This window comes from Sciurus carolinensis, chromosome 13 (assembly GCF_902686445.1).
Source record: "Sciurus carolinensis chromosome 13, mSciCar1.2, whole genome shotgun sequence".
NCBI lineage: Eukaryota > Metazoa > Chordata > Mammalia > Rodentia > Sciuridae > Sciurus > Sciurus carolinensis.
In genome coordinates this window covers 17,325,785-17,380,573 of record NC_062225.1, presented here as the reverse complement: position 1 = coordinate 17,380,573, position 54,789 = coordinate 17,325,785, and the positions used below count along the sequence as shown (strand labels likewise).

The 54,789-nt window shown below is 44.0% G+C and overlaps 2 long non-coding RNA genes across 7 annotated transcripts; one reads left to right on the top strand and one right to left on the bottom strand.

Annotated features, from left to right (window-relative positions):
• Positions 1-2,316: 2,316 nt before the first annotated feature.
• Positions 2,317-17,378, bottom strand: LOC124963079 (uncharacterized). Of its 5 annotated transcripts, none has more exons than XR_007104645.1 (8): positions 17,267-17,378; positions 10,289-16,097; positions 9,889-10,047; positions 8,922-9,005; positions 7,727-8,171; positions 6,056-6,248; positions 5,568-5,770; positions 2,317-3,557 (listed from the first exon to the last, which is right to left on the bottom strand). It is a non-coding gene; the product is annotated as an uncharacterized LOC124963079 (long non-coding RNA). The 5 variants fall into 5 exon arrangements; XR_007104648.1 differs by having other exon boundaries at positions 6,056-6,165; XR_007104646.1 differs by lacking the exon at positions 6,056-6,248 and having other exon boundaries at positions 5,568-6,009.
• A 1,485-nt stretch (positions 17,379-18,863) lies between these two features.
• LOC124963078 (uncharacterized) lies at positions 18,864-28,437 on the top strand. 2 transcript variants are annotated; one of them, XR_007104644.1, is made up of 5 exons: positions 18,864-18,974; positions 19,218-19,376; positions 20,226-20,346; positions 25,599-25,801; positions 27,818-28,437. It is a non-coding gene; the product is annotated as an uncharacterized LOC124963078 (long non-coding RNA). The 2 variants fall into 2 exon arrangements; XR_007104643.1 differs by having other exon boundaries at positions 18,876-19,376.
• Positions 28,438-54,789: the final 26,352 nt, after the last annotated feature.

The following is a 54,789-nucleotide window of genomic DNA, read 5'->3' as shown; positions in this document are numbered from 1 at the left end:
CTGTGGACATCAAGGAAGCCTCCAGGCTTTTTGGTATGCACTAGCCTATCCCTCTCTGCCCAGGCCCTCCAAGCCACATCAGCCATTAATCCAACCTCCTCCTGTGGACAAACTCATTCCTGTGTGGCCACGCCTTTCTCAACACAGTGCTTCCACAATGAGCAGTGTTGGCCCCCCTCTTGACACTCTCGTTCCAGAGGCAGTGCCACCTCACTGAAATGATTCTGAGTTCCCCACAAGTGACTCCAGCTTTCCTGGTCACCCCAGGCCCTATTTTGGCCTCGGCTCTTGCTCCTTTCTTTCATGTGCATTTGCTTTGAGATTTTGCATATCTGCAGCTACTGCAGTGCAGAGCTCATGGTGGTGACTATCTGAGCCACGTCCAAGGTGACAGGACCCTTGGATGGGTGACTGCCGGGTCACAGGGATGAGTGAACAGATGAGAGGACATTGGAAACTCCTGCCTGAGTGGCTTCTTTTATCCAGGAATGCTAGTGAGGAGAGGACCTGTGACATGGGATGCTGTGGACAAAGCAAGAACACAGGCCTCTTCCCTGGCTCCAATTGCTCCACTACAATGGAGAGCATTGGTGTTCCTGGTGGCTAAAACCAGCCCTGTACCCCAGAAAGGACACTGCTCTGAAAACCTTGACCTGAGTGTGGGTGTCCTCCAGGCAATGAGCTCTCATCTTCCCAGGTGCAAAGTAGTAAGTCTTCTCAAATCCAGGGGCAATATCAGTCTCCCTTGTCCCTCTTTCCCTCTGCTGGTCCCAGGGTGTCCTCACCCTAACCAAGGTTAGTGCCCTAACACATTCCCAAATGAAGACCAGTGGGCTACAAAAAGACCATGGGTAAGATGCCCAGTGTACCAACCCCCTCTGCAGAACCCAAGACCCCAAGATCTTCCCCCAAGACCCCAAGATGATTTCTCTTCAGGAAACCCAGGTTTGGGAGAGCATTTTCTAAAGACCCAAGGACACTAGAGGGTGAGTGATTGATGAATGGATGAACTACGCCCACCAGAAAATTCTGGGAACATGGATGGCCCTTGAGTCACAGGCCCATTCACTTTGTTTTTTCAATCAATCGTTTAACAGACGTGAGGCTTTCACTTAGAAGGCTCCTACATACTAAGGGGGCCTCATACTTCTTCCACAGGAAAATGGTGGACAATGGACCTCCCACTGTGTTTATTCGAGAACACTCTGTGGGCATCTTAAGCCTGGGAAGCATGGGGACATCACACCCACCATCAGCATACCATTTCTCCACATCACAATTGCCCCCTTGCCAGAACTCCCCATTCCACTCTCTAGTCTGCTTGATCAGACCTACTTCTCTCCTTCCTCAGTCTCGACTGTCCTGATGCATCCCAGGGTGCTTTTTGAACACCCACCCTACTACGGTGACCCGTCAGGTCCCAGAAATCCATGGAATATGTCTGGAAACCTCTGATGATGGGAATGCCACCCTCCAGGGTTTCATCTTCAAAGGAATGAGTGGAGAGGGAGCCAAGAGGGATCTGCAAGTTAGAGACGTGTGGGAACCCAGTGAGCCACAATACGATGCCCAGGACTCTGGGATCAGAGGTGGTTTTATATGGAGTTGCTGGGGGCCCTGAAGAGGACTCCCTCTTCACTCTCTGCAGAGACAGAGGACTCCCTCAGTGCTCACCCTGCTGCTGTGCTTCTCAGAGCCCTGGGATGCCCCAGGTGTGAGGAGGTGGGGAATCCACATGCCATCCCAGGCTGCTCCTCGGCAACTCTACCTGACCTTCAAGCATGCATATCTGCATCACGTGTCAGCACAATGTTTCCCTGCCTCCCAGCACCAAAGTGCTCTTACACACACTGAGGTTCCACTGGCTCTGGACTAGCCCTTTCCTCTGGGATTCCTGGGTCCTATGATTCAGGAGGCCACAATTCGCAGCACATAGGCTGGGTCCTCTCAGTCCGGGAGAATATAGGCATTGCTCATACTTCTAGTCTATCGTGACCCACGACACAATGCCTGGCTAGACAAGAGTACCCTCCACCACCGGGACGGCCCCTCCCCCTGGCTCAGGACTCATCCTCCAAGTACCTTCAGAATGGCCCACAAACACACGGAGGAAGAGGGAACCCGTGGGCTGGGAACCAACACCCTAGATCCTGGGATCACAGCTGTCCACTGACATGGATACAAAGCTCATGTGCAGTCACCACTGCCTGTCACTGAGGGTCCGATTGAGACACCTGTGGAGTTGGCAGTGGACCTGGATCCCCAGGAGTGGGGGTGAACTGCATCCACTTAAAATTGATGGTGTCCACAGAAAGACAAATTTTGTAGGATTTCACTAATCTCAGATTCCCAGTAAACCAGTTCTTAAAAACATAAAGAAGGATTCCCAATAATCCACTTCAGAAAAACATAAAGAAAAATGTTCTTTTCTTAGGACTAGGGAAGGCACTAGAAGTAGTCTGGTGGCAAGAGCATGTCCACATGAGTTCTGGAGACGGATGGTGGTGATGTCTAGACAGCAACAGGACTACGCTTAATGCCTCTGAATTACAAAGGGGTGTTTGGTGTACTTGACCACAATTTAAAAGCAAGGGGATTGCTGATTGACTCTCCAAGGATTGTTTGTGTTGTGATGCCAGAACGCAAGAGACTGGGTTACTTATAGCACAGGTTTTATTTCTCAAACTCTGGAGGCTGCAAGTCAGGTGCCTAATCCGATAACCTTCTTGTGTCCTCCTGTGGCAGAAGGTAAAACAGGAACAAGGGCTTCTTTGAGTAGCCCCTTCCCAAGGAAGGAGACTCCAAGTTCTCACCTGGTAACACATCATGTGGAAGACAAACCAGAATGACATCCCATGCTCCCCAGAACCAAACTTCTTGGAATGACTCAGAATGTCTGCAAGATTTCACAAGTCATGATCTTGTTATAAAACAAGACTTAAGCTTGAAACGTGGGGAGAGGGCTCCCTTCTCTGCTCCTGGTTGTGGTCTTGGATGTGGTCTTACAAGTCCTTCCTGAGCTTCTGCACACCACCTCCGACAGCCCACCTACCACATTCCCACGGGGCTGACTCACAGTGAAGTCCTGAAGGTTCTCAAGTCCGAAAATCAGAAACATCTCAGGAAATAAATGGGAGAATTGTTCTAAGACCAATAAGAACCACAGTCCTCACACATTCAAGTCTCTTTTAAAATTGCCAGAGTATTTGTACATAAACAATGTCCATCTTCTTCCTGTATTTATGGCTTCTGATACGTAATATAATGAAATGGCAACGTAATTCTCCATAATCCTGGATGATCTAGTAAACAATGACAAGTATCTGTCCACTGAGATACAACTTCTTTCCTGAGACTTTTGATTCGCAGCTGCTGGGACCATGGAGCGAGAAGGATGGACACAGAGCCAACTGCATTTTTCTTGCTTTGCATCAAGGGCAGGAAAAATTGCAGCCAAGAAGAGGGTTTATAGGAGCTGAAATCCTTCAAGTCAAAGTCTGTACACATCTGGTTTCAGGCTGGAAAACTTGCTTGGAGAGGATCCAAGCACCTGCCCACTGAGGAAGCAATCCAAAATAATGACTTACTTCAAAGGATGTCAAGCATCGGGCTTTCAGGAGGGAGGGGGTCATTCTACTCATCTAGGACATGTTACACAGCTCACAGAGCAGGTTCAAAGGGAAACTCTGCAGAGTCCCATGGGGAACACTGCAGAGTGTTGGTGGTTTCAGAGAGAGTGAACCCCCAGGTCACTAGGTCCTCTCGGCCAGAAGGAGGGAACCTGCCATGACGGCAACTAGGACAAGGGACGCCAGGAAGCCTCAGTGGGGAGGGATCTGAAAGAAGGCCAGTGTACGAGATAGAAGAGTGTTCCCTGAAAATTCTTGCTCACCCAAAAGTGGGTGCAAGCTCATGGGGAAAGTCTTTGCACAGAATCAAACTAAGAAGAGGTTACATGGTGAAAGCAGTCTAAATGGGCCCCAAATCCAAAGTTTGGTATTCTTATAGGAAGAGAAGAGTTTGAACAGAGACCCAGGGAGGCCCGGGGAAAGAGGCTGTGTGAAGTTTGAGGCAGAGCCTGGATGCTCCAGACAAGAACGGATCGTGGGCAGCAGCAGGAGGATGGGCAAGAGCAGGGAGAGTTGGGGAGGACACTCCCTGGGAACCCTGGAAGGGAGCGTGGCCCTGGGAGAGCCCACACCTCTTGCCTTGAGTCTCTGGGTTTGGAGGGAAGGTCTCTCCTCTGCCGGAGGCCACCCAGTTTGCAGGGTTTGGTTGAAGCAGCCTACGACCTGCCTGCAGTTGGCCATGCAGGTCAGATCTGGGCCACAGACACACACTAATGACTGCACGGTCTCAGCCATGAGGCACAAGGGCCCACTCAGCCTATGTGGGGAAAGGGCTAGGCACACACTGTGGGGGCTGGTGCCTGTGTTACTGAAACCACACCATAAACCCAACGGAATAAATGATTGACGGGTGGCGGAGCAGTAGGAACTGACCCAAAAGTATTCACACCCTGAACACATTCTTTACTTCAAAACACTTGAGAGTGATTGATATCTATTTCTTGTGACCTTGCTCTCCAGCAAATTATTCTTCAAAATTCAAAGGAGCCTCTCACAGAACCACACAGAAAGGGATGTTAATTACAGATGTTTAGTGTAAAAAGTAGGACTGTTATTTGTTGTTTCTGCTCTTTTGTTAAAATGAAATTTCTCCTGCATTACCTCCACAATCCAAACGGGAATGTGTAAGAAATTCCAAATTGGAAGAGAATATATACTTGCTAAAGAGGCAGTGCCAAGAATTTTAACACTCCAAATGTGTGTGTGTGTGTGTGTTTCAGAGGCAGTCATACTTTAAATGAGAGAGTCCCACAAAATTGAGGAAGATCAGTGCTCTAGCCCTACCACGCAAGCAGTGTGACCTTGAACACGTGACTTAGTCTTAGCAACCATTGTCACTAAGAACTAAGTACATGAATAAAGGTCCTCAGGTGTGAAGTTACAAAATGCGTGGTAAGTATGGAGGAGGATGGGTGGAAGAATTCTCCTACTCAGACAGAATTAGGGAAGGCTGCACCTGCTGTGAGGTGGCTGGGGCGCCTGGGATCCTGCCACAGAGTGGGATTCCAAACCTCAGATTCACTGAACCCAGGCCACAAGAGCAGGCTATAGTCCAGGGACACTGGAGAGGCCCAATGGCAATGGAGGTCGAGAGTAACAAGGTACCTGCCTGGACCCTTAACCCCCTACTCTAAGCAGGGCTGGACGAGGATGCCAGAGACCAGCCACATCAATAGGCCTTCACAAGATCACTGAGTGGCTGCAGCCTGCATCGGGCTCACTGAATCAGGGTGATGCTCTCACAAAGCAAGAGCACTCACTGCGATTTGAGCAGAAGCTCATGTGCTCGGGCGGAAGGCTGGATTGAGCAATGCATTGAGGAATGAAATACACGATTAATATCCAAACCATTTGTGGCTCTTCCACATCATCAGGGGTTCTGATTCAACTCAGTAAAAATGGTTTCTGAAATGGCTTCTAAATATGTTGGGGACTCACTTGTGTGTGGGACTTTCAGGAAAAATGTCATAATATCTCATGAAGCAACTCTTCTCTCTTCTAACCTATTTGCAAGGCTGGGTTGCACAGCAACTCAGCTCTTTCTTCTCATGCCCTCTTCAAATTAATCATGAATGCTTCTTTTGAAGTGAAACAGATGCCTGGGTTCCAGGTGCATGGAAGTGTTGGAAGGCACTGTCCTCCTTAAAACCAAAACAGAAAAAAATAGTTCATTGGTGAGGCACATAGATTGGCATCTGTTATCAATGATCTGTCCTCCCTGGAACCTTCCACATGACCATCTGTCACATTCATGGAACAATGCTTTGCCATGCTCCAAGGGCAGAAGACCATGATGCTGATAACCAGGAAGTCAACTTGAAGAACTTGAAGAGCACAGCCAGAATTGCAGAAGGCACACCAAGGATCTTGAGCACAGCTGCTAGAAAACAAGAGCTCAACTTCAGTACTGACTTCCTGCCACTTACCAAGAACAATGTTAGTGTCAACCACAATACTCAAAGATCCAAGTACCAGGTGACACCCAGCATCCAGTCATACAAGTGGGAAACATCTGCACTGGAACATGTATCTTGTCCTTATTCATATAAATAATCAGGAAAGAAGAAAAAAATGGATGGAAGGCTTCTCGTTTCACTATCACATATCTGATGTAATCCCCTAAAAATAAGACACCCAAAAAGTAAAAACTGTATTTTCAAATGCTTTTCATTTGGGGGACTTTTCTCTTGTGAAAATGAGCTTCCTCCAGATCCCCCTGCCCACTCCTCTACTTCACATTATTCTTTTCCTGCCTCACATGTAGTTTTCATGTATGTTGGATAGTTTGTTCGTTCCTTGTAACATGTCCTCTATTTGTTGAGACCCATTCAGTCCTGATAAGTCAGAATCTGGAGTTTTATAAATTTAAGGGAACTTGAATAAACATCACACTAAAGATTGCAAATAAAAAAATAGTGTGATGGTGACTTGCAGTTTACTAACACACTTTCTTCTTCTAGGAAGAGATGTCACAGAACAAGCATGTCAGTAAGGGAATTCTGCATGTTAAAATTAAAATAAAACAACTATTTGCAGTTCATGTCTACCTTCCCTTGTGCATGGGAGCAGTGTCAGACAGGATATGTGTATTTGAATGTCTACACTCATTATGAGAGCTAACAGGAAACTTTAGCACAATAGGCGACCTAATCTCTGACTCCCTAAAAACCTTCAAACTATTTCTGTGATCACATTCTAAAACGTCCCTACCATAGTTCACACATGGCTCAGAGTTGATACTACTCTTTGTGATTCTCATTCTGTGAGCCCAGTGAAATTAAGCACATTTGATATTCATAGTTTAGAGCAGAAGCCCACTACAGACACAGGGGTCAGGCTGAGCCCTTCTACTTTCTGTTTCCTCAGGGGATTCCCACAGACAAGGTGTGTCACAGGGTTGTGTGTCCCTCTGATGAGCAATTACTGGGTATGCTGGAACGGACCCCCTCACACCTCAACAGCAGATCAAGCTGGGCTCCAGAGTCTCTAGCCAAAGGTGTCTTGTGAGACACACAAAAATCTACTCCTACCTGGTACCACCACATGACTTGACTACTGCCATGGACATTTCTATCAAAGTCAGAAGCACATAACATCCTCCTTTGAGTCCGTCTATAGGATCTCCCCCTGAAATGTCTAGCTGACCTAGATGCCCTGGCCAGAGTAGGACTTTTGGACAGAGCACTGGACACAATTCCATAGTGAAAAATTCACCAGGTACTATACGGCATTGTCTGGTGAACATTTCAATGACCCTACCTGGTTGAGGCTTACATACTAAGAAGAAAAAATTCTTAATTACTCCCGATTAATAAAAACAAATAGCAGCCATTGCCATTTTAAAAATGAAGCAGAAGTTCCAGGTCAACCTCAACAACTTACAAGTCCCTAAACAACTTATTGGGACTCTGTCTCAAAATAAAAAATAAAAAGGGCTGGAGATATGCTCAGTGGTAAAGCACCCCTGTTTTCAATCCCCAGTACCAAAAGAAAAAGAAGAATTTGACCATTTGTGAGATAAGTGCTCTTTTTTCCTAACTTATGATACATTGCCAGTGATTATCATTAATCCACTTCAATATACTTTTCATACTCACTAATTTATATCAAATCTTCACTTTTCTCTTGACTCTGATCATAGAGCACAGAGCATGAAATTCAGAATCTAGCAGAAATATGGCAGAACTTATTGGAAAGAAATTAGATGACAAAGTTCTACATAAAGGTATCCATTACACCACACTGGATGTTGGGAACCAGAATTCATGGCAAACTATCCCTCATGTCCTATCGATATCATGATCCACTTCATTCCTCTATCATGGGAAAGTGTTTTCTTATTTTCTTTCGTCAAGTGCTTATCCACAACCAGGCATGTGTCAGCCAGGCATGTGATCGCAGCAGCTCAGAAGGCTGAGGCTGGAGGATCGCAAGTTTAAAGTCAGCCTCAGCAAATTCGAGGTGCTGAGCAACTCAGTGAGACCCTGTCTCTAAATAAAATACACAATAGGGTTGGGGATGTGGCTCAATCCGCAGTACTCCCTGCAAAAAAAAAAAAAAAAAAGTTTACCCACTTACACCAATGAAGAACACTACTATCTATTTCCTTTAGGTTAAAAGAAAAGAAAAGAAAGGAAAAAGAAAACAAAGAAATTCAGATGCAACAGAGAATCAACCAACTCAGGACAGTACACACATTTCTGATTTGAGGAGTGGCAATCATTTATTATTCTACTTGGGGATTCCAATGTCTCTGGGCATAAAACTTTGTGTCTGTAACATTTCAACTTGACTCCAAGAGAAAAAACACTTAGAACAATCTACAATCTACATGAAGGGGCAAAAAAAAAGTTTATTTTTACAAAAAGTTTTAAAATAGTCCTACCTGACTTTGTTTTCTCAACATATAAGTAACTGCAATTTAGACATATAAAATTTAAAACACACAGAGACACATACACACAAAAGAAAACAGAGATAAACAGAATGTAAAGTAGTAGGGTTGGGGATATAAATCAGTTGGAAGAGTGCTTGCCTTGCAAGCACAAGGTCCTGTGTTCAATCCCCAGTACTGCAAAAATAAATAAATAAATACACAAATATATAAATAAATAAATAGTCAAAGCAAAAAGTTAATATCCAGTACGAAAGATTTATCTGAACAGAATGTAAAATAGTGAGATTCCACCACAGTGACCAAGATGCATCTGGAGTCACTGGAAACAAAAACAGGACCATGTACTATTTATAAGTCCCTCATTTTTAACCAAAATGAATATTTTCAAAGAATACCTGTACATTTCCATGGCGCTTTCTGCAGTAGAATCACTGGCTTCTTGGCACACATAAGAGGTCTTCTTTGGGCAGTGTATCCAGCTGAAAGATGTCACCAACTTGCTCTCACATTTCCACATTGCCACAAAAAAAAAAGTCTGATATTCTACTGAATAAATCTTGAAGTGGACCAAACACCACACTTTGTTCCATATTTCGAAAATAGCAAATGCAATTTCAACTCAAAAAGTATTCGTTATTAGGGAAAAAGCAAGCATAACCTCTTACACACACTGTTGTAATCTAGGACTGACATTTCCTACATCCTCATTTCTTTAACACAGCTACTTCACATTCCTTAGAGCTGTCAAATTCATTCTCATCCAAGCTGAATACACATCCCTGCTCACATGGCATTGTGAGCATATTTCCACCCACACCACGCATCAGCAAACATTTAGGTTTTCAATAAAAACTTAGGCTTCACCATTTTGGAAACTGCTTAACCCCTGTCAGCTCAGATTTCTCATCTGTAAAACAAAAAGTGCAACGGGACTATCTCATGGTTTCCTGAAGTCCAATAAAGGAACCCAGTGCTCAGGCAAGCCTGAAAGGTGGCATGCAAACAGTACATTTTAGCGATAAGCCCCCGTCACTGGGAATCTGTCCATGTTACATATCGCATGGAGCCAAAAGCGATCTGATCCAACTCTCTCCCAGGGTGGAACCTGGAGCCCACAGGACCGAGCGCCTTGCTGCCTCCCTAAGTCACTGCTCTCGCCGCTGCTCCACTAGAGACCCCTTCCTATGTTGCACTGCTTCACTTAATGCTGGAAACACCGGAGGGTCTCCTGGCGCTGTCAGCCAGGAGCAGGAAGAAAGCAGCAGGGGTTTCGAGGCGGGAAGTTGAGGAAGAAAGAGAGAGAGACGCGGGAGAGAAACAAGGTGGCGGGTTGCCGGTGGCCGTCAGTGGACACCGAAGTACCTGGAGGCGGCTCCTCTCCACGCGGCCTCCCTCGCCCTGGCGGAGGGTCCTCCTCCGTCGCCCTCCACTCTGCAGGGCGTCTGCTGGCCGGGCATCCTCTTCACCTGGAGTCCGGGTCCCAGGCGAGGCTGCTGCGGCCACGCCGCCCTGGACAGGACCCTGGAGCCGAGACCACACCCGGCTGTGAGCAGAGTCCCCGCGGAGGACCCGCCCTCGGGAGAACCAGGACAGCGGGACCGGGCGGCCTTAGGTGGGGAGGCCACAAGGCGGGCCTGAGGGACAGACAGCCGGGAGGGAGCCTGCGAAGGCGGCGGCAGCGCCCTCCCGGGTCCCACTCCGTCCCCAGGCCTGGCGCGGGGGTCTTGGCGCCGAGTCGGTGGGCCACTCCCGCCCCGCTCACCTTCCACGCCGGCCGCCGGGACCTGCGAGCCGCCCGGACACCCACCGCCAGGGCGCGACCTCCGGCACGTCCGCCTCGGACCCAGGCGCCGCTGCGGGTCAAAGTTCCGCCTCGGCTAGGCCCCGCCCCTCCCGTCTCCGTGGCGACGTTTCCGCGGAGCTTCTGCCTCTGGCTTCCTTCTGCTGTTCACTTGGCACAAAAATTCTAATGTTAATCAATTCAATGAATCAATCAAATAAGTCTCGTGATGAAACCACCCTAATCATGGTGTATCAACCTCTTTTATTCTGTGCTGCATTCCCGTGGCAAGAGTGTTTGGAATTTTGGCATCATGCTATGAATCAGATGGGCCTGTACCTTTGTTTTCTGCTTCTCTTCTTGGGTGACAACTTTCTGCTGTCCTCAAAATGGGTGGGGGTAGGGCTGTTTTCTCTACTGTTCTTTGCGGGAGAATCTTAAGAATGAAAATATGTCTTTTGAAAATGTTCGGTTACTTTCAGATAAAGGCAATTGAGGGCAGTGTTTTCCTTCGGGGAAAAAATAGACATTGCTTGCATTTCTTTTACAGCTAAGGGGAGCACTCTGATCTTGTGTTTCTGTCTGTGTGGCCCACTTCTGTCTTTCCAGGAAGTTAACCATGACACTAAATTTCTGCAGTGTCAAGAGTTGCTCTTCTATCCTCTGATCTGTTTTTCTTTGTGTGGTTCCATTCCATTTCATTAAACAATGATTTTTGTCCTCTCAAATACACAACTTTTGCTTTTTTGATCTCTCCTGTTGTGTTTGTATTTCATGGATTTCTGTTGTGTTCATTTCCTTTCTTCTACTTTCAGGAAGCATTTGTTTGATTGATTAGGACTTTTGAATCTTCTTCCCCCCGCTGGCCCCAGCAAGGCAAGAACCTAATATTTCAAGGGTTGTTTGATAGGAGTTTGGTATGAAAACACAGACACTGAAATCTTCTCAGCTGAACGATCAAATTGTTGAGGCATGTGTTGGCTGTATTATTAACATCCCCTCATTAGGGAAGGTCCTCCTCCTCAGCACAAAGCCATACTTGACTGGAGGATTCACGGTATTAAAGACTTTGGCATAGTAGAGAATCCTCAGTTCTGGGGAGAAGGGGATAGATGGGTGGTAAGTGGCACTCAAGGGGTATATCACAAAACACCCCTAACACCTGAGCATCTCCTCCAGGACAGGCCTGAGCCACAGACCTGAGAGCTCTCCAGTTCATCTCCAGTGCCACAATAGTCCTCAATAGTCCTCCCTGAGGAAAAACTCTGCAGAGAACCTAAACAGACTTAATGTCTGTTGATTCCAAAGGACGTTGGCCTCCAGAACAACCCAGGTCGGCTTGGATCTGCCAAAGGAACACCCTGCTTCGGTTTGCATCTGGAATCTCCTGCAAAAGTCTCCTGTGTTGAAGGTTTGGTCTACGATGCAACCATGTGCATGGGTGGGTTTGGGGGGAAGTATTTGATGGTGAGTGCTCTGACCTCATCATGAAATGCACATGGAAGAGGAATGCACCTACTGAGAGGTGTAGGAACTGGAGGTAGGTTGGGCATAAGGTTGGTGTGCCCTTAGCAACTCTATCTTTTCCCTGTTGGCTCCTCTTCATCCTCCTTCTCCTCATAGTATTCCTTCTCCTTCTCCTATCTGCCTTTCTCTCCCTCCCTCTATCACCCTCATTCTCTACTCCAGTCTATGCCCAGGTTGGCAAGAGCTGAGTTGCTTTCCTCTACCACACACTTCTGCCATTATGGACAGTCTCAGTTCAGAACCAAATGGAAAGTTATGAAACCTGGAGCCAAAACATTTGATTCCTTCACCACATCATTTTCCTCAGGTATTCCCATAGTGACAAAAGGCTGATCAACGCAGACACCAAAATAAAACCATGCTTCTGATATTGGTAGTGACCGCCTCCATTTGGACCATGCTTCCTAGAATGGAGGCCACATCCCAAATGTCACTCTATGGAGAAAAATGGTTCCAAAGACCAGGAAGGGGACTGCTTCACTCTAACCATTTGCTATAGCCCATGGATGCCATAACACCCTGTGGGGTCCAGACACCCAGCTAGATGTTCCTTTGACCACCTGTTTCTGCAGCCCTTCTCTGGCCTAGCGCCTGCTCTCAGTCAATGCTGGGTTGAATGTGTGTACTTCTGACATGACTTGTTTAGCCTACCTAGGATTCAGCCTTCCTCTTCTGTAAGCCTCTGCAAACCTCAGACTTCGTGGATTAAGATAAGAGAGAATGTACCATACGACTGTTCAGGATGGGGGGTTTCAGTGTGAACAGACTGGGATCATGGTTCCTGTGGGTGTTTGGCTCACCAAACAAAATAGTAATGGCATTATTTCAAGATCAACTTTGTGGCATATGTGCTTAGGAAGCCATCATCTGACTTTAGTTAGACATAATAATCTGGCTATTCTGATATCTTGTGGGGAAGGGGACACAGGCACTGGGGACTTAGGAATTTGGCTAAGTACCGACCTGTGCTTGTTTCTGATCGAGTCCTGTCCTGGACTGCTAGAATACTGCCCATCCTCCACATGGGCAGGGCTTTTCATGTCAGACACATGGTTTTCAATAGTGCTGCTTCGGTCCACATAAGTACTACTTCCATCCATTTCCCATTCATTCCAATCTGCCTCTGAAAGCACTCATACCAGTGAGTCATGGGGCCATACTGCCCCTTAAGGAAAATTTCCTCCTTGCTCCTCATGGATGTTAGCACTAAATACCTGTTCAGGTCCAGGGGGGGACACAAGGTGTGGTGTTGCACCAGTCAGTGGGGCAATGTATAGAACCCAGAGACTTTTACAGCAAGCTCAGTACAGCTGGCTTTGTGCACGAGGTCCACCACACCCAGTTTGAGTGTTCTTTGGGGTCAGACACTATTACTCTGGGCTGCAAGTTGTCTTGAGTCCACTTTCTGACCACTGCTCCCTGCCATCTGATTGTCCCACGTACGCTGATGTCTTGAGGTGATTTGCCCAAGCTCGTGGTCTACTGGATTCTCTTCCTATAGCAAGTGTTGGTCCAGGGCACTGAGTATGACAGCCAGAGCCCTACCATGGCAGGTCACCTGTATCGTTGTGGGAAATAAGTCATCATGGAATGGGCCTTGGACTGGCTACCAGAGCACAGTGGTCAGGGACTTTCATGAGAAATTCAGGTCTGAACACCTGGACACAATTTTGTTATTCAGGTTCCTAAGGGTGGCCTCCATATAATCATGAGGGGGTCTTCTGATGCCCTAGTAGCCCAACCTTCAAACAAGAGTCCACCTATGTCTGCCACTGCCCTGTGTATATTCACATTACACTCGTGGTAAAAGGATCAAATAGCCTGTGCACACACTCCATGCCCACCAAGGTCAAAGAAATGGGCCAGTGGCCTCCCCATATGCCAGGTCTGCTCAGGGATGCAGGCTACATTTGTGGGTGGCCCAGGCAGAAACCCTACAGGCTTGGGTCATAACAGCAAGGGCACAAAACAGACTCACAAACAAGACCATGCATGGGAGGGCTTAACGGCAGCCATGAGACCTCTTGGATCCAGAGGCTCAGTGCTGGATGGGGTGTAATGGGGCACCTGACCCAGTAGGGGAAGTGATTGAAAATGACTTCTCTGCAACTGGACACCAGGATGATTAGGGTGTGCACTCCACATTCATATGAATTCTGCCAAGGGACCCTCTCTGTTCGTTACTGAAGGGACATACAGACACTGACACCGCTGTCCTCCTCCATGGGCACCAGCATTCTCCATCCCATACAGTGGAACCAGCACCCTAGACACTACTCTGTCCTCATCTCCCACCAATACCTGCCCCTGCATTCTGGCCTGCACTTCTTGCCTCCCAACACAGACTCCCTCAGACATGGGGGCAGACATGCTGGTGCTCTCCCTTCTCTCAGGTCAACACTGACCTCTCTTCTTTCTTTCCATCTATCCTTCCTGACCACCCAGAAGCTCCAATTCTAAAGGGCAGGAATAGTCCATGACATCTGATGCGTGCTTGCTCCCTGCCCTGGGGTAAGCACCAGGAGACACCCCTGCTGCCAGGCTTACCAGGCCCCTCTTGTACTTCTGTCAACTCTGCTCCTCTAAGCTGAAATGAACCAAGCAGCTCTCTCCCACCTGCATGTTTTAGAAGAGCCGTGAGGATCTCCTAGGACACTGGGCTTCATGAAGCATTTAATGGCTATGAACCTGGGTCCTGGTTTTGGAGAAGGGGTGCTGCTCAAGGCTGGGGTGTTGCTGGACATCATTGCAGAGGACTCTGAAGTGGATTCCAAGAACTGTGGGGATGGCAACGTCAGCAAGGCCAGAAACTGTAAGACACCCCAGCCTGGCAGTTTGCTCTATGGGCATTCTAGAACATATGTCCAGCAACTGAGGCTTCTTGTTTCCTCGTGAAGATGTGGAGTGTCACCAGAAGAAAGGAGCGAATAAGGTGGGTGTTTACATTCCTTCCCTTGACCTTGGTCCACTTGCTGGTGGGTTGTTTTCTCAGGCTGGAGAAAGGATTGAATTGAGAATTCATAGCATAAAAGATGAATACATTGTCAGGGATCTTCAGCTCTGGAGAGGGAGGGACAGAGTGGTGGTCAGTGACTCTCATGGCATACACCACAGGACACACCCAACAACTGAGAGCCTTTGCCAGGTCAGGCCTGAGCAACAGACCTTAGAGCCCTCCAATCCAGTTACAGTACCATCAAAGATTTTCTCCATGATTCTTCCCTGAGGAAAGACTATGCACAGGAACTAAACCAATCTATCACCTTTCAAAGAAAAAGCACCTTGGACCCCAGAATGGCTCAATTCAGGTTGGACCTGCCAAAGAGTCACTGTTAGGGTTTGCATCAGAATTTGCCCCCAATGGCTCACGTGCCGAAGTTTTTCTCTGAATGCAGCAATGTTCACTCAAGTGTTTCCAGGGAATCATTTGATGTGAGTGCCTTGACCCAATCAGTGGATTAATCCATTCATAGATGAATACAGTCCTGGGACTTGGTATAAATTGAAAGTATGTTGGGCAAGAATGGAGGATGACCTCAGCAGGAATGTGTCCTCAGAACAGAATTTTTTAGGTCTTCCTCTTCCTCCTCATCATTATCCTTCTGATTGGTTATTCTTATTCTGGTTATTATTAAACCTCTTGTGCATTTTGTATTCCTTCTTCTTGTTCTCCTCTTCCCCATCCTCCTCCACTTTAGTATGGATTCCACTTGTAGTCCATTTTTCCCATCTTAGTCTAAAATCATCCCTAAGAGTGACCCATGGTGCATATTCCTGCTGGAAGGAGCCTGTCTTTGTTGCCCCTCATGGATGTTAGCTGTGCAATGGCTGATCAGGTGCAGCCTGATCACATGTTAGGGAGGTCCAGCAGCCCCAGGGCAGCACAGAGAAGCTGCAGCTTTTAGGGCCACCTCAGTGCAGTTTCCTTTGTGCACAAGGCCCACCACACAGTTTTTATCTGTTTTACTAGGCCAAGGACTCTTCTTTGGGCTGCAAGTTGTTCTGAGCTTGCTCATTGATTATCTCTCCCCACCATCTGATTGTCCCACTTAATCTGATGTTGTGAGATGATTTGCAGGAGCTCAAAGTCTTTCAAATCCTCTTCTTCCTAAAGTAGGTGTCAGTCCCAAACCATGCATACAATAGCAGGAGCCCTATCCCAGCATGTCAGTTGGATCAGAATGGGAGACAGGTCATCAGGGTAGGTGCCCCCGGAGGGCATGCCCGGAGGACAGCAGTCAGGGACATTCAGGAGACACCTCAGCTGTGAACACAAAGGCACCATCTCATTATCCTGCTACCTGAGCCTGGACTCCCTGTAATCACATGGGTTCTGCCCATGGGCTACTAGCCCTGTTACTGCCTATAATTGCCATTGTCCTGTGTGGAGCCACTTTTCACTCAGAGTAAAAGGACCAATGAGCCTGTGCACAGACACACTCTACTCTCCCCGAGATCTCGGAGTAATAGGCCAGTGGCCCATTATATGCCAGCTCTACTCTGGGATGCAGGCTGATTCTGTACTTGGCACAGGCAGAAATGCTGCAGGCTTCGGTCCTGACAGCCAGGACAAAAAAACAAACTGAGGAACAAGACCATGATGGTGAGAGACCAACAGTAACCAGGAAAGCTCCTGGCTTCCTGAGTCTCAGTGCTGGCTGGGGTGTAATGGGACACCTGAGTCAGCAGGGGGAGGAGAGATCACGTCTCTTCTAAATCTGGGCACCTGGAACATTAGAGTGCATACTCCACATCCATATAAATTCTACAGAGACTCACTCCCTATTGAATAGCTCCCTATTCAAGGGATACACGGACTGCGACACTCCTGGCCTCCTGTATGGCTCCTAGGTGTCCGTGGCCCCAAAATACCACAACTAATCACGCCAAGGAGGCTCTCAGCCCCTCCCCACCAGCAACACACCCCCTCCCATACATAGGAGAAAGCACTGCCACCTCCTCTGCTCCAAACTCCAAGGGTCCACCTCAGGAATATCAGGTCCATACAGTGCAGCCTGCACCTAGATATTTCTCTGGCCTCATCTGTCCCCTGTACTTGCGCTTCCACTTGTGGCCTGCAAACCCCCAGCATGCAGGTCTACTCACACCTGGAGCTGGGCATGCTGGTGCTCTCCCTCCTCTTAGGTCAAGTCCTTAACACTGACCTCTCTCTTCTTTATCCCCACATACCCTTCCTGACCACCCAGAAGCCCCAATTCAAGATGGCAGAACTAGTCCATGGTGTTGGCTATGTTTTCTGCCTTTTCCAGTGTGGGCACCTGGGAGAAAACCCTGCTGTCAGGTTCACCAGGATTCTCTCGTACTCTGCCATGCTTTGCTCCTCTAGGTTGATATGAACCATGCAGCTGTCTCCCAGCTGTGTAGATGGGCAGCGAGGAGCTGCTAGTGGAGACACCGCAAGACTGGACTCACTGTTGCTTTTGGTGGCCATGGGAAAGGGCCTGGCTGACTGAAGAGGTGCTGCTCAAAGATGCAGTGATGCTGGACGTCATTGCTGAGGACTCTGAATTCAACTCCAAGAACTGTGGGGATGGCAACATCAGCAGAATCTCAGAAACTGAGGGACACTTCAGGTTCACAGCACTCTCTAGGGGCTTCTGGCAACTATCATTTTTCTAGTCCTATAGGGAAGTTGTTCCTTTTACACACTGTACGATGTACAGCTTTATAGGCACTTACTAAACTGTCTCACTTTTGAGAGATTTTTTTGACAAGTTGGAGAACACTTCTTTCCAAGTTATTTTGTACTTTGTTATACAGTAAATCCCAATTTGAACTGGTTCACTTACCAAAATTAATTTGACTCTCTGATCATAAATGGACCTGGGTTCCATCTCCACTCTGTGGTGGCCTTGATCCTGCCTTTTTCCTCTCAGCAATTAGGTCCTGAGGCAAACTTCTACTGCAGTGGCAAATTCTGTTCACTAGCATTCAGAGCTGCTGCATTTCATCAACATGCTAAAGGAAAATAAACATTATCATTAAACTAATTTATTACACACAAGTCCCCAAACTCACTGACTGTACACTTTGCAGCATGTTATCCTTGAACCAACCACAGTCAAACACGAGAGATGCTCCACACCATACAAGAGCAAGAATAGATAACAGAGAGAGTACCTAATGTCTCCAGTAGTCTTTCTCGGTCTTTTAGTTGACACTTCCTTTACCTAATAGAATCAGCTACCATTTATTTGATTCCCACTCTATACTGCAACTCTTTGCATCCTTTGGTCCATTTCAAACTAAAGGGAACTGAGTTGTCTTTCCCGGTTCCCTTATTTGATGGGATTGTATGGGAAACATCAGTGGAAGGTCAGAGTGACAGCCAACCCTTGAGCAGTTGAGCAGGTGGGCTTCTGGGGAACTGGGGGCCCACCAGGGCACAGCATCAACTCTGACCACTCCAAGGCCAATCTCATGGTGTGCCTGGGAAGTGAGGGTCCCTGGCTGTCTCTTGGTGCAGTTGCTCTGGGTGCTTAGTGCCAACGCTCTGGCAGAGTGTCTCTTTACTACCACATTCATGTCAGTACAAGGCCACCGCTGGGCAGCTACCCGGACAGACATGCCTGCTTGAGAGGTCCCACTTCTAGACCTGAGGCTGGGGCTGAGCTCACACATAGGCCCAAGAAAGCCCTCGCCAGCAGCTGGCTGTGCAGCAGGACTTGTAGGCAATCACTTCACTGCAAGGAGACTGGGAGGCTCCAGTCTGGCAGTAGTTGATGCGACTAGGTGTGCAGCACTGTCACCACCCTGATTGACAAGATGTATCGGGTGGGAAATCCGAGCAGGAGGCGGCGGGGACGTCCGCACGGTCCGTGGCCACGAAGTGGCAGCCGCAGGACTCACACCTACGGAGTTTGTGTCCAGGCAGGAAGCCCGGATCCTGTCGCATCCTGGGCGCGCCAGGTGAGCCGACAGCCCGGCAAGCGGGGTACCCCAGCCCTACAGTCCCGGAAAGGCGAAAGCGGAAGCGGGAACCGGAGCGCAAGCGCGGCGAAGCGGTCGCCGGGAGGGGCGGAGCCTAGCCAAGGCGGAACGTTGACCCGCAGAGGCGCCTGGTCGCGCCCAGGCGGTGGCTTTGCGGACGGCTAGCAGGTCCCGGCCAGCGGCGTGGAAGGTGAGCCGCGGGGAGCGGCCACGGACTCGGGGCCGAGACCCTCGCGCCAGGCCTGGGGACGGAGTGGGACCCGGGAGGGCGCTGCCGCCACCTTCGCAGGCTCCCTCCAGGATGCCTGTCCCTCAGGCCCTCCTCGTGGCTTCAGCACCGCGACGGCCGCCCGGCCCTGCGCTGTCCTCGTTCTCCCGAGGGCGGGTCCTCCGCGGGGACTCTGCTCACAGCCGGGTGTGGTCTCGGCTCCAGGGTCCTGTCCAGGGCGGCGTGGCCGCAGCAGCCTCGCCTGGGACCCGGACTCCAGGTGAAGAGGATGCCCGGCCAGCAGACGCCCTGCAGAGTGGAGGGCGACGGAGGAGGACCCTCCGCCAGGGCGAGGGAGGCCGCGTGGAGAGGAGCCGCCTCCAGGTACTTCGGTGTCCCCTGAAGGCCACCGGCAACCCGCCACCTTGTTTCTCTCCCGCGTCTCTCTCTCTTTCTTCCTCAACTTCCCGCCTCGAAACCCCTGCTGCTTTCTTCCTGCTCCTGGCTGACAGCGCCAGGAGACCCTCCGGTGTTTCAAGCATCAAGTGAAGCAGTGCAACATAGGAAGGTGTCTCTAGTGGAGCAGCGGCGAGAGCAGTGACTTAGGGAGGCAGCAAGGCGCTCGGTCCTGTGGGCTCCGGTTCCACCCTGGGAGAGAGTTGAATCAGATCGCTTTTGGCTCCACGCGATATGTAACATGGACAGATTCCCAGTGACGGGGGCTTATCGCTAAAATGTACTGTTTGCATGCCACCTTTCAGGCTTGCCTGAGCACTGGGTTCCTTTATTGGACTTCAGGAAACCATGAGATAGTCCCGTTGCACTTTTTGTTTTACAGATGAGAAATCTGAGCTGACAGGGGTTAAGCAGTTTCCAAAATGGTGAAGCCTAAGTTTTATTGAAAACCTAAATGTTTGCTGATGCGTGGTGTGGGTGGAAATATGCTCACAATGCCATGTGAGCAGGGATGTGTATTCAGCTTGGATGAGAATGAATTTGACAGCTCTAAGGAATGTGAAGTAGCATGCGTTAAAGAAATGAGGATGTAGGAAATGTCAGTCCTAGATTACAAGAGTGTGTGTAAGAGGTTATGCTTGCTTTTTTCCCTAATAACGAATACTTTTTGAGTTGAAATTGCATTTGCTATTTTCGAAATATGGAACAAAGTGTGGTGTTTGGTCCACTTCAAGATTTATTCAGTAGAATATCAGACTTTTTTTTTTTTTGTGGCAGTGTGGAAATGTGAGAGCAAGTTGGTGACATCTTTCAGCTGGATACACTGCCCAAAGAAGACCTCATATGTGTGCCAAGAAGCCAGTGATTCTACTGCAGAAAGCGCCATGGAAATGTACAGGTATTCTTTGAAAATATTCATCTTGGTTAAAAATGAGAGACTTATAAATAGTACATGGTCCTGTTTTTGTTTCCAGTGACTCCAGATGCATCTTGGTCACTGTGGTGGAAACTCACTACTTTACATTCTGTTTACCTGTTTTATTGTGTGTGTGTGTGTGTGTCTCTGTGTGTTTTAAATTTTATATGTCAAAATTACATTTACTATTTGTTGAGAAAACAAAGTTAGGGAGGAGTATTGTAAAAATTTTTGAAAAAGTAATTTTTGTTTTGCCCTTCATATACATTGCAGATTGTTTTAAGTGTGTTTTCTAGAGGAGTCAAGTTGAAATGTTACAGACACAAAGTTGTATGCCCAAAGATACTTGAATCCCCAAGTAGAATAATAAGATTGCCATTCCTCAAATCGAAATGTATTATTGTCCTAAGTTGCTTGATTCTCTATAACATGTGCATTTCTTTCTTTTCTTTTGTTTTAACCTAAAGGAAACAGATGGTAGAGTTCATTATTAGTGTAAGTGACTAAACTTTTTTGGACCCAGATTGAATTCAGGGTCACGCAACCACTGGGCCACATCCCCAACCCTATTGTGTATTTTATTTAGAGACAGGGTCTCACTGAGTTGCTCAGCACCTTGCTTTTGCTGAGACTGACTTTGAACTTGTGATCCTTTAGCCTCAGCCTCCCGAGCCGCTGGGATTACAGGGGTGTGTCAGCATGCCTGGCCGTGGATAAGCACTTGACCAAAAGAAAACACTTTCCCATGATAAAATAAAGTGGATCATAATTTTGGTAGGACATGAGGAATAGTTTGCCATGGATTCTGCTCCCCAATATCCAGTGTGGTGTAATGGATACCTTTATGTAGAACTTTGTCATCTAATTTCTTTCCAATAAGTTCTGCCAGATCCTGAATTTCACTCTCTGCACTCTGTGATCAGAGTCAAGAGAAAAGTGAAGATTTGATATAAATTAGTGAGTATGAAAAGAATATTGAAATGGCTTAATGACAAGTCACTGGTAATGTATCATGAGTTAGGAAAAAAGTGCACTTATCTCACAAATGGTCAACTTTCTCTTTTTCTTTTGGTTCTGGGGATTGAAAACAGGGGTGCTTTGCTACTGAGCATACCTCAAGTCCTTTTTATTTTTTATTTTGAGACAGAGTCTCAATAAGTTGTTTAAGGACTTGTAGGTTGTTGTAGTTGACCTGGAAATGACATGGCAATGGATGGTATTTTGTTTTTATTAACTGGGAGTAATTAAAATTTATTTCTTCTTAGTATGGAAGCATCAACCAGGTAGAGTCACTGAAATGTTCACCAGACAATGCCGTATAGTACCTGGTGAATGTTTCATTATGGAATTATGTCCAGTGTTCTGTCCAGAAGTCCTACTCTGGCCAGGGCATCTAGGTCAGCTAGACATCTCAGGGAAAGATCCCATAGACGGACTTGAAGAGGTTGTTATGTGGTTCTTACTTTGATACTTTGTCATTAGTCATGTCACTTGGTGGCAGGAGGCAGGGGTTGATTTTTATGTGTTTCACAAGACACTCCTGACTAGAGACTCTGGAGCCCAGCTTGATCTAGTGTTGAGGTGTGAGAGGGTCAGTTCCAGCATAGCCAGTAATTGCTCATCAGAGGGACACACAACCCTGTGACACACCTTGTCTGTGGGAATCCCCTGAGGAAACAGAAAGTAGAAGGGCTCAGCCTGACCCCTGTGTCTGTAGTGGGCTTCTGCTCTAAACCATGAATATCAAATGTGCTTAATTTCACTGTGCTCACAGAATGAGAATCACAAAGATAGTGTCAACTGTGAGCCAGTGTGAACTATGGTAGGGACGTTTTAGAATGTGATCACATTCTAGAAATAGTTTGAAGCGTTTTAGGGAGTCAGAGTTTAGGTTGCCTATTGTAATAAAGTTTCTCCTGGCACTCATAGTGAGTTGTAGACATTCAAATACACATATCCTGTCTGACACTGCTCTGATACACAAGGGAATGTGGACATTAACTGCAAAGAGTTTTCTTATGTTAATTTTAATGTGCAGAATTCCCTTGCTGACATGGTTGTTCTGGGACATCTGGTCCTAGAAGAAGAAGGTGTATTAGTAACCTGCTAGTCACCATCAAAGTATTCCTTGATCTGGAATCTTAAATGTGATGTTTATTCAAATCCCCTTAAATTTATAAAACTCCAGATTCTGACTTATCAGGGCTGGATGGGTGTCAACCACCCATGCAGCTATTTTGTGAAGAACCTGTTGACTGTCAAGGCTTTTGATGATGAATTTGTTTATGGAGACTGTAATTCTTCATAGATTTTTGCTTTGGTGAGTCTGAAAGTATCTGAGTAGATAATCATTCACTAACATACCTGCAAAAATCTCATTTAGTATGCATAACATCTTGGATGGGTAAATATCACCATTTCTGTTTTGCATAATGACACAATATTATTTTTTTCCCCCTAAGTATCCAAGTGTCTTGACCAAGCATTCTTGTTGGTAGATAGGAAAGCAAGAAGTAGAATTTGGAATTTCACTGTCATGTTTAAATCTATTGTTTTTAATCGATTGTTGTTGATACATGAAGATTTGCATCCACCACAGTTTTAGGCATTGACTTCCCCAGCAGTGGGCATCCAGATAGCCCTTAACTCGCAGTCAGCACAGATGAGGCAGCAAGGAACATGAGCATAAATATCCCTCTGCAAGTCCCCTTCTGAAACTGTTTAAGCATTATGTAGGTTACATACCCACAGGTAGAATATCTGGATCAAAGAATGTGTGCTCACTCTCTTGGCAGAGCACTGCCAGGTGGCTCTTGTGAACAGCTCAACCTGTCCATATTTCGCCAGCATTCTACCATCTACCTTTCTACCTTTTGCATGTTTAGTGGATACAAAGTGACAGCGCACTGTTTTCATTGGTATTTTTTCTTAACATGTCTTCAAATGCTTTTCACTTTGGGGGGCTTTTCTCATGTGAAAATGAGCTTCCTCCGGATCCCCCTGCCCATTCCGCTACTTGGCTTTATTCTTTTCTTGCCACACATGTATGTTCTCTGCAGTATGTTGGATAGTTTGTCCATTACAAGGACCAACAGGTCATCTACAACTTTAAAACAATTAGTCAAATTCCAACACATTAAGTGAGCACAGAAATTGGGCTACCATCTTGGGAAGAAAAATGTTGGATGATATATTCAAAACAGAAAGTTATATTTTATTACTTACAAAATAATAAAATAGTGAAGCCATAACAAGGACTGAGATAATATATATCCTCAGGATCTTAGACATTCTGATATAAATCTGTATCATTTGAAATATGAAATAGATATCATCTTTGGATAATGAAAGGGAAGTAGAGATATCAAGCAAAATGATTATGTGTTTAAAATTTTCTGGGATTTGGTTGAAGTGGTAAAGTTGTGTGTGTTAATGAATGTAGCAAATAAGTTGATAACTGTTTCAGGCAGCCATTTAGGTGCCATCAAAGTGAGGTTGTTGGCTGTGTGTCCTGTATCTGAGGAAAGCTAGGCCTGTTCAGTGACATGGAGCCATCACTGTTGGGATAGCCACTCTGGTACCCCTGCAGCCTGAGTGCAGTATTGAACAGGCAATGTGTGAGGTTCCTTTTCCTAACCTTCAGGCTACACGTGCACATTTGAGAATGATCCCTAGCCATTTTCTCATCCTTTGGGTCGTTCCCGTCATATGTTCTGTGAGGCATTTTATGTTTAATAATAACAGAATATTTAATAAAGAAAACCTTGTGGTTTGTGTAGTATAATATTTAATAGGTTCGTTCAGAAAGCAGAAATTCTATTTAAAGTTATTTGCATCTGAGTCAAAGGAAACATTTGCAGGCATCCTGGAAAAGACAAAGGTTCTATCTTTATTTCTGTCATCATCTGTTTTTTTGTTTGAGCAAAATTCACAAATTGGCAGCCCATTCCATCAGATGTGTGATTGGACGCCATTTAAATAACCCACTTTTAGAGTTTCGATATTTTTCCATGAATGCTGCATTTTTTTCACCCTTATTAAAGCTGAAGGTCTAGGGCCCACATGCCAGTGGTTAGGTGGAACGTGTTCTTCAGTTTGGCATATCCCTCCCGCGGTATCCCTGAGGTCATCTGTTCAGTTGGCTTTCTTCCTCCTGCTACCTCCCTGGCTTCCATAGTTTCCACATGTTGAATGTGACCTGGGGACCCCAGTGCTGCAGCATTGCATTCTCTGATTATCACAAGTCCCCCTTTTCAGTTAGCCATGCCTGACATAGCCGGTCGTATTTATAAGGCAACGTTAGATTATAAAAACTCAATTCTGTGTAGTCCCATGTCAAAGAGCATTAGGCAGGAATATAGCATACAGAAATATTAAGTAAAGAACACAGTTTTTTAAATGTCATACATTGAAAAATTGACACATCTCTGACACAGTTTTTATTTTTTGGGTGTCTGATTTTTAGGGAATTAGAGCAGATACGTGATAGCGAAATGTGAAGCCTTCCATCCATGTTATTCTTTTTATTTCCTGATTACTTTTATGAAAAAGGACAAGATACTTGTTCCAGTGCAGATGTTTCCCACTTGTATGAATGGATGCTGGCCATAAGGTCCTCATAAAGGTCCTCAGGTGTGAAGTTACAAAATGCGTGGTAAGTATGGAGGAGGATGGGTGGAAGAATTCTCCTACTCAAACAGAATTAGGGAAGGCTGCACCTGCTGTGAGGTGGCTGGGGCGCCTGGGATCCTGCCACAGAGTGGGATTCCAAACCTCAGATTCACTGAACCCAGGCCAAAAAGTTGTAGCTGACCTGTTGGTCCTTGTAATGGACAAACTATCCAACATACTGCAGAGAACATACATGTGTGGCAAGAAAAGAATAAAGCCAAGTAGCGGAATGGTACTTGGATGCTTGCATATTGTGGTTGACACTAACATTGTACTTGGTGAGTGGCAGGAAGTCAGTACTGAAGTTGAGCTCTTGTTTTCTAGCAGCTGTGCTCAAGATCCTTGGTGTGCCTTCTGCAATTCTGGCTGTGCTCTTCAAGTTCTTCAAGTTGACTTCCTGGTTATCAGCATCATGGTCTTCTGCCCTTGGAGCATGGCAAAGCATTGTTCCATGAATGTGATAGATGGTCACGTGGAAGGTTCCAGGGAGGACAGATCATTGATAACAGATGCCAATCTATGTGCCTCACCAATGAACTATTTTTTTCTGTTTTGGTTTTAAGGAGGACAGTGCCTTCCAACACTTCCATGCACCTGGAACCCAGGCATCTGTTTCACTTCAAAAGAAGCATTCATGATTAATTTGAAGAGGGCATGAGAAGAAAGAGCTGAGTTGCTGTGCAACCCAGCCTTGCAAATAGGTTAGAAGAGAGAAGAGTTGCTTCATGAGATATTATGACATTTTTCCTGAAAGTCCCACACACAGGTGAGTCCCCAACATATTTAGAAGCCATTTCAGAAACCATTTTTACTGAGTTGAATCAGAACCCCTGATGATGTGGAAGAGCCACAAATGGTTTGGATATTAATCGTGTATTTCATTCCTCAATGCATTGCTCAATCCAGCCTTCCGCCCGAGCACATGAGCTTCTGCTCAAATCGCAGTGAGTGCTCTTGCTTTGTGAGAGCATCACCCTGATTCAGTGAGCCCGATGCAGGCTGCAGCCACTCAGTGATCTTGTGAAGGCCTATTGATGTGGCTGGTCTCTGGCATCCTCGTCCAGCCCTGCTTAGAGTAGGGGGTTAAGGGTCCAGGCAGGTACCTTGTTACTCTCGACCTCCATTGCCATTGGGCCTCTCCAGTGTCCCTGGACTATAGCCTGCTCTTTTGGCCTGGGTTCAGTGAATCTGAGGTTTGGAATCCCACTCTGTGGCAGGATCCCAGGCGCCCCAGCCACCTCACAGCAGGTGCAGCCTTCCCTAATTCTGTCTGAGTAGGAGAATTCTCCCACCCATCCTCCTCCATACTTACCACGCATTTTGTAACTTCACACCTGAGGACCTTTATTCATGTACTTAGTTCTTAGTGACAATGGTTGCTAAGACTAAGTCACGTGTTCAAGGTCACACTGCTTGCGTGGTAGGGCTAGAGCACTGATCTTCCTCAATTTTGTGGGACTCTCTCATTTAAAGTATGACTGCCTCTGAAACACACACACACACACACATTTGGAGTGTTAAAATTCTTGGCACTGCCTCTTTAGCAAGTATATATTCTCTTCCAATTTGGAATTTCTTACACATTCCCGTTTGGATTGTGGAGGTAATGCAGGAGAAATTTCATTTTAACAAAAGGGCAGAAACAACAAATAACAGTCCTACTTTTTACACTAAACATCTGTAATTAACATCCCTTTCTGTGTGGTTCTGTGAGAGGCTCCTTTGAATTTTGAAGAATAATTTGCTGGAGAGCAAGGTCACAAGAAATAGATATCAATCACTCTCAAGTGTTTTGAAGTAAAGAATGTGTTCAGGGTGTGAATACTTTTGGGTCAGTTCCTACTGCTCCGCCACCCGTCAATCATTTATTCCGTTGGGTTTATGGTGTGGTTTCAGTAACACAGGCACCAGCCCCCATGGTGTGTGCCTAGCCCTTTCCCCACATAGGCTGAGTGGGCCCTTGTCGTGCCTCATGGCTGAGACCGTGCAGTCGTTAGTGTGTGTCTGTGGCCCAGATCTGACCTGCATGGCCAACTGCAGGCAGGTCGTAGGCTGCTTCAACCAAACCCTGCAAACTGGGTGGCCTCCGGCAGAGGAGAGACCTTCCCTCCAGCCCCAGAGACTCAAGGCAAGAGGTGTGGGCTCTCCCAGGGCCACGCTCCCTTCCAGGGTTCCCAGGGAGTGTCCTCCCCAACTCTCCCTGCTCTTGCCCATCCTCCTGCTGCTGCCCACGATCCGTTGTTCTTGTCTGGGGCATTCAGGCTCTGCCTCAGATTTCACACAGCCTCTTTCCCCAGGCCTCCCTGGGTCTCTGTTCAAACTCTCCTCTTCCTATAAGAATACCAAACATTGGATTTGGGGCCCATTTAGACTGCTTCCACCATGTAACCTCTTCTTAGTTTGATTCTGTGCAAAGACTTTCCCCACAAGCTTGCACCGACTTTTGGGTGAGCAAGAATTTTCAGGGGACACTCTTCTATAACATACACTGGCCTTCCTTCAGATCCCTCCCCACTGAGGCTTCCTGGCGTCCCTTGTCCTAGTTGCCATCATGGCAGGTTCCCTCCTTCTGGCTGAGAGGACCTAGTGACCTGGGAGTTCACTCTCTCTGAAACCACCAACACTCTGCAGTGTTCCCCATGGGACCCTGCAGAGTTTCCCTTTGAACCTGCTCTGTGAGCTGTGTAACACGTCCTAGATGAGTGGAATGACCCCCTCCCTCCTGAAAGTCCAATGCTTGACATCCTTTGAAGTAAGTCATTATTTTGGATTGCTTCCTCAGTGGGCAGGTGCTTGGATCCTCTCCAAGCAAGTCTTCCAGCCTGAAACCAGATGTGTACAGACTTTGGCTTGAAGGATTTCAACTCCTATAAGCCTTGGCTGCAGTTTTTCCTGCCCTTGATGCAAAGGAAGAAAAATGCATTTGGCCCTGTGCTCATCCTTCTCCCTCCATGGTCCCAGCAGCTGCGAATCAAAAGTCTTAGGAAAGAAGTTGTATCTCAGTGGACAGATACTTGTCATTGTTTCCTAGATCATCCAGGATTATGGAGAATTACGTTGCCATTTCATTGTATTAGGTGTCTGTCAGGGAACAAGAAGAAGTTCTCATTCTGAGAACATTCTGACCTTTACGATAAGCAGCACTCCAGGGAGCATTTTGCGGTTGCCTCCCCTGCGCAAACGCCCTGCAGCTGACTCAGGCACCCTGCAGCTGACGGCTGACGGCTGACGGCTGACGGATTCCCGGAGCGCACCCCTTCCCACTGATAGTGGGAAGGCTGATAGTTCTGCCTATGGCCCGTCCCTGCTTCTCTTCCGGGATTTCACCTTCCTGCCGGCGCGAACTTGCACCTTATCAGGAGCCCAAAAGAAAAACACAGCCAACCAGCCTGTGTCTCATCATACCCCTCATTCCCTCAGCATAAATACCCATGAGAACAATAAAAATTTGCAGCTTGATCAGAATTCCTGTCTTGCTGTCACTCCCTGTGTCTCTTGTCTCTTCATTCCTTCTCTCTTAGGTTCGCCGTCCTGCATTGATGTCCCGCGGGTCGGGACAGGTGTCAGAAGCCATAAATACAGGAAGAAAATATGCATTGTTTATGTACAAATACTGTAGCATTTTTAAGAGACTTGAGCATGTGAGGACTGTGGCATTCTTGGTGGTCTTAGAACAAATCTCCCATTTGTTTCCTGTGATGTTTCTGATTTCCAGACTTGAGTACCTTCAGGACTTCACTGTGAGTCAGCCCCGTGGGAATGTGGTAGGTGGGCTGTCGGAGGTGGTGTGCAGAAGCTCAGGAAGGACTTGTAAGACCACATCCAAGACCACAACCAGGAGCAGAGAAGGGAGCCCTCTCCCCACGTTTCAAGCTTAAGTCTTGTTTTATAACAAGATCATGACTTGTGAAATCTTGCAGACATTCTGAGTCATTCCAAGAAGTTTGGTTCTGGGGAGCATGGGATGTCATTCTGGTTTGTCTTCCACATGATGTGTTACCAGGTGAGAACTTGGAGTCTCCTTCCTTGGGAAGGGGCTACTCAAAGAAGCCCTTGTTCCTGTTTTACCTTCTGCCAAGGAGGACACAAGAAGATTATCGGATTAGACACCTGACTTGCAGCCTCCAGAGTTTGAGAAATAAAACCTGTGCTATAAGTAACCCAGTCTCTTGCGTTCTGGCATCACAACACAAACAATCCTTGAGAGTCAATCAGCAATCCCCTTGCTTTTAAATTGTGGTCAAGTACACCAAACACCCCTTTGTAATTCAGAGGCATTAAGCGTAGTCCTGTTGCTGTCTAGACATCACCACCATCCGTCTCCAGAACTCATGTGGACATGCTCTTGCCACCAGACTACTTCTAGTGCCTTCCCTAGTCCTAAGAAAAGAACATTCTTCTTTGTTTTTTTGAAGTGGATTATTGGGAATCCTTCTTTATGTTTTTAAGAACTGGTTTACTGGGAATCTGAGATTAGTGAAATCCTACAAAATTTGTCTTTCTGTGGACACCATCAATTTTAAGTGGATGCAATTCACCCCCACTCCTGGGGATCCAGGTCCACTGCCAACTCCACAGGTGTCTCAATCGGACCCTCAGTGACAGGCAGTGGTGACTGCACATGAGCTTTGTATCCATGTCAGTGGACAGCTGTGATCCCAGGATCTAGGGTGTTGGTTCCCAGCCCACGGGTTCCCTCCTCCTCCATGTGTTTGTGGGCCATTCTGAAGGTACTTGGAGGATGAGTCCTGAGCCAGGGGGAGGGGCCGTCCCGGTGGTGGAGGGGACTCTTGTCTAGCCAGGCATTGTGTCGTGGGTCACGATAGACTAGAAGTATGAGCAATGCCTATATTCTCCCGGACTGAGTGGACCCAGCCTATGTGCTGCGAATTGTGACCTCCTGAATCATAGGACCCAGGAATCCCAGAGGAAAGGGCTAGTCCAGAGCCAGTGGAACCTCAGTGTGTGTAAGAGCACTTTGGTGCTGGGAGGCAGGGAAACATTGTGCTGACACGTGATGCAGATATGCATGCTTGAAGGTCAGGTAGAGTTGCTGAGGAGCAGCCTGGGATGGCATGTGGATTCCCCACCTCCTCACACCTGGGGCATCCCAGGGCTCTGAGAAGCACAGCAGCAGGGTGAGCACTGAGGGAGTCCTCTGTCTCTGCAGAGAGTGAAGAGGGAGTCCTCTTCAGGGCCCCCAGCAACTCCATATAAAACCACCTCTGATCCCAGAGTCCTGGGCATCGTATTGTGGCTCACTGGGTTCCCACACGTCTCTAACTTGCAGATCCCTCTTGGCTCCCTCTCCACTCATTCCTTTGAAGATGAAACCCTGGAGGGTGGCATTCCCATCATCAGAGGTTTCCAGACATATTCCATGGATTTCTGGGACCTGACGGGTCACCGTAGTAGGGTGGGTGTTCAAAAAGCACCCTGGGATGCATCAGGACAGTCGAGACTGAGGAAGGAGAGAAGTAGGTCTGATCAAGCAGACTAGAGAGTGGAATGGGGAGTTCTGGCAAGGGGGCAATTGTGATGTGGAGAAATGGTATGCTGATGGTGGGTGTGATGTCCCCATGCTTCCCAGGTTTAAGATGCCCACAGAGTGTTCTCGAATAAACACAGTGGGAGGTCCATTGTCCACCATTTTCCTGTGGAAGAAGTATGAGGCCCCCTTAGTACGTAGGAGCCTTCTAAGTGAAAGCCTCACGTCTGTTAAACGATTGATTGAAAAAACAAAGTGAATGGGCCTGTGACTCAAGGGCCATCCATGTTCCCAGAATTTTCTGGTGGGCGTAGTTCATCCATTCATCAATCACTCACCCTCTAGTGTCCTTGGGTCTTTAGAAAATGCTCTCCCAAACCTGGGTTTCCTGAAGAGAAATCATCTTGGGGTCTTGGGGGAAGATCTTGGGGTCTTGGGTTCTGCAGAGGGGGTTGGTACACTGGGCATCTTACCCATGGTCTTTTTGTAGCCCACTGGTCTTCATTTGGGAATGTGTTAGGGCACTAACCTTGGTTAGGGTGAGGACACCCTGGGACCAGCAGAGGGAAAGAGGGACAAGGGAGACTGATATTGCCCCTGGATTTGAGAAGACTTACTACTTTGCACCTGGGAAGATGAGAGCTCATTGCCTGGAGGACACCCACACTCAGGTCAAGGTTTTCAGAGCAGTGTCCTTTCTGGGGTACAGGGCTGGTTTTAGCCACCAGGAACACCAATGCTCTCCATTGTAGTGGAGCAATTGGAGCCAGGGAAGAGGCCTGTGTTCTTGCTTTGTCCACAGCATCCCATGTCACAGGTCCTCTCCTCACTAGCATTCCTGGATAAAAGAAGCCACTCAGGCAGGAGTTTCCAATGTCCTCTCATCTGTTCACTCATCCCTGTGACCCGGCAGTCACCCATCCAAGGGTCCTGTCACCTTGGACGTGGCTCAGATAGTCACCACCATGAGCTCTGCACTGCAGTAGCTGCAGATATGCAAAATCTCAAAGCAAATGCACATGAAAGAAAGGAGCAAGAGCCGAGGCCAAAATAGGGCCTGGGGTGACCAGGAAAGCTGGAGTCACTTGTGGGGAACTCAGAATCATTTCAGTGAGGTGGCACTGCCTCTGGAACGAGAGTGTCAAGAGGGGGGCCAACACTGCTCATTGTGGAAACACTGTGTTGGGAAAGGCGTGGCCACACAGGAATGAGTTTGTCCACAGGAGGAGGTTGGATTAATGGCTGATGTGGCTTGGAGGGCCTGGGCAGAGAGGGATAGGCTAGTGCATACCAAAAAGCCTGGAGGCTTCCTTGATGTCCACAGTTGTGAAACATCACCCCTCTACGTCATGACTGACAATGTCGGGCATTGATGAGGTTAGTTTCTGTACACCTGCATCCAAGGTGGCTCAGCTGGACACCTCTGTTTTCATGTCTCAGGAGGCTGGGACTGCAGGCTCCTTTAAGGTTCAGCTGGGAGGATCTGCCTCTGGGCTCGTGCCTGTGTTCTTGGGAGGATCCAGGTTGGCTGAACCTCAGTGCATCTCTGGTGGGAGGATGGGTGGTGTCATGCCTTTATCACAGGGTTGTGTCCAGAGGACATCTCATGATGAATCAATTTGATTGCCTGCATAAAGAATGGAAGTGAGGACTGGGGATATATCTCAGTTGGTAGATTACTTGCCTTGCCGGCACAAGGCCCTGGGTTCTAATCCCCAGCACCACAAAAAAAAAAAAAAAAAAAAAAAAATGAAAGTGCGACAGGGAAGAAATACTGGAGATAGGGATCCAGACAGAAGTCATAGACTTCCCAGAACTCCATCCTGGAGATGATATGCCAATAGCCTCAAAAATTGAACAAGACTTTAAAAGATAAAAAGATCCACCATGTTCATGGATAGACAGAATTAATATCATTTAAAATGGTAATTTTTATCAAAAGCAATACAGATTCAATGCAATCCCTATCAAAAGACCAATGGCATTCTTCACATTACAAAAACAATCCTAAAATTCATTTGGAAGAATAAAAGACCAAGAATAGCCAAAGCAATTCTAAGCCAAAAAAACAATGTTGGAAACATCAAAATACCTGACTTCAAATTATAATACAGAGTTAAAGTAACAAAAACTAATTGATACTGGCATAGAAACAAACACATACACAAATAGGACCGAATAGAAGACACAGAGACAAACCCACACATCTACAGTCATTTGAGTCTTGTCAATGGTGCCAAAAACATACACTGGAGAAAAGACAGCCTTTGTAAGGAACAATGCTGGGAAAAGTAGTTATCCATATGAAAGAGAATGAAACTACACCCTTATCTCTCACCCTGGACAAAAACCCGGATCAAAGACCTAGGAGTTTTAGACCAGAAACTATGCACTCACATTTGGGGTCAACATTCCAGCATACAGGTACAGGCAATGACTTTCTCAATAGGACCCCTAAAGTTCAAAAGTTAATCAATGCAAGGGCACAAAATTAAAAAGCTTCAGCACAGCAAAGGAAGCAATTAGGAATATGGAGAACCTACATAATGGGAGAAAATCTTTGCTAGCTAATCTTCTGACAGGATTAATAACCAGAATATATAAAGAACTCAAAAAAACTTCACACCAAAAAAAACCAAATAATGCTATTAATTAATGGGCAAATGAATTAAACAGACAATTCTTCAAATGTTGCCAAAAGCTCTGTCCTTTTTGTAATACAAAGCTGCTCTCCCCACCCTTTCCGTTGCAGCCATTTCCCTGCCTCCCAACTACTGTCAGTCTGTGAACATCCTAGCTAGCTATTGGTTCATCAGTCAGCTTGCAAGTATCCTCCATAATTGGTCCCTGTAAGCTCGGTGGAATTCAACTGCTTAAGGGTAGCTACCCCGCCATCTTTTCTCATGCTTTTCTCTCTCCCTGACTCACTTTCTTTCTCCTTCTCACTTTTCCACTCTCTCTAGCGTGCACCCTTTCTCTTTCCCTTTCTTTTCCTCTCATATTCTCTTTTACCCTGCAGGGAGACATTTTGTTTGCTTAATGAACTCCCTTATGTGATTTCCCATGTCTGGTGTGGTTTTTGTGGGATCCCTTACACTTATCCCCAGTGTCATTCCAATAATGGGGACATGATTTGGGAAAAGGGAAAGAAGATTTATTGCTTTGCTAGCAAAGTAGAAACACAGGGGACTCCTGTCCCAAAGGCTGTAATTCTCCCATCAGCAGGAACAGGGGACTTTTAAAGAGGTGACTCAAAGGCTACATTCCCCATGTTCTCTGTCTGGAGTTGTAATTCACATGTTAGTTTGGGAGATAGTAATTTCTGAGATTTTCTGGTACCATCCCCAAAGTCTAGATTACTTCGTTCCTGTGGTGGGTGTGTGCTCAGAGACAGATTACCCTCCTCCCCCGACTGCTTCCCCTGAGATTAGGGAGGGGTGGGATTAGGGAGGAGCAGGAGAGAGGAAGAGAAACATATTGCAGTGGCAGAGAAGCAAGGGTTATATTCAAAGCGTACAGTGAACACTGTTACAGAACCACCATATGACCCAGCTATACCACCCCTTGGTATCCTAAAGAATAAAAAATTGTCATAGAACAGTGGTACACACATACCCATGTTTGTAGCATCACAATTCACAGCCAAACTATGAAACCAGCCTAGGGGTCCAACAACAGATGAATGGATAAAGAAAATGTGATATATACAGACAAAGGAGTTTTATTCGGCCATGAAAAAAAATGAAATTGTCATTTGTAGGAAAGTGGAGGGAACTAGAGACCATTATTTTAAGTGAACTAAATCAAACTCAGAAGATCTCATATGTGGAGACTAGAAAGGAAAAAGGAAAAGAAAGTTGGAAGGGGCAGGGAATCTCAAGAAAATCAAAGGGAAATCAGTAGAGGAAAGGGATGGGGGAGGGAGGGGAGAATGCCGGCGAGGGATATTGGTCAAATTATGTTGTTGTTTTGTGTGTACTGGCATAAGATCGGCTATTTTGCTGCCACCATTATTCTACTTCCCCCACACCACTTTACAATCCAGATTGTTAGCCGGTGAACTTCCTAGCCAGTAATTGGTCCAGATAGTTAGCCTGCATGAAAGAATGAGGCGACACTAACTGTAGTCCACCAGAGAAGTTCCACTTTATTCAGAGAATGTGCACACTTTTATAGAGTGGAGAGAAGTCTCATAGGCCAGGGCATGGGACGGGGTGGTAGGTAATTGGGCAAGCTTTGTCGCTAGGGGATTGAGACAGGGCGGTGGAGAGTGATTGGGTGAGGGGCCACGCCATCGGGAAACTGACACTCCGGAAAAGAAGCAGGATATGCACCATATTGCCGAGGTGTGGTTCCAAGAGAGAGGGGTGGGGCTTTTGCAGCTTCTTGTGGGGGGTTAGGCCTTATACTGCTAACCTCCTCGCCAGCCATTGGTCCGTTGTTATTGGCCTGCAAAATTCCACTACTCAAGAATAACTCCCCAGCCATTCTCTCTCTCCCTTGCTCTCTTGTGCACGTACTCTTGTGCTCTCTCTCTCATTTCCTCTCTCTGTCTTTCTCTCTCCCTCTCTCACCCTTCAGGGAGACACACAGCCTGTCCACTTAATAAAATCTCTTGCTTGAGTTTCTGCGTCCAGAGTGGTTTCTGGGTCCTTTCAGTGTACCTGTACAAATATGTAACAACAAATCCCATCAATAGGTACAATTATAATGCACCAGGAAAAAAAATCTGAGCAAGTTATTTAGAAATATGATGGTGAACACCCAAAGAAAATCTAAAAGTAGCTGGCTCTGTAGAGAGGACGTAAGGTCATAAAAAAGGAGAAAAATTAATGGAATTAATTAATTTTTCCATAATAAGGATTTTTTGTTTTGTTTTGGTACTGGAAATTGAACCCAGGGATGCTTTACCACCAAGCTATTTTGCCAGACTTTTTAAATTTTATTTTGAGACAGGACTTGCTGAGAGGCTGACTTGAACTTGTAATTCTCTTGCCTCAGCCTCCAGAGTCTCTGGGATTACCGGCCTGTAATACAAAACTGCTCTCCCTGCCCTTTGCATCACAACCTAGCTTGTCAGTCTGAAAGCTGCTCCCCTGCCCTTTCCGGTGCAGCCATTTCCCCGCCTCCCAACTACTGTCAGTCTGTGAACATCCTAGCTAGCTATTGGTTCATCTTGCAAGTATCAGCTTGCAAGTATCCTTCTCCATTATTGGTCCCCTGTTAGCCCAGCGGAATTCAACTGCTTCAAGGTAGCTACCCTGCCATCTTTTCACTCCTACACACTTACTTTCTCTCTCCTACTCGCTTTTCCACTCTCTCTAGCGCGCGCCCTTTCTCTTTCCCTTTCTTTTCCTCTCATTTTCTCTCTTACCCTGCAGGGAGACACTCTGTTTGCTTAATAAACTCCCTTATGTGATTTCCCGTGTCCGGAGTGGTTTCTGTGGGATCCCTTACAAGGCCTACACGAAGTAGGAAGGGATGACATTTCTCCACCAGGAAATGAAGCTGAGAAAATACGTTATATTGCTGCTCATTTGGCCCTTATGCAGAGTAGACATAATGTCTGCCAGATCAAGGAAATTATTCCATTATAGATTGGATCATCTTGAGCATTGGAGAGGGATGACCAAATGAAGTGGTTCTGCCAGAACAGGAAACCCATGGAAAAACACTGAGGAAGTCCTAGGTTTTCTGCAACTATTGGACATGCAACAGTCATTTTTGCTCAGGTGTTTCTAGGAGCTGATAAAACCACTTTTATGGTCAGAATGAAAAACAAACTTATAAAATGCCCCTCCAAAATGGTATGGCTCCTTTGTCTTCCTCCTCAGCTGGGTTGTTCCAGACAGCATGTTTATGAGATGGGTGAGGCCATTGTGGGAGAAACTAAAGGTAGCTGGAACAGGGTATGACTTTCTCAAAGCCTGATAGGAAAAAGGGACAAATAAGAATGGGAGGGAAAGGGCTGGGGTTGTAGCTCAGTGGTAGAGTACTTGTCTCACATGTGTGAGAAACTGGGTTTGAGTCTCAGCACCGTGTATAAATAAAAAAATAAAATAAAAATCCATTGATGACAAATTTTTTTTAATGGGAGAGAAAGAAATAGGACCAATTAAGATAATAAGAAAGCAGATGCAACATGATTTGCTTTGTGTCAGCACTACAGAGAAAAGATTACAAAAAACAAATTAGTGCAATCTGATTTGCCCTATGGAAGGAAAAGTCCCAACAATAGTATCTGCCTCGCCCTTCTACCCCAACTGTGGTGGAAGGTCGAGAATTTCCTAGATGGAGGATGGATTCCCTGTACTCCTGTGAGTAGGGGTGGTGCCAAGGTCATCCTAAAGTGAGGGCCATGCAGGCCACCAGAGGCCTCACATGGAGCTCAGTATTTGTCTTCCAAGACCAAGGAAAAGATCATTGTTCTGGTAGATAAAGATGTTGAATATATACTGATCCACAGCAACCCAGCACATTTCTGGGGCCCTGGGAATGGATATGGAGGTGGATATGGAATTGAGAACCATCAGAATAAAACAAGTATTATTGCATCTAGGAATTGGGAAAGCAACCATTCCATATTTGGTGCTAATCTCCCTGGCACAATAATTGTACTCATCCACACACAAGGCGATGTGCTGTCAACCCCAACAAGATCCATCTGTGAAGTTCCCAGGGGTGGTCTGGCTGGGTAAGATTCATTTGGTTCCCAGTATACTGCAAGATAAAAGGCAAACCTTCTCCATCTCCTGTACAGGCCATGTAGGCTTTTGTGGGGCTCCTGGGCTCTGGCAGTCCTCCTCTCCTCATCTATTTCAAAGCCTACACCTGCTGTATCTGCTGATTAAGAAGGGAGTCACAGGGCTGGGATTGTGGCTCAGTGGTAGAGCGCATGCCTCATGCGTGTGAGGCACTAGGTTTGATCCTCGGCACCACATAAAATGAATAAATAAAATGAAGGTATTGTGTCAGGGACCAAGAAGTTCTCATTCTGAGAACATTCTGACCTTTACAATAAGCAGCAGCGCCCCTCCCCCCCCTCCTGGCTGATAATTCTGACAGTATGGCGCCTATGGCGCCCACGGCTTCTCTTCCGGGACTACACTTTCCCGCCGGCGTGAACTTCACCTTCCCGCCAGCGCGAATTTGCACCCTATCAGGAACCCAGCAGAAGAATACAACCAACCAGGCTGCACCTCGTCATACCCCTCATTTCCTCAGCATAAATACCCGTGAGAACAATAAAAATTTGCAGCTTGATCAGAATTCCTGTCTTGCTGTCTCTCCCTGCGTCTCTTGTCCCTTCATTCCTTCTCTCTTAGGTTTGCCGTCCGCGTTGATGTCCCGTGGGTCGGGACAGTATTGTGTCCATCTACAACTAAAATATATATATATATATATTTTTTAATGTGTTTGTATATATACATATATACGTGTGTGTGTGTGTGTGTGTGTGTGTGTGTATAAAGAAGGGAACAACATGGAACAGGTGCGTTCCCCAACAGGAAGCATTTGAAAACTGAAGGATGTCAATAGGCCAGGTGCAGGCTCTGGGCACCTGTCTGCCTGGTGTGCTAATGCAGTTAGTCACCTGAACAGCACATGGCATGAGTTGTGCTCTCTGGCAAGAACAAGACAAAGGTTACCTCTAGGTGCTGTCACAGCTCTGGAAGCTGACCTAAGTACTCCCCCTTTTTGAATGGCAGTTTCTAGCAGTATACAATGCCCTACTGCAGGTTGAGCCACTGACCGAGACTTTACTAGTCACAGTGCAAACTGCCCTACTCAGGATAGCCTGCTCCTCCAGCCTCAATTCTCTGTAGCACAGACCCCCTACTGTTCCATAGCTGTGGACAGTATTGAGCCCCCGTTACCTATGAAACCATCTTACCACCACAGGTGGCCTCTGTGTTTATAATTTCACTAACACAAGAGGAGGGGCCGTACCTGCAAATGTTTTGGTATACAGGGTCCAGCGAGGAGCCCAAGGTTATGGACTGTGGCTGCAGTACAGCCTCCACTGGCACCGTCTGGTTTGAGACAGGAGAAAATCAGAGCAGTCATGAGCTAAGTTATGGGCAGTGTGACTGGTAGCAACTCATGACTGGTGGTTGTTTGTACTGACAACTGGGCAGTAGACCAGGGCCTCACCCCCTTACGGGGGTTAGGGAAGAATGAAGGAACTTTGGATTGCATAGAGGGGAGTGAGGGGAGGGGTGGGACAGTGGGGTTGGGAAGGACAGTAGAATGAGACAGACATGATTACCCTATATACATGTATGATTCCACTACTGGTGGGATTCAGCACCATGTACAGCCAGAGGAATGAAAGGTTATGCTCCATTTGTTACAATGTGTTGACATGCCTTCTATTGTGAGGTATAACCAATTAGGACAAATAAAAAAATATAGTGACCTGTTGATGGTGCAACCCAACGTCAAGTATTTTCCTTCCTCCAGCCCCATTGTTTCACCCAAGTGCAGTGACAGACACACCGAGGCGTCCAACCTATTTTAATGGATGGGTTGTATTGGCCCTTCACCAAATAGCAAAGGACATAAATATACTTTTACCTGTGTGGACACAGCTTCTGTGAAAACACTCCACCACTATCAAAGGTCTTAAGAAGCTAAGGGAGGGCTGGGGAGATAGCTCAGTTGGTAGAGTGCTTGCCTTGCAAGCACAAGGCCCTGGGTTCAATCCCCAGCACCGCCAAAAAAAAAAAAAAAGAGCTAAGGGAAATGTGTAGGTACTAGTGTCTGATTGACAATGCCTGGGCAATGGGTATTCCACAGGACTTGCTGCTCAGGATTGGCACAAGCACATGATGTACATGGCACTTTCATCTGCTATGTATCTAACCCTCAGGCAACACAATTAGTAGAAAGAAAGAATCACTTCTTAAAGCAGCTGATGTGGGCCCTATTAGGCAGGCCCAATTTAGCCAGCTGGAATCCTTGGAGAAATGTTAACCAATTTAAATACTTGTATGGCTGGCATGCATGCTCCTTATGAGCATCTGGGGGCTCTAGCATGTGCCTCAAAGACCATCCCCATCAAGCTGTGCATCCAGGTGCTGTACTGCTAGGATTGACACGTGGACAGAATTCTACTGTTTCCCATGCCACAAGCATTAAATCCAGAAGAGAAGACAATTCAGCTGGGGCTTAAGGAGATCATCTGATTTGTTCCAGCTGGATGGACCAACTATTTCTTGCCATGGTGTGAAGAATCTCTGGACCCTCCTACCTTGGTTCTAGTTGTTCCTATTAGATTTGACCTATGGCCATGGCTTATGCTCTGAGGGACTGTAGTTGGCCTCCTGGTCTTGCATGCTATCTCACCCTTTGTTTTAGGAATCATTCATGGCCCCCATCCTGTTAACTAACATGTGTAGTATGCTCCATGGTATCAGTCTCCAGTTGCTGCCACTGTTTTGTCTAATAGAGATGACGTCACAAGCTAGATAGGGCACATTGACCTTTACAAGTCCTTATTAAACACTTATTTTTCTGTCCTTAGCTGTGATCTTTTACTTTTTGTGCTGTTTTTCATGGAACCTGTGCTGTTACCAAGACAAAATGTTGTACACACTTTTGATGGCACACATCTGGGGTTCCTGGTGGAAGAAACTGGTTGTCGTTATCATTTGCCTGTTTTCATTCTCTTTTTGCATGTGCCTCTACTGTTGCCGTGGACTCTGCTTACAAGCTGGACAAATGGCCTTGCAACATATCACTCAACACAATGCTGAAACCCCACACAGGCTCAGGGCATATCATGGAAGAGGCAGGTATATGGACTTGAAAGATCCAGCTCCTAGAGATGGAATGTATGGATTCAGCTCAACGTGACTGTAGCCATCTTGAGTTGTAATAGTCATGATTGCCCCAGAATAACCCTAGTTGATTTTCTCCACATAGCTTCCCAGCAAACTATAAGTAGGCAAAAACATTATAGAGAGGTATGTGGAGCATTTCCTGGTGCCAGGAATATGGCTGACTCTTCAATCTTAGCTTAAGATCATCCAGATATCTTCTGGCTAGGATAAAATCATTTTTGTCCTAACCAATATAGAAACCCCTCCTTCTGACCCAAATTGCAGGGATACACTTGGTCTTGCTGCAACTCAGGACCATGCTTCTGTCAGTAACTTCCCCAATATATTGTACTTGTGTAATTCCAGATATCTCTCACTCCCCCCACCTCTCTCTCTCTCTCTCTCTCTCTCTCTCTCTCTCTCTCTCTCTCTCAGTTTTGAAGCACCTTAGGGCCAGTTCTCATACACTAAATGGGCTCCTAAGAGTGGAACTCTAATTCAGTAGACTTTATTCTCATAAGAAGAGAAAGAGGAGGCTGGGGATAGATCAGCTGGTAGAGTGCTTGCCTTGGAAGCACAAGTCCCTGGGTTCAATCCCCAGCACCGCAAAAAAAAAAAAAAAAAAAAAAAAAAAAAAAGAGAGAGAGAAAGAGAGGAAGAGGGACCAGAGTTTGTGCTCTCTGCACAAGTATAAAGGGAAAACCACTGTGAGAATATAGTAAGAAGGCAATTACCTGCAAGCCAAAAAGAGAGCCTTCATTGGAAGTCAATGTGATGGGATCCTTGAGCTTGAAGTTCTAGCCTCTGGAAATGTGAGAAAATAGATTTCTATTTTCTACCACCTAATATTTTGTTATGGCATCCAAATCCAAGTAATAGTATATGTGTCAAAGCTATATTTTTAGGATCTGTAGCTATTTACTGTATTTCAGGTGTATTTACTAGATCTACTGACCTTGGATAAAGATATTGATATCAAATATCAATAGAAAGAATTAATATTTAGTGGATCATTAAGATTCTTATTACCTCTCATTATAAAGGACTTATATAAACATATTTTATCCTGTTTCAATATGTAGTGCTGTATTAGCATTCTTTAGAGAAATAGAACCAATAGTATACACAGGATAAAACTTATTCATATTCCTAATAGATTATGTCAGATATTACCAATATGTATGTATACATATGTAATACACAGATGATATAGGACAAATCTATAGACATAGAGAGGATACCTACATAGAAAGATAGCTAAGAAGGAAATTGATTATAAGGAATTAGCTCACATGATGATAGAAGCTGAGAAGTCCCACAGTCTGGAGATCCAGGAATGCTGCTGGTTTAGCTCCAGTCCAAGTCTGAAGGTTGAGAACCAGGAGAGCTGTTGGTATAGGTTAGAATCCAAGTGCGTGAGACTGATGTCCACCTGAGGAAGACAGGCAGAGAGCAAGTTCTCTCCCTTCCCATCCAGAATTTTCTATCCAAGCCTCCAAGGGATTCATGGATTCCCACCCATTTGGGGAGGGCCATTTGCTTTAGTCCATAGATCCAATGTTAATCTCATCCAGAAACACCCTCACAGCCACATCTAGAATAATGTTTATCTAAATATCTGGGCACCCTGTGTCCCAGTCAGGCTGACACATAAGATGAGCAATCACAGGTACTATATGTAAAAACATTCTCATAAGGCGGTGTGCAACTCGGTGGTAGAGCACTTGACTAGCATACCTGAGGTCCTGGGATTGATTCTTAGCACTGTACAAAAAGAAAGAGAGAAGGAAAAGAAAAGAAAAAGAAACCAAACAATTTCAAATCCTGTATTTCATGGACAATTCTGGATAAACTAAAGGAATGTAGTTTAACAACTCTCTCTTTCCCAGTCTGCCTTACTATTTATCACATGTGGTTTATTTCCTAGCACATTAAAAATAAATTAAGAGCCTTGTTAAGGAAGTCAAGTCCTAAGCCGACATCTTGAAGATTTGGGCCTACTTTTTCTTCTATTAGGCACAGGGTCTCTGTTCTAGTGCCTAAGTCTTTGATCCACTTTGAGTTGATTTTTGTGCAGGGTGTGAAATAGAGGTTTAATTTCATTTTGTTACATATGAATTTCCAGTTTTCCCAGCACCATTTGTTGAAGAGGCTATCTTTTCTCCAATGTATGTTTTTGGTACCTTTGTCTAATATGAGATAACTGTATTTATGTGGGTTTGTCTCTGCATCTTCTATTTTGTACCATTGATCTACATATCTATTTTGGTGCCAATACCATGCCATTTTTATCACTATTGTTCTGTAGTATAGTTTAAGTTCTGATACTGTGATGCCTCCTGCTTTACTCTTCTTGCTAAGGATTGCTTTGTCTATTCTGTGTCTCTTATTTTTCCAAATGAATTCCATGGTTGCTTTTTCTGGTTCCATGAAGAATGGTCATTGGATTTTAAATCTGTATAACATTTTTGAAAGTATGGTCATTTTGACAATATTAATTCTGCCTATCCAAGAGCATGGGAGATCTTTCCATCTTCTAAGATCTTCTTCAATTTCCTTCTTTAGTGTTCTGTAGTTTTCATTGTAGAGGTCTTTCACCTCTTTTGTTAGATTGAATCCCAAGTTTTTTTGTTTGTTTGTTTGTTTTTGTTTTGATGCTATTGTGAATGGGGTAGTTTTCCTAATTTCTCTTGCAGTGGATTCATCATTTATGTATAGGAATGCATTTGATTTGTGGGTATTGATTTTTATATCCTGGTATATTGCTGAATTCATTTATTAGTTCTAGAAGTTTTCTGATGGAACTTCTTGGATCTTTTAAATATAGAATCATGTCTTTGGCAAATAGTGACAGTTTGAGTTCTTTTCCTATTCATATCCATTTAATTTCTTTTGTCTGTCTGATTGTTCTGGCTAGAATTTCAAAGATGATGTTGAATAGAAATGGTGAAAGAGGGTATCCCTGTCTTGTTCCAGTTTTTAGAGGGAATGCTTTCAGTTTTTCTCCATTTAGAATAATGTCGACCATGGGCTTAGCATAGATAGCTTTTACAATATTGAGGTATGTTCCTACTATCCCTAGTTTTTCTAGTGTTTTGAACTTGAAGAGGTACTGTATTTTGTCAAATGCTTTTTCTGCATGCATTGAGATAATTATGATTCTTGTCTTTAAGTCTATTGATGTGATGTATTATGTTTATTGATTTCCATGTTGAACCAAACTTGCATCCCTGAGATGAACCCCACTTGATCATAATGCACTACCTTTTTGCACCATCTTTCATATATGTTATTGTATGTGATTTGCCAGAATTTTATTGAGAATTTTTGCATGTATGTTTATCAGGAATATTGGTCTTAAGTTTTCTTTCCTTGATGTGTCTTTGTCTGGTTGGTAGGCTTTTGATGGTGTCATCTATTTCATTGCTTGAAATTGATCTGTTTAATTTATGTATGTCCTCCTGCTTCACTTTGTATGTTCCTAGAAATTTGTTGATGTCTTTGAGATTTCTATTTTATTTGAGTATAAATTTTCAAAATAATTTCTAATTATCTTTTGTATTTCAGTAGTGTCCATTGTGATATTCCCTTTTTTATAACAAATTTTAGTAAATTGAGTTTTCTCTTTCTCTTTGTTAGTGTAGCTAAGGGTTTATCAATTTTATTCATTTTTTCAAAGAAACAATTTTTTGTTTTGTCAGTTTTTTTAAATTATATCTTTTGTTTCAATTTCATTGATTCCATCTCTGATTTTAATTATTTTCTGTCTTCTACTGCTTTGGTGTTAATTTGGTCTTCTTTTTCTAGGGCTTTGAGATGTAGTGCTAGGTTATTTATTTGTTGACTTTCCATTCTTTTAATGAGTGAGCTCAATGCAATGAACTTTTCTCTTAGCACTGCCTTCATAGTGTCCCAGAGATTTTGATATGTTGTCTTGGTGTTTTCATTTACCTGTAAGTATTTTTTATTTGCTCCCTGATTTCTTCTACTATCCATTCATCATTCAATAGCATGTTATTTAGTCTCCAGGTGTTGGAGAAGCTTCTATTTTTAATTTTATTATTGATTTCTAGTTTTATTCCATTATTATCTGATAGAATGAAAGGTAGTATTTCTATATTTTTGTATTTGCTGAGTTGCTTTGTGGCATAACATATGGTCTATTTTAGAGAAGGATTCATGTGCTGCTGAGAACAAAGTGTACTTGCTCAATGATGGATGAAATACTATATATATGTCCATTAAGTCTAAATTATTGATTATTGAGTTCTGTAATTTCTTTATTTTTTGTTTGAAAGCTCTATCCAGTGGTGAGAGAGGAGTGTTAAAGTCACCCAGTATTATTGATTCTTGAAATTGATAAGGGTTTGTTTGATGTACGTGGATACTCCATTGTTTGAGGCATATTTACAATTGTTATGTCTTGTTGATGTTTGATTCTCTTAAGCATTGTGAAAAGTTCTTCTTTATCTTTCTGACTAACTTTGGTTTGAAGTCCATTTTATCTGATATGAGGATGGAAACCCCTGCTTGATTACACAGTCCATATGAGTGATATTTTTTTCCCAACCTTTCACCTTCAATCACCTTTAATCTATGGATGTCTTTTCCTAGGAGATGAGTCTCTTTTTTTTAAATATTTTTTTTCTGCTTTAGTTGTAGATGGATACAATATCTTTATTTATTCTTTTTATATGATGCTAAGGATCGAGCCCAGTGCCTCACACATGTGAGACAAGTGCTCTATCACTGAGATATATCCCCAGTCTGGAGGTGATTCTCTTGAAGACAGCATATTGTTGGGTCTTTTTTTTTTTTTAATCCAATCTTCTAGTCTACGTCTTTTGATTGATAAGTTTAGGTCATTAACATTTAGGGTTATTATTGAGATATGATTTGTATTCCAAGTCATTTTAGTTTATCTTTGGTTTTTAACTTGACTTAGTTTCTCCTTTGATTGATATTTCCTTTAGTGTAGTTCTTCCCTTTGCTGGTTTTCACTGTTTTTTTTTTTTTTTTTTTTTCCTCCTCATGGAAATTTTGCCAAGAATGTTCTGTATGCAGGCTTTCTAGTAGTGAATACTTCTAACTTCTGTTTATCATAGAAGGTTTTTAGTTCATCTTCAAATCTGAAGTTTACTTTTGCTGGATATAAGATTATGGGTTGGCATTCATTTTCTTTCAGAGCTTAATATATGTTATTCCAGGACCTCCTGGCCTTGAGGGTCTGGGTTGAGAAATCAGTTGATATCCGAATTGGTTTCCCCCTACATGTAATTTGATTTTTCTCTCTCACAGTCTTTAAAATTCTGTCCTTATTCTGTATGTTAGTCATTATAATGTGCCTTGGTGTGGGTCTGGTGTAATTTTGTACATTTGGGGTCCTATAAGCCTCTTGTACTTGATTTTCCATTTTATTCTTTAGATTTGTGAAGTTTTCTGATATTATGTCATTAAAAAGATTGTACATTCTTTTGGTTTGTATCTCCACACCTTCATCTATTCCAATACATCTTTTTAAAAAATATTTTTATGGGCTGGGGAGATAGCTCAGCTGGTAGAGTGCTTGCCTCACAAGCACAAGGCCCTGAGTTCGATCCCCAGTACCACCAAAAAATATATATATATTTTTTTTATTAGTTGTTGATGAACCTTTACTTATTTATTTGTGGTTCTGAGAATCGAACCCAGTGCCTCACACGTGCTAGGGAAGTGCTCTATCACTGAGCCACAACCCCAGCTCCCTATTCCAATAAATCTTTTTTTTTTTTTTTTTTTTTTTTCGGTGCTGGGGTTTGAACCCAGGGCCTTATGCTTGCAAAGCAAGCACTCTACCAACTGAGCTATATCCCCAGCCCTCCAATAAATCTTAAATTTGGTCTTTTCATGTTAGCCCATTTCTTGGAAGTTCTGTTCATGGTTTCTTATCATCTTCTCTGTGTGGTCAACTTTATTTTCAAGAGTATACATTTTGTCTTCATTGTCTGAGGTTCTGTCTTCCAAGTGATCTAGTCTGTTAGTGACACTTTCCATTGAATTTTTAATTTGGTTTATTGTTTCCTTTATTTTGAGGATTTCTGCTTGATTCCTTTTTATAATCTCTGCCTCTTTATTGAAGTGATCTTTCAGTTCCTGTATTTTCTCTCTGATACCATCCTTTATTTTGAAGATCAATCTAACTATGCATTTTCTAAACTCCATCTCTGACATTTCTTGTACTGTGTTGTCTATGGATTCTAGTGTTTATTTGTTTGAGGGGCTTTGTTCCTTTGTTTTCTCATGTTGTTTGCGTGTCTTCTCATCTAGCGGTATGAATCTAATGCAGTACATTTTCTACCTTGTAGTCTTATAGACTGACTACTACCTGAAGGCTTCCAGTACCTCACATTTAAGGGGAAGACCAATATTAACAGCACCCAATGCAAACAATATAAAACCTTAAACCAAACAGCTCCTATTAAGAGGTCTACATTTTAGTCACAATAAACAGAAATGATGTATTCAATGATTGTCTACAATATATACAGTAAGTTTGCTAAAGGGGTTTATTTTTTCAAATGATGGACAATGAGGGAACAGAAGTAGAGTGTTGTTTATGAGGGAGAGGGAGAGAAGATAGAGGTAAAAATTTATAGTAAGTGTGAGGGAGGAATTGATAGAATGAGAGAAGTGAGAAAGAGAATCCAGGGAGACAGATAGATGAGCAAAAAATTATATACAAGTTTTTTAAAATATAAGAATCCACAACAAAACTGTAATATACTGTTCAGACGATAGGTGGGGTTGTCTGAAATGTGATGTTAACTCCAGTCCAATGGACGCTGTACTGGATAGCAAGATGCCTTCACACCCTCTTACTGTCTTCCCACCCGTTGTAGCTGGCCCCTCTCATACCTGTGCACTTCAGGACTCAGGTGGAGAGAGCTCAGTTTTCTCCAGTTTCTTCAACTGTGCTCCAGGGAATTGCCCCTAGTCTCTGGCTTTCCACAGGCTTGCCAGACCCAGACTGGACCACACAAACCCAGATGCAATCTGGTGGATCTGGGCTTCAGCTTCCCCAGATCCTGTCTTGCTGCAGTCACAAGATCTCAATACCCCTTCAACTTGCAGAGAGACCCCAAGGGATGTGCTCACACAAAGAAGCGATACTGCAAAGAGGCAGCCAGATGGTGGCCACTAGCCCATTTAACAACAAGGACCTCAGGTGCAACCAGATCTGCTGGTACCCCAATATATCTCCATGCCCTGGCCAGTGTCCCCAGACTGAGGCGGCTCACCCCAAGATGGTGGTGGTGGTGGTGGCAAACCTGCAGACCCTGGCCAGTGTCCCAAGATGGCCTGCAGCTGCATGTAACCAAACCTATAGGTCCTGTGATAATGGACTTCCAGGTAACACTGGGCAGTGGGTAATCTGCTGGCGGTCTAACGAGCAGTCTGTGAAGCCAGAATTGAGAACAGGCAGTTAGTGTAGAATAGGGAATCTGTTTGAATAGAGGAATGGAGGCCATCTGAGTCTGGGAAGTTGGAGACTGCCCCTGGGAGATTAGAATGTCATTGTCTCCAGAGCCCTTTTGATCACCAGGGTTACCTGCCTATACTACCCCTCCCAAAAGGCTGTAGGCAGGGAATTGCTAATTAATGCCTCCTGGGCCCCTACCTGCCTGAATCACTCCTTTTGGCCCCTGCCCTGCCCATCTGCTTCTCACCTTTTTGCCATCTCACTGGCATCTCCTGGACCTGGTCATGTAGGCAGGAAGGAGAGAGATAAAGGGGGAGGGAGCAGGAGATGTTAGTCTATGAAAAGGGCAGGGCACTCTCACTTCTTGGGACACCAGAACACCAGCCATGGCCCCCTTCTCCCTCGTGGGAGAAGTCTGTGTTACTACATTTAAACAGAACCTGCTTTATATGCTTCCCTTGGCGTGCTTCTCTCATGTTCAAACTTCAACATCTGAGGAAGCAGAGCTCGTCACCAATAACTGGTGGGTAGGCTAACGGAGGGCATTCAGTGGGTGAACTTCAGTGTGGAGAGATGATCAGGCAAAAGGTGGGCAAATGGGCAAATGGCTGATGATAGGCGATGGTCAGAGAGCAATCTGTATTCAAAAGGTGGACCGTATGCTGGCAGACTGCAGGTGATTGTAGCAACGAATGAGGGGTAAACACCAGGCGATGAGTGGGCAGCAATGGCTGCCTTGCAGAGAAATAGTATTTATTCTGCTTGAATCCTGAGTCACAAAGTGACAAGGAATGCAGACCTCCTCTAGTCTGCCATCTTGGATATCTCCCCAAATAAATGCTTAGTGTATTCATTTAATCTACATCTTCCTAACAGTAAACTTAATTTCATTGATATCCATTGGATATAATCACATTAGTAAAAATATTTTGGGAAGGTGGGGATATAACTCACTGGTAGAGTACTTGCCTAGCATGTATGAGGCTCTGCGTTTGATCTCCAGAACCACACACACACACACACACACACACACACAAACACATCCATATCTCTCTATATATACATATCTACATATATATAAACTACCTACACACACACACACACACACACACACACACACACACACACACATATATTATATATATATATAGAGAGAGAGACTGAAAGATACATGGAGATTGTTTTGGAAAACATTCTACTAACCTGAGGTAGTCAATTTTATAAATAAAACATTATATGCAAAAATATACTGATTTCTATAACTGCCTTCACTCCATCTAGAAGGCAGTGCCAGAGTTTGCAGGCATATTGCCAGTCTTCAAGAGTCTGTATACTATTTGCTAGCTGTATGAATATGGGTAAGTAACTTCATCTTCCTGTGCCTCAGTTTCTACATTTACTAAATGGTGAAGGAATACTGTAATTGGCTAACCCTCAGCTATTCCTTCTTCCTTCTCTCTTGCTCCTCCCATTCTAGATATTAGAAAGCCAGATAGTTCACCAACCCCCCTTACAGCTAGAAGAGGCCAGGTAATAGATGTCTGGTTTAAAAAAAAAAAAAAAAAGAATAAGGAAATAGGCTATAGGACACCTGGGAAGCCCTTAAAATTTTTAAGAAAAGAGAGCTGGGCACAGTGGCACACATCTGTAATCCCTGCAGTTCAGGATCACCAAGTTCAAAGCCAGCCTCAACAATTCAGTGAGACCCTAAGCAATTTAGCAAGATCCTGTCTGTAAATAAAAAATAAATAGGACTCGAGATTGGTTCGGTGGTTAAGCACCCCAGCAACAAATACGCTAAGAATGGTAGATTTGAAAATGGAATTCAGGTTTTTATTAATGAACTATCCACAACTAATCTTAAAATTTTTGTTATGAGAAAAATAATTCCTTATTTGTATATAACACAAAAATAATTCCTTATTTGTATATAACACCACTCTTTCCTAATTTTCAAATAAGGATAATAATAACCTCATAACCTTAATTAATTAATTAATTAATGCAGGCAGAATGTTGACCCAGCACATAAAATAAGACACATAAAATAAATTTTAGATATTTTTATTATCCACTTCAGACGTATAATTACAGACTAGTTTCAGCACATCATTATCACTGCCACCACTCAGGAGATTAAACCTAATGCTATTGAATTAAATAATTGTTTGTGGCTATAGTTCTTTTCCAAGGGAAGTACTAAAAACCCACAATCCAGGTTATTCTTTCCTTATAGAGCCTCTTTTGAAAACTGGCTATTTCTTCTTATTTGTTTGTTTGTTTTTTTCTTATCCAAGGGGTTACCAGAAGGCCACACTCCCTGAGGAAGCCATTTTGTTCTAACTTTAGTCTTTACTTGCATCAACTTTCCCAAGAAATGATCTATTAACGAATCCTGGCTTGCCTGATTTCAGAATATCTGTATTATGCAACGATGTATGTTTCTGGTTACTTTGTCCAAGCATAATATAAATGTCACCCACTGCATATCTATGGCAATGTCAGTCTAGCTGAAGAAAGATTGATGAGATAAAGTTCAATCAAACTTTGTATTTCAATGAAAGAAAAATTTTTTGGAGGGTGGATGCAGGGGCTTGAACCCAGGACCTTGCACATATTAGGCAAGCACTCTACCACTGAGCTACATTCCCATCCCAAAGTGATTTTAAAAAACTGCTTATAAAACTAAAGAAATTGATTTTCCTATGTTTATATAAATACACCACCATGAAACTCCATATCATGTACCACCACAAGAATGGGATCCTGATTAGAATAAGTTATACTCAGTGTATGCATAATACGTCAAAATACACTCTACTGTCATGAATATCTAAAAACAAACAAAACAAAAAAAAAAAAACAAAAAATAGTGATTGAACTGACTTTATGCACTTACTGATTCTAAATGGTGTTCCAGGTTCTTAGAAAGAGCTGTCCTTTGGGAAGAGATGCTTGTTTGCTTGGGTGATCTCATTGTGGATTGCTTTAGATGTCTAGCTAATAATTTTTATTCCTTTTCTTTTAACAAAGTAGGATTCAGACCTACTCAGCAATTTCACAGGTGTTTTATATTAGTTATTTTAGGATAGGTTAAGATTACAATAAATACAATATTCCCCAAGAGTGAAAGACAGTTTTTCAAAAAGCGTAGAACTGTAGTAGTTTATACAACAGTGTAACAATGGACCTCTTGCACTAAGTATAGTTAGGAAATCTCTATATTTGGTGGTGTAATGTGATCTTATTATAAACTAAAAACTTATGTTGAGTACTGGACATTGTTCAGTGTTTGATTCATATGATTAATTCTGTTTCTGACTTCAATCTTTCTCTTGGACCATGTTTATTTCTCCTGGGACCCATAAAATATGCAGCTAACTTAATTTTGTTTCTGATTTTTTCCTGGAAAAGGAGAAATCATTCAGGTCAGCTATCAAATTCTCTTATACAGTGTGACTTTGAAATATTTTTAGAGGAACTCCTTTGTTTGAGAACTGCTCCAATTCAATACAACCAGTCACATGGCTTTTGAAAGATTGAAATGAGGTTACTCCAAATTGAGATGTAAAAAATACACACTACAGTTCTAAAAGTATTTAAAAAAGGAAAATGCCTCAATAATTTCTGTAGTAATCACTTGTTGAATTTTTAACATTGAGAGCATATTAGTTTCAAAATAAAATATATTGTTAAAACTAATCCCACCTGTTTTTGTTTATTTTTTCAATGCGGCTACTAGAAAATTAAAATATGACTTGCAGTGATCATACTTGGGACTCCTACTACATCTCTGTTACCCACATTTATTTATTTATTTATTTATTTGTATTAGGGATTGAACCCAGGGGCACTTTACCACTGAGTTACATCCCAGAACTTTTTATTTTTTATTTTGAGATAGGGTCTTTCTAAATTACTTAGGGCCTCTCTAAGTTGCTGAGACTAGCTTCCAATTTGTGATCCTCCTGCCTCAGCTTCCAAATCACTGGGATTACATGTGTGAACCACTGTGCTGGTCTCACACAGCTATTTTCTTTAATGTGTGTGTATATGTGTGTGTGTGTGTGTGTGTGTTGCTGGGGATTGAACCCAGGCCATATGCATGCAAGGCAAGCACTCTACCAACTGAGCTATATCCCCAGCCCCTCACACAACTATTCTTAAGAATCACTCTGTTCAATTCTAAAATTAATTCCAAATGCTGCCATCTGTAAGGAAAGCCCTCTATGCTCTACAGTGCACCATGCACTGAATCAGGATGTGCTGTAGGTTAAGTGTATTAAATGCTCTTTCAACTTACAATGTTTTCAATTTACAATGGATTTATCAGAACATAAGCCCATGGTAAATGGGCAAGTATCTCTTCTTAGATCAGTCTACTGGAAAGGCCTAGATGAACATACCTAGTGCCCAGTTCTTGGTTAAGTCTCCAATAAAAGGAAACAAGCTCCTCAGAAAAGTGTTGATGTCAGGTCTAGGGCAGGAAAAATATAAGGTGAGCCTGGAAGAGCCATGATTATAGCTTTAGCCCTAATCATTAATCATGCCTATGTGATAAAATTCTTATAAAAATCATTCAATTATGGGATTCAGTGTTCTTGGGAGCTGGTTGTTGTGGTGCATAACTTTAATCCCAGTGACTTGGGAGGCCGAGGCAGGAGGATCACCAAGTTGGAGGCTCAGTAACTTAGTGAAACCCTGTCTCAGAATAAAAAAAAAAAAGGCTGGGCTGAGCATATAGCTGAGTGGTAAAGCACCTTTGAGTTCAATCCCCAGTATTTCCCCAAAAAGAGTGCTCCTGATTTGATGAATACATCTATTTGTCAAGAGTAAGGTGTACCCCAGCTCCACAAGAACAGAGGGAAAGAAACCCCACAGAATATATAATACCAAGAATGAACCCCAATGTAAACTATGAACTTTAGTCAAAATAATGTATCAACAGTGGCTTATCAATTATAATACATATACCACATTAATGCCAGATGGGGAGATCACAGGGTGAGAGGGTTTGGGTAAGAGGCCCCAGATTCTGTACATTCTAATCATTTTTCTGAAAAGCAAAAGCTACTCAAGTTCTATGAATTTCTTTAAAAATTTACTCTGTGGGATAAAGAGCATGATAGTGAAGATAATGAGAAAAGTTAGTGAACTTGAAGACACATCAATAGAAATTATACACATTGAAATATTGGAAAAAAGAATGAAAAAGATGAATAGAACTTTCCAGACTTGTGAGACAATATCAAATAGACTAATGTGTTAGGAGATGAGGAGGAGTGAAGAAATAATGGCCAGAATAATCCCCAAATTGGTGGAAGACATAAATCTACAGATCAAAGAAGCTCAGTGAATAGCACATAGAATAAATTGTTATAAAATCAGATCCAGACAAATCATAACCAAACTTCTAAAAACCAAAGACAAAGAAAAAAAAACCTTGAAAACATATTAAAATGACTAAATTCATATAGAGTAATAATCATGTGATTGTGGATTTTTCATCAGAAACCATGGCAGCTAGAAAGAAGCAAATATTTATTTTAACTTTTTTTTTTTTTTTTGCATGGTACTGGGGATCGAACTCAGGGCCTTGTGCTTGTGAGGCAAGCACTCTACCACCTGAGCTATCTCCCCAGCCCTATTTTAACATTTTTTAAGAACAGAAAGGAAAGGCTTGCCAGTAGAACAATCATTTAAGAATGATAGAGGAAGAAAGACATTCTCTGATAAAGGAATATGAAGTGAAAAAAAAATATATATATATATTTAAACTCGGGGTAGAGGTCTTGTTTTTGTTTTAGTTGTCAAAGTATCTTTTATTTTATTTATATATATGCAGTGCTGAGTATCAAACCCAGGTCCTCACATAGCCAGGTAAGTGCTCTACCACTGAGCCATAACTCCAGCCCCGAGGTTTTGGTTTGTTGTGTTGTTGTTTTGCAGTGCTGAGGATTGAACCTGGGGCCTTATGCATGGTAGGCAAACACTCTATTACTGAGTTATACCCCTATCCTCTAGAAAAGGATTTTTTTTTTAAAGATTCTAGATGTCACCAATTAAAGAAATATATGATAAATTTGTACTATAATAGTCTTCTACTCATCAAAGACATTTTAAAGAAAGTGAAAACTTAAGTTACAAACTGGGAGACTATGTTAACATAAATATAACTGATAAGCATTATATCAAGAATATAATGATCTCTTAGGGGCTGGGGTTGTAACTCAGTGGTAGAGCACTTGCCTAGCACGTGTGAGGCACTGGGTTTGATCCTCAGCACCACATAAAAATAAATAAATAAAATATTGTGTTCATCTACAACTAAGAAATATATTTTAAAAAAGTTCTATTTCAAATCATTAAGGAAAGCATAAGCAATTCAATAAAATAAAAGACATCTATGAGCACACTCATCATAGAAATGAAATATATATGTCCCATAAATACTTGAGGAGATAGTCACTATCATTGCTATTCTTGAATTTGAGAGAACATTTTATATGCATTGGGTTGGCGAAAGGAAAAGTGAGTACTAAGGGTTGAAGAAGCTATATGCCCTTCAGATCTCTTGCACATCGCTATTATAGTGCAATTTGGAGCAAAAGCTTTAAAATAATAGTTTGTTCTTCTTTCCACCCCAAGATACAAATATGTAAGAGATATTCATACATACACATATATGACAGGAAACATGTTCAAAATGTTTATAGAACTACTGAACTACTGACAACAGCAAAAAGAAACAATTCCAGTGATCATGAATGGGAGAATGAATTAACAAGTGTGATATAACAATACAGTAGTCAAACAAATCAATGAATCTTAGCAATACAATATTAACTGAAAAACAAGTTCCAATAGCTTTTGTGTAGTACATCTTTTTATAAAGGTAAGCCAAACTAACTTTATATATACATATATAATATTACTTGTAATTTTGTGATATATATATATATATATATATATATATATATATA